This window comes from Tasmannia lanceolata, unplaced genomic scaffold (assembly GCF_043159265.1).
Source record: "Tasmannia lanceolata isolate RefF3 unplaced genomic scaffold, GAP_Taslan_0.1 ptg000015l, whole genome shotgun sequence".
NCBI classification, from domain to species: Eukaryota; Viridiplantae; Streptophyta; class Magnoliopsida; order Canellales; family Winteraceae; genus Tasmannia; species Tasmannia lanceolata.
In genome coordinates, this window is record NW_027518692.1 from 62,426,760 (window position 1) to 62,497,245 (window position 70,486).

At 39.1% G+C, this 70,486-nt stretch overlaps 6 protein-coding genes and 1 long non-coding RNA gene across 14 annotated transcripts in view; 4 read left to right on the plus strand and 3 right to left on the minus strand.

The window, feature by feature from the left end:
• The window catches only part of LOC143846462 (protein DETOXIFICATION 40-like), an 11,099-nt gene extending 9,419 nt beyond the window's left edge, over positions 1-1,680 (plus strand). The window contains exon 7 of the mRNA XM_077354895.1: positions 1,360-1,680. Within this exon, the coding sequence (XP_077211010.1) occupies positions 1,360-1,458 (99 nt within the window). The 3' untranslated portion in view covers positions 1,459-1,680. The remainder of the gene's footprint in view (positions 1-1,359) is intronic.
• A 3,298-nt stretch (positions 1,681-4,978) lies between these two features.
• Positions 4,979-10,106, plus strand: LOC143846464 (protein DETOXIFICATION 40-like). The gene is made up of 7 exons (XM_077354896.1): positions 4,979-5,326; positions 5,623-6,254; positions 6,895-6,951; positions 7,892-8,130; positions 8,569-8,687; positions 8,998-9,084; positions 9,822-10,106. Exons 1-7 carry the CDS (start codon positions 5,003-5,005, stop codon positions 9,918-9,920), a joined length of 1,557 nt encoding a protein of 518 aa, XP_077211011.1. The 5' UTR covers positions 4,979-5,002; the 3' UTR covers positions 9,921-10,106.
• An 897-nt stretch (positions 10,107-11,003) lies between these two features.
• On the minus strand, positions 11,004-27,727 carry LOC143892907 (heat shock 70 kDa protein 16-like). Of its 4 annotated transcripts, XM_077397819.1 has the most exons (10): positions 27,512-27,727; positions 25,938-27,082; positions 25,205-25,417; positions 21,044-21,139; positions 20,739-20,918; positions 12,410-12,610; positions 12,187-12,333; positions 11,965-12,093; positions 11,751-11,881; positions 11,004-11,565 (listed from the first exon to the last, which is right to left on the minus strand). In XM_077397819.1, exons 2-10 carry the CDS (start codon positions 26,934-26,936, stop codon positions 11,463-11,465), a joined length of 2,199 nt encoding a protein of 732 aa, XP_077253934.1. In that variant the 5' UTR covers positions 26,937-27,082; positions 27,512-27,727; the 3' UTR covers positions 11,004-11,462. The 4 variants fall into 4 exon arrangements, with proteins under 4 accessions (XP_077253934.1, XP_077253933.1, XP_077253932.1 ...); XM_077397818.1 differs by having other exon boundaries at positions 25,953-27,727; XM_077397817.1 differs by having other exon boundaries at positions 25,938-27,727.
• A 2,878-nt stretch (positions 27,728-30,605) lies between these two features.
• LOC143892908 (polyadenylate-binding protein RBP45-like) lies at positions 30,606-42,223 on the plus strand. 2 transcript variants are annotated; one of them, XM_077397823.1, is made up of 7 exons: positions 30,606-31,295; positions 33,915-34,395; positions 40,386-40,441; positions 40,519-40,649; positions 40,751-40,847; positions 40,959-41,099; positions 41,876-42,223. In XM_077397823.1, exons 1-7 carry the CDS (start codon positions 30,948-30,950, stop codon positions 41,876-41,878), a joined length of 1,257 nt encoding a protein of 418 aa, XP_077253938.1. In that variant the 5' UTR covers positions 30,606-30,947; the 3' UTR covers positions 41,879-42,223. The 2 variants fall into 2 exon arrangements, with proteins under 2 accessions (XP_077253938.1, XP_077253937.1); XM_077397822.1 differs by having other exon boundaries at positions 30,608-31,295; positions 40,935-41,099.
• A 2,856-nt stretch (positions 42,224-45,079) lies between these two features.
• LOC143892909 (uncharacterized) lies at positions 45,080-60,714 on the plus strand. Of its 4 annotated transcripts, none has more exons than XM_077397825.1 (13): positions 45,080-45,324; positions 46,002-46,123; positions 46,213-46,400; positions 49,295-49,457; positions 54,374-54,417; positions 54,652-54,715; positions 54,842-54,872; positions 55,052-55,338; positions 55,425-55,679; positions 57,332-57,433; positions 57,620-57,670; positions 58,545-58,629; positions 60,349-60,714. In XM_077397825.1, the coding sequence occupies exons 1-13, from the start codon at positions 45,153-45,155 to the stop codon at positions 60,495-60,497; spliced, it is 1,713 nt and encodes a 570-aa protein (XP_077253940.1). In that variant the 5' UTR covers positions 45,080-45,152; the 3' UTR covers positions 60,498-60,714. The 4 variants fall into 4 exon arrangements, with proteins under 4 accessions (XP_077253940.1, XP_077253942.1, XP_077253939.1 ...); XM_077397824.1 differs by having other exon boundaries at positions 45,082-45,324; positions 60,340-60,714; XM_077397826.1 differs by having other exon boundaries at positions 45,083-45,324; positions 46,213-46,361; positions 60,340-60,714.
• Positions 60,715-62,224: 1,510 nt separating this feature from the next.
• Positions 62,225-64,773, minus strand: LOC143846467 (uncharacterized). Its single transcript, XR_013234770.1, has 3 exons — positions 64,604-64,773; positions 63,178-63,248; positions 62,225-63,044 (listed from the first exon to the last, which is right to left on the minus strand). It is a non-coding gene; the product is annotated as an uncharacterized LOC143846467 (long non-coding RNA).
• Positions 64,774-68,567: 3,794 nt separating this feature from the next.
• Positions 68,568-70,486, minus strand: part of ABCI8 (ATP binding cassette protein 1) — a 4,619-nt gene continuing 2,700 nt past the window's right edge. The window contains exon 2 of the mRNA XM_077397828.1: positions 68,568-69,006. Within this exon, the coding sequence (XP_077253943.1) occupies positions 68,788-69,006 (219 nt within the window). The 3' untranslated portion in view covers positions 68,568-68,787. The remainder of the gene's footprint in view (positions 69,007-70,486) is intronic.

Consider the following 70,486-nt stretch of genomic DNA (forward strand, 5'->3'; position numbering starts at 1 on the left):
TTCCGCCACAATGACAAACAAGAAAGGGGATAAAGGATCCCCTTGTCTAAGCCCTCTAGACAACTTGAAGAAACCATTTGGAGATCCATTAATGAGAATAGAAAACCAAGCAGATGACACACAACTCTTCATTCACGAACGTCATAGACATCCGAATCTCATACGCTCAAGGGAGTAATCCAGACATCCCCAATCCACTCTATCATAAGCTTTTTTCATGTCCAACTTACACAGGATGCCTTTCTTACAAAGTTTGTGATATGAGTCAATAGCCTCATTTGAAATCAATGAGCAATTTAAAATTTGTCTTTTTTCTACGAAAGCACATTGATAATCCGATATGATTGATGGAAGTACCCTCTTTAAGTGATCCGCTAAAACTTTAGCCAAATCCTTATAAAGGCATACCACAAGACTAATAGGCCTAAACTCTGATATCCTACTAGCACCTTCCACCTCAGGAATTAGAGCTATGAAAGTAGCCCCCGTACCTCTCTCCAACTCCATACCCTAATGGAACTCATGAAAAAACACCACTAGGTCAACCTTGACATATTCCCAACAAGATTGGAAAAATGCCAAACAAAAGCCATCCGGCCCGGGAGCCTTATCTCTACCCAAAGAGAAAACAGCCCTCTCAATCTCTTCGACCTCAAACGGATCCTCCAATTTCCTATTCTGATCACATTCTAAATGATTAAAATCCACACCCTCCGGAATAGGCTTCAATATACCATCTGATGTATATAAGGCATTATAAAAGCTCAATATAGCACTCGAAATATCTTCCTTTCCGGAAACCACCGCCCCGTCCACCATCAATGAGACAATCCTATTACCCCTTCTTCTAGCACTTGCGATAGAATAATACTTTTATGTTCTTCCCGAAAACGCCCCAATTTCTCCCTAGAAACAATGTTCCCAATCCCTCTTCCTCTAAATCTCCTAGATCTACAATCCTACTTTCCAACCAATTCTTTCTGCAAGAGTCAGACACTCTTTTCTCCTTAATCCATTCCTTCAACAACGGATGTGCACAGATTGAACCGTAAAATCCATTTACACTTTATACTGCTTGTTTTGGACTTTGAGAAGCGATTGTGAGTCCAAAACTGATTGTTGGACTCAAAATTAAACATAAATATGAGTCTAATAATCAGTTCTATGCTCACAATCGGTTCTCAAAATCTAACATAAACAGGGCCTTAAATTTGGTCTACATTGTACAAGGACCAATTTCAGCACTTTTTTATACTTCCCTTTAATAATGGATTAGTTTCAACAATCCAATGTTTTAATGTGTATGGATAGATGGTGTTTTAGTCATTGACAACCTTTGCCGTTTGATTTGGATTTCAGGTGGAAGAGGCCCAGAAAAGATTGGAGATATGGAATGACAAGAAAGGATCAAGGAATGAACAGCCCGATCCTTCTCCTCTTCTTCAGTTCAAGGAATGAACAGAATTGCAAAAAGAGAATGGATACAAATTTTCAAGTACCAAACCACCATTAGAACACTGCTACATGGCATGAGCGTTGCTCAGCACTTGAAAGTATCTGGGAATAAGTTGACATTTCTGAATCAGACCAAACTTCCATCTTTTTTTTTTTACATTTCCTCCAAATTCATTCAAGTATGAATGCTTAAGTATTCATAATCTTTACATTTTGTTTAATGAAGGTGAGAGAGAGGTGAGATTCGAAATCTAATCTTTAGAAATTGCTGTCCTAGGAGTACAACCCAATTCTATTCACCATATACATGATCAAACAAATGATCTGGACCGTCCATCTGGTGGTTCTCATCGATCGACTAGATGATCCTAACCGAACTAAGATTAGCTTTCCTGCACATTCATTTAAAATGAAAATGATATCTGTTTCATTTGTAGAACGAGCATAAAGCAATAATTTTGAGTTCAATAATCGGTTTGGGCTCCCAATCGGTTGTCACAATTTAAAACGAGCAGGCGCTAACTAAATAGTTTTCTATCATAACTTTTATCTAAAAAGAAGTACACATTAATATATGTTAGGATTGGATGATTTGAGTGATTTTCGGGCCATTAGGATCTGAGATCCAAAGCAAAGACTATCAAATGGATGGTTCAGATCAATCAAGGGTGGAGAGACGTCTGGGTCACAATGCAAAATAATTTCGGACTGTGGGATATGAATCCGGGGGACATGGTTCAGATCCAACTGTTGCGCCCAAATCCTGTCCATTAACATTCGAACCCTTATATCCATTGTACTGCCTCGGTCCGCTAACACTCATAGTAATTCTAAGATGACTACAATAGGGCCCCACATGAATGGATGGTCTAAACCATTCATTTTTTGTCGTTCACACACACACACACATATATATATATATATATATATATATATAGGGTGTGACTAAAAATGAGGCCAGATGATGATTCTAACTCCAAGATATGTGTAGCTTTTCTATATAATGCTATATTAAAATGGAGGCCACAAATCGAATGGTTAGATCATCCTAGTGATGCCGAAAAATATATGGTTGAGATCATCCATTCATGTGGGCCCACTGTACTTTTTGGGGAATAGAAGTACTCCACGTTGTATGCACGGTATAAAAATTCTAAGACTTTTTAATGGTGTGAACACTCTCTTGTGAATTTGTGAGATATTTTATAAAATACGGTGAAATTATATAATCATGTGAGCCCCGATGTATTTTTTGGGGTTATAGAAGTACTACATATTGCATCTACTATGGCTCTGTTCACTTCTTTTCCCTGGTGCTGTTTTCCCTAGAAAACAGTCTTTTTTTCCCTGACAAGACAGAATTTCTATGTTCACTTCTTTTCCAAGGAAAAATATTATCAGATGTAGAATTTCTTATTTAAAAGCTCAAAATGACGTGGAAATTGACTTTTTCCCTGTTACTCGAGATTTGGTTTTCGATTAAATATATAGGAAAGAGGCTCTCCAAGGAAAACGAAATCTTTTCCTTGACAGTTTCCCTGGATTCCTTTTCCTTCTGCCAAGTCACCTGGAAAGGAAAGGAAAACAAAATCCTTTCATTTCCTTTCCGGGGGGGGGGGGGGGGGGGGGGGAAAGTGAACTGAGCCTATGTGAAAAGTGAAAAGTCGACTTTTTTTTATGGTATGAACACTCTCCAGGAAATCTAGTATGATATGTTGGCCTTCTAGATTAGTATAAATGTGCACCTACAAAAAGGTAAAGTGGGGCCCAAGATTAAAATGTAAGGTACTTATTGCTACAGGAATGGAACACCGTATGGCCCTGTTTGGAAAGGGAAATGAAAGGAAAATTGATTAGGGTTGGTTCTCAATGGCCCGGCAAAACCCCCCATTTATAACGTATTTTTCAGAACTCTCAAACAAGGGCCCATCACAAAAATGTTACCCAATGCGTACAGTGCTCACATTCAAGCCAGACCAATTAAACTTTTGGCCAATATTGCTAGCGTCCATCGCAAAAGGCATTTTGCGGCTGGTCTGTCCATTCACGAGGTGGGTGGTCTACATGTGACAGACCAGCCGCAAAATGCCTTTTGCGATCGACCCTAGCAAATCCCTTAGATCATTGGTTTACTCAGTTTTCTGAAAACCCTAATACTCAAAGGGAAAGCATTTCTGGGTTTTGCGGTATCTCCCACTTAAATTTGGAAAACCATTATTGGATATGGTTGTTCTTCAGAATCATCAACTATTCAACTGAGAAGTACAATGGTAGGTGGCTGGTTTATTAGAACTATGATGTTGGTGTTGTATGTATCAAAGGCCTAAAAAAAACTCGGTTGGATTTCTTTCCTTTTTCTTGTTTGGTTGTATCACTGAATAGCCAAAGTTGGGAGGTACCTACATGAATAAATATTAGTTTTGGAGTGATACTTCTCTCTTGTTTCAGTTTTTTTAATGGTAGTTAGTATTAGGCCTGAAGTAGAAATTTGTCTTAGCCCAGGGAGCCAAAATGAGTTTAAAAAAGGTTCTCTCAAGTCCAGGTTTAAGAACTCAAAACCCAAGTTAGAATTAATGAAGTGAGTTTGAATTGAAGCAAAACATAAACAACTACTCAATCAGATCACTTCAAGATTCAAAAAAAAAAACCTCCAATTAATCTCATTTTTCTGGGATTAGGAGAACTGAGTCACGCCTTCAACTCAATCCGATTCTTGATCAATCTGGTAAAGTTTGGAAAGGAAAATATTTATAAAATTTCCTTATTCTTTTTTACACAAGAACAATGATAGCTTGAACCAACCCTAATCAATTTTTATTTAGAAGGACCTTCAATTTATGAATACTTCCTCTAAATTAACCTTAATCAAATTATTTCCCTCTAAATTGCAGAAAGAAAGAAAAAAATTACAAGAAAAAAGTTTCATAAAAAATGTTATTCTTGCAATCCAAACGGGCCATATGCGTGAAAATATTCGTGCAAAAAAACCTGTTGTGATTATTTTTATGAGATAAGAAGGAGTAATGCAACAGTAGCCCTTGCAAAAAAAGGGTAGATGGGCTATTCATAAATGGAAATTGACCAGTGGGAGAGCCCTTCTACCCTTTTTTGCAAGGGCTCCTGTGAGTTTAGCATTCCTAGATAAAAAAAAGAAGAAGCAAGTTTTCTCATTATTTTATGTCCCAAAATATCTAAAAACTATTAGAGAAAGTTAAAGTTATAAGGTATTTATTGGTTAAAAGAAACTTGATACCAACCAAGAGTCCAAGAATTCTGATTTTATGGTTGGATGGTCAAGAGTGACCGAGCGAATGACAGTTTGTTGCCTCTGGGGAAGCTCTACTATATTTTAATAATAATAATAAAGAAACCGTAATATATTCAGACGAGAAAAGCTAATCTCACTCGCCCGAGTAAGATAACATTGATGGGTACATGTGGTTTGATCCTGGCCGTTGTTCTCTTGAAACTCACCTCTCTATGGTCTATCCTTGCCTTTAAATGCTCTCCATTACCACTCCTTCTCCACATTCTATCTTCCTCCACCATGGATTCAGAAAATCTCCGACAACCTCTCATATCATCGCCACCATTGATTAGGTCCTTATCGGCCGCAGAATATCGATCGAGCAATCAGCTCGAAAGCATCCTTTCCGATGCCGAAACTCCGTATTTGTATCGGATCCGATCCGCTACATTCATAGAACTAAAGCTCCTCTTCCGACTCGCGGCACCTGCCATTGTTGTATACATGCTCAACTACATCATGTCAATGGCTACTATGATCTTCTCAGGTCACTTGGGAAATCTTGAGCTCGCCGCAGCCTCTCTCGGTGGCACCGGTGTGCAAGTCTTTGCCTATGGTCTCATGGCAAGTCAAAGCTTTTCAATCCATGTTCTTAATTTATCTTCTTCCATTTCTGCAAAATAACACTCAAGAATGTTTCTTAATTAAGAGTAGCTCTTACTGTCTCTGTCCATTGACACCCCTAATAATTTTATAAATTTCGAAGATTTCTTTTATTTAAATGCATGAAAAACACAGGCATGGTTTTTCCACTTTTCTTCCCTTGCGCGTCATCTTGTCAAATAACACATTGAGTCAACTCAGACGAGTCAGTTTCAACTCACTAATTTATTTTTATTTTATTTTATTTTGTTTCATAGCTGGGAATGGGAAGTGCTGTCGAAACTCTCTGCGGCCAAGCCTACGGAGCTCGCAAGTATGACATGCTCGGCGTTTATCTCCAAAGATCTACGATCCTTCTAGTAGCCACTGGAATTCCCCTTACCATAATTTACGTCTTCTCGAAGCCAATCCTAATCCTCCTAGGCCAGTCGGAGACAATCGCGGCCTCGGCCGCAGTGTTTGTCTACGGTCTTATCCCACAGATCTTCGCCTACGCGGCCAATTTTCCTATACAAAAGTTTCTGCAAGCTCAAAGCATAATTGCGCCCAGCGCCTACATCTCATCGGCTACTCTTGTTCTTCATATCTTCTTGACCTGGCTCGCAGTTTATAAGATCGGGCTCGGATTGATCGGAACTTCGCTTATCTTGAGCTTGTCGTGGTGGATCGTGGTCATTGCACAATTCATCTATATTTTAACCAGCGATCGGTGTAAGTATACATGGACGGGATTCTCCATGCGCGCCTTTTCCGGGCTGCCCGAATTCTTGAAACTATCGGCAGCATCTGCAGTGATGTTATGTCTAGAGGCATGGTATTATCAGATACTAGTGTTGCTCGCGGGGCTGCTCAAGAATCCGGAACTAGCCTTGGACTCTCTTTCCATATGGTAAGAAAATTTTGGATCTTATTTAGGGAAATGATATCGGCACAACCATATTTTGATATTTTCACTGACCCATCTTGTCTTTTAGTATTTAAAGAGCTGTCAAAAGGTTATTACATTTCCCAAAAAGCTCTCAAGAGCCGATTAAAGAAGAAAATACATCCGGATTTGTGCAAATATCAAAATATGGTTGTGCTGATAATATTTCCCTTTATTTATTTAATCCCTTAACTATTGCCAATATTTGAAGTTGGTGACCGATACTTGCACAACCATGTTTTTATAATGACACAAACTCACCTTATCTTTTGCATTTTAATTGGATGCTGGAGATCTTTTTCAACTTTTTGGGGATTGTAGTAGCTTTTTGGGGATTGAAAACAGCAACAATAAATGATGAAATTGTATAGAGCAGATATCATCATCCATGTTCCTTCTCCCTATGTTAGTTATTCTTTTTCTCTTTGCATGTGGGCTTGGTGTTTTTCAAAATATCGACTTGGTTGACTGGGCGGTGTGCTATTTATGTCTCCCAGTATACGTGATCGTCTACGTATCTTTCTTTCTTATATTTTATGCATATGAAAATAATAAAGATATGAATGTGCCTAATTAAATGATGTTTAATTGGTGTCACATGCAGCATGAACATTAATGGCTGGGTTTTCATGATCTCAGTTGGATTCAACGCAGCGGCAAGGTGAGTTTTATTTCTCAACTATCCTTTCTTTTATGTTCCCTACATATTAGATTGAGAGGTGCTCCCAATCTTGGGTGCACCGAAATGACCATTTTTTTTTTCTCCGCTACGTCTTTACGTGAAACAACCAATATTACTACAAAAGCTTAAGCTGTAGAGTTGGTGTTATTTAATCATTTGTACTTCCAATAATCCCCTCACGTATGACGGACCTGCTCTGAGGCAATTTCTCTAATAGCATGTGAAACAACCAATAGCTTAAAAAGCTTAAGTTGTTATTAGATAACTAGATTAGATTCAGATTGTATCTTTCTTTCGGTTCTTAAATCCTTTCTATGTTTATCATTTTGAGTGTTTTATTTAAACACTCATCAGGCTCTTTGTAATGCATTAAGTTTAGTGAAATCCTCTATTTTCACATGGTATTGGAGCTATTCCTTCACAGCAAGTCCTGTGTTCAAAACCCAACAACTCCTTGATATTAAAAATCCACATTTAGAGCCAACCGAAAAGAGAAGCCACACGTGGTGTGAGGGAGGGGCGAGTGTTCAAGTATAAATGACTAAATAATAGCTTAAGCTTTGGGAGCAATTGGTTGTTTCAAAAGACGGATGCCCTGCCCTACTCGGCCGCATTTATTAAAGTTGGTCACCGGTGATAACTCTGCTTAGGTGGCATTTATTTGAAAATTTAATCCTGTAAGAAGGGGACTGGTCATTATCCACCATCCCTCTTTATATCTGACGTGATATGATTCCCATTAGGAGTATCAATTTCAACTCTCTTCAATATTATCTTGCGGGTGCCCTCATTTATTTGAGATGAAAACACTTGCAAAACGGGATTCCAAAAGTGGAATTGCGCATGTGTCACAACTCACAAGAGATGGTTTCATTTTTTTTTACAAAACGGATTTCCGTTTGTTTATTTTGAGCTACAGTGTGCGGGTGAGCAATGAGTTGGGAGCTGGAAATCCAAAATCGGCGGCATTCTCTGTAATCGTGGTGAATGTATGCTCTTTCATCATTTCTGTAATTATAGCGGTCATCGTCCTCGCACTACGCGATGTCATCAGTTACGCTTTCACAGAAGGAGAAATTGTTTCTAAAGCAGTCTCGGACCTTTGCCCATTTCTAGGCATTACCCTCATTCTAAACGGCGTCCAACCCGTTTTATCTGGTGAGGATTTCACCCCGCTAACTACTTTCTTCTTAATGCTAAAGAATTGCAACATTACATTCCCCTAAAACACTACAGCCTTTTACAACATTGCTGGAAAGACAACAAACTTAAACTAGGTAGTAGGTTAGATTAGGATAATATCCTTCATTCTTTTCTTTATTTTTCTATGTCTCCCCTAAGTGCTTTCTATGAGAATTGTTTAGGGTTCTGTGTAATTAATTTCTCTAACTTTTTACACTAAACAATATAATTCATACCGGTCGTTCAATACAACCTGTTGTATCTTAGCTATATGGTGTGCACTTGCTGTACACATTTGTATCTAGCAATAACAATAGAGAAGTATTTGAACTATGATTTAGCTCCAACTATCTTTTCTGCTTAATTAGGGGGGATTAATGCAAGTTTTCTAATCATCTATCTTTCTTTTATAAGGTGTCGCTGTTGGTTGTGGGTGGCAAAAATTCGTTGCTTATGTGAATGTGGGTTGTTATTACGTGGTTGGTGTCCCATTGGGAGCTCTGCTCGGCTTTAAGTTTGATTTGGGAGCTAAGGTACATTACATTTCTTCTTTCATTTGTTTATTCATTTAACCACATATTGAGAGTCTGCAAGAAACAAAACCAAATTCACCTCCCAAAATTTAACTCATCTTTTGGGACTAACATAGAGTATACAGTTCAAAATGTCGTTGCATTAAATGGATGAAAGTAATAGATGAGGCTCACACATCATTTTCATTAGGAAGAGAGCGATATTGCCACAACTTGCTTTGATATGTACCTATCCTTGTTCATTGTCTAAACTTGTCTAAACTTGTCTCATTCCTTGCAATGACAGAGAGGTATCTGTGTATATGTGCAGGGAATATGGTCTGGGATGATGGCGGGTACTTTGATACAAACTATAATTCTTCTATGGTTCACTTTCCGAACTGACTGGAACAAAGAGGTATTTTTCATAATCCAAGTTATTTCTTTCACTAATCCATCAGACACAGCCTGTGAGGTAATTGGCATGATCTAGACAATTTGTATGGTAACCTGCCCCACCTTTGTCATGTTTGTATGATCGGGACCATTCATCTAGCAATTTCAATTTTAGACATGCACTCATCTGATGACTCCAACCGTAAGATTTGAGTACATGATTTGGTCAGTTTCTTAGAAATCCATTTCCAATCCATTGAGGAGTCAGAAGGCCAGGATGATCTGATGAGTGTGGGTGATTTTTAGGCTATGGCATGCTCACAATTGTTAGAGCCAATTTATTGCAAAATAAATCCTAATAAAATCTTAGAGACTCTGATATGTGGGTATTTTTTGGGGTTTTCCATGGACCACCAATAGGGTTGACTAGATGTGCACGGATTGAACCGTAAAATCCATTTACACTTTATACTGCTTGTTTTGGACTTTGAGAACCGATTGTGAGTCCAAAACTGATTGTTGGACTCAAAATTAAACATAAATATGAGTCTAATAATCAGTTTTGTGCTCACAATCGGTTCTCAAAGTCTAAAATAAACAGGGCCTTAAATTTGGTCTACAATCTACAAGGATCAATTTCAGTGCTTTTTTATACTTCCTTTTAATAATGAATTAGTTTCGACAATCCAATGTTTTAATGTGTATGGATAGATGGTGTTTTAGTCATTGACAACCTTTGCCGTTTGATTTGGATTTCAGGTGGAAGAGGCCCAGAAAAGATTGGAGAAATGGAATGACATGAAAGGATCAAGGAATGAACAACCCGATCCTTCTCCTCTTCTTCAGTTCAAGGAATGAACAGAGTTGCTAAAAGAGAATGGATACAAATTTTCAAGTACCATTAGAACACTGCTACATGGCATGAGCGTTGCTCAGCACTTGAAAGTATCTGGGAATAAGTTGACATTTCAGAATCAGACCAAACTTCCATCTTCTTTTTTTTAACATTTCCTCCAAATTCATTCAAGTATGAATGCTTAAGTATTCATAATCTTTACATTTTGTTTAATGAAGGTGAGAGAGAGGTGAGATTCGAAATCTAATCTTTAGGAATTGCTGTCCTAGGAGTACAACCCAATTCTATTCACCATATACATGATCAAACAAATGATCTGGACCGTCCATCTGGTGGTTCTCATCGATCGACTAGATGATCCTAACCGAACTAAGATTAGCTTTCCTGCACATCCATTTAAAATGAAAATGATATCTGTTTCATTTGTAGAACGAGCATAAAGCAGTAAGTTTGAGTCCAATAATCGGTTTGGGTTCCCAATCGGTTGTCACAATTTAAAACGAGCAGGCCCTAACTAAATAGGTTTCTATCATAACTTTTATCTAAAAAGAAGTACACATTAATATATGTTAGGATTGGATGATTTGAGTGATTTTCGGACCATTAGGATCTGAGATCCAAAGCAAAGACTATCAAATGGATGGTTCAGATCAATCAAGGGTGGGGCATACTATCCTGTCGTCGGCACACCTCATTGTACTACAATAAGGTTAGGCCCTACTGAAGGATTTCTCCTATAACAGTACAAAAGACCAAATAACTCCATGCAAAACTTGATTCGGCAGAACTGAATCAACTCAACTAATCGACAGGCTTAGCAACCTTGTATGGAAAATACATTAGGCTCTGTTTGTTTCCACTTAAAATGGGTGTAAAACAAATTTTACGCCGATTTTTAAGTGAAAAAAATGAGCATAAAATTTGTTTTATGCCCATTTTACGTCGAATAACCCTTTAAATTGAGTGCCTAGTTGCCACTTCAATTTTCAAGTGTAAATGCGACATCCACCATGTTGAGCTCTTTTTCTCAACAAAGTTCCAACAAAACAAGGAATGGAAAATTTGGCACTGATGACAAAAAAGTATAGTAAGCAACAACTAAGACATTAGATAAGTATTGGTGGGATGCACTGTGAGTATTTTCAATACATTGAAAGCCTACGAGGACATGTTGATACAACAGAGTATTTTTTTTTTCTTCTTCCATGGAATGGGTAAAATACCCAAAAAACGGAAACGGCCTAGAGAAGAAGAGACTCCAGCCATGGCTGATCTGATGACACAGTAATCACAATGGCTACAAAGCCATCAAAATAGGTGGACATCCAGTAAAAACTAAGGAATGGATACAGAGGCCTTAGCAGGGAAACAAGCTGGACCTGAATCTGCCATGACTAATGAGGAACATGGACTCTCATGGGTAATAAATACCAAAGGCTTGTAATAATTCTCAAGCTAATACATTGATGTGACACTGCACCCAAAGGCTTGTAACAATGATCAAAATAAAAATTTGAATAATCTTTGGGCAAGAAGGGACCCACTCACTCCGTTCGTGTGCCATCAACTGAATTGGCACGGCTGTGGCTCTTGCTGTCCCCCTGTCTTGGATGGGGTGGCTTAGGTCTCATTATATGTCTACAAGTCCTGCAGCACAGCAAATCAAACCCAATCAGATGTTTAAATGGGATACATTAGAATACTAATACAAATGCAAAATAAAAGATGAGAACCTGAAATGGAAAAGAAAAGAGATGAGAACAAGCCAAAAAGGCAGAAAGAAAGGAGTAGAAAAAATGCATGCAAACTTGGAAACGGCACCGGAAACATACATGTCTAGTGCCTCCGCCCTTTTCCTGATTTCACTAGACCATAGTATGGGGTCAGTGTTCTTGGGCAAAGAATCCTGTTGTTGAGATTTCTCCCGCAGCCACTGTTCAGCCTTGTTGCATTCGTTAATGACCTGTATCGTCAAATCAGTATCAGACAATCTAATAATCATATGCATCATGACCAATTTTACATATGAAAAGACGAGGTTTTTACCGCATCTTTTTCACTGGTGGCTAATGACCCCACAGCCATTCTGTAATCTACAATGTGCTTCAAGAGATCCCTTGTTGCTTGAGGTCTAGCTTCTGCATCTTTCAATCGATTTTCAATAGGATCCACCAGCTATAGGCAACCAAAGAAAGTTCATTGTGTCATGGATTGTAGCTTAATACTAAACAAGTAGACGAGAGTTCTTGAAATTGAGGTGTTACTCACCTTCTTTAGTTCCCCAAGTTTGCTGGTGTAAACCTTTTCAGACTCATTATCTCCGTCTTCGTACAGCCACTCCTCTGTCTGTTGTAATCTTCTGGAGATCTCTTCCCTCTCTAAATCAGTTGCAAAGCTCCGGTATGTATCGAAAAGCTATTCACATACTAACGTTATTCCAAACCCAGCACATGAACAAGATAAGAGGACGAAAAACTGTATTTAGAGTTACCTTATTGCGCATCTCATAGACATAAGCTTCCAGTGCATTCCTTCTATCTTTGGTTTGTTCCATTACTCGGTCTTGTTGAGCCAATTGAAATTCTTTCTCTTGAGCTTTTGAGAGCTCAGACTTGGACATCCCACCATATATGGTCTCAGTAATCGGTATCTCGAGCCTCCTAGAAGATCTTCCTTTACTCATACCATCAACCTGTATATTGTATGGTACTGATCATTATACATTTTGCCCAATGTTTAATGAATCAACAAAGAATTCAGCGTTAATGCTAAACGTGTTCAAATGGGTCTCAGACCCATCGACGAATTCACTAATTGTCATTTGCTTCTAGAACCAGGAAATCGATAAACGAAATTCTTTCATGGTGTGTTCACTCTAGTGTAGGTTCAGTGTTGAGTAATACTCCTGATTCAATCTTGTATTTCCACAGCCACCTTAAAAGATCTTGCTAATATAAGTAAATCTCAATGCGACAATATGCAGCACGGAAACCAAGAAATTGCCAGCTTACAACAGATAACTTTCCAATTTGTCATGGAGTTAATTAATATTTAATGATAATATGCAGTGCTGAGATCGATCAAGTATGGCATATGACAATACAAAGTAAATGCAAGTAAAAATAAAGCTTCTCAAAAAGTCTCATGTTAATCTCTGTCTACCTGGGTTGAATATTGAGAAATACGATGGCAAAATCTTATCCGAAAAAAGAAGTACCCTTCTTCTCTAGATAGTTTCTTGAAGCCCCAAAAGGAGATGTACAGAATGTTCAGTTTTCTCCGCTCAAAGATATTTCAATTGCAACACCAGATCGGTTGAGATGGGTTTTGGGGGTTTTTTGAAGGATAGCTTTATTTCTTGCCCTTTTGGAGTTTGGGAACAGGTGCTTTCTCCCTCTGCTTCTACTTTTCTGTAAGTGGGTTTGAGTTGGGGTATGTGAAAACTTTGAGGTTTTGGGTCTTTGTTGGGAATCAATTTTGTGGTTCTGTGGTATAGGTCTCTTTGCAGAGACCATTCGTGAAGGGCACGGTTCTGTGGTATAGGTCTCTTTGGCAGTTTAGTTGCAGAAATGCTCTTGCAATTACGCCTCCTTGATGTTCGATGAAATGCCTCAAAGAGACTTGCCAACTATTGTTTGCAGGGACATTCCAGCAGTGATGCCCACCGGGTGTTTGAAGAAACGTCTATGCGAACTATATTGCGAAGGGGCATAGCGTAAACCCATATAATCTCTTCCATTTTCGGTCTTTATATAGCCCATTCATCATCACCAATCTCAGCCGATTGCACCACGGATTGTCGACGGTCATTCAGGAATCACTCAATACAAGTTACTCTCGGAGAGATACTATAAGTAGGAGCCGTGAGGGCTATACCCGCCTTCTAGTGCCACCGCACCGTTAGTATCTCAACACCTGGACACCTTGTGTGTAAAACGGACATAGTTCGTATGCTGGACGATAGTCACAGCATACAAGTAACTATGCACCCGGCCAGGTGGACCTCACGACATTAAATCTGGTCGCCATCTACAGAAAGATTCTCGCACAAGGATAATTTTGCAGGGAGAGGGATCTTCTTCTCATCTGTATCCTCTACCTCTTCTTCTTCAGCTCCTTCAGATTCGGTGTCTTCCTCCATCTCGGTCTCCGCGTGGGTTTCCGATCCAGAATCCGGTGGATTCTCACGGCTCGGTGGTCGGCACATTTTGCAGAGCGGAGGAGGATTCCGTGACAATTATGACCTCCGTCGGGGTGAGAGGTGTTGGGGGAGATCGCCCTAGATGGGCCAGTGGGGCGAATTTGATCCCTCTTGGGGTCCGGCGGATCAACCCCGAAGCAGGCCTTTTGGGCGATTCTGTAGGAGGTTGGAAGAAGTTTGGCTCTGAGCCGGCAGTTGGGCAGAGAAATTGGCCTCACCGATATGAAGAGGAGGAGTGGCTACCCGTCCGAAGCAAGAAGGGAAGACGAATGGAGAGTGCCTTCCACAAAAGAAAGAATAGAGAACTGGGAGATTGGAGATGTTGCAGATGTGCTTTCAGGAATTTTCGAAGGAGGGTTAGATGTTGGAAGTGTCATAAAGTCTGGTCCAGTTCGGACTTCAATTTTCCAGGGCACCAAGAACAGTCAGCGGATCCGATGGTGAGGAGGGGGCTTGTTCCTAAACCAACAGCGCCTCAAGCAGAGAATGTTAGAATGGAGCCGTTGCTTCCTGCAACTTCGGAAGGTGTAGCTTTCAACCTTGAAGTAGTCCCCCTTAAGTCTATTAGTAATGCAGACTTAGGCTTATGGGGGAAGATGAAGGAAGGGTGGGATGGTGATCTGGATGCGCTGGAAGACTGGCTCTCTCGCAATAGCAGGACTAAAGCTGTGGTGTATAAAATTGCTCCTTTAGAAATCCAAATTTCCATCCCAGCGGGCGCTAATCGATCTCACTTAATCAGAGATTGGTGCTCTCCATCCCATTCTCCTCTGGAAGATCTACAGAAGTGGGATACAAAATTTCCTAAGGCGGGGAAGCCTTCCTGGTGGAAAATAGAAGGAGTTCCGCCTGAAGCATGGTGCGCCGATAATTTTCAGCGTATAGGGAGGAAAATAGGCCAGGTGGTGGAGGTAGATTTGTCGTGTTATGCGGGTTTCGGATATGAAGTGGGTAGGATGCTGATCATGTCTGAAGGACGCCCCGGAAGTGAACTATCTCTCCAAAGCTCTATCGATGGCACAATTCGTTGGATTCTAGCCTCCCGGGAAAGAGTTGACGACGACTTTGCAAAAATCTCCTCTCCTTCTCCGGCTGGGCAGATGGTTTCCGAAGAAGAGTTGGGTCTTCCTTTAAATATTCCTACTGAAGGGGTAAGTGAAGCTGAAGTAGTTCACCATCCCATAACTGCAATCTATGATGTCTTCAATGCCATCAATGAAACCTCATCATTGCTGTCGGTGCCGGAGATAAATGCTGGGGTCGTCGGGTTGGTGGAGTCGGAGATTCCTTCACATTCAGCCTATTGTGCGCAGAAAGCGGCACCGGTTAGCAGCATCTCACCTGGCAAAAATGCTGAATTTCAAAAAGAGGGTCCCTCACATGCATACAGGTGGTCCAGTGTAGCTGGTCCTATTCAAGACTCATCAGCAACAGCTACTCCTTACTCTAAGGTCAACAGCTTTGAAGATATTATCTCAGCCTTATCCCCTCCGCACCACAGCGACTCTCCTCGAGTAGATGTAATCTACGTGCCCGATTCGGGTCCAATGGAATTTTCTGAAAGAGAAGTTGCTTCAGAGGACCTTTGGGCTTCTCCACTGGCGAGTCCTGGGAACCAGGAGGAGAGCCTCATCCACGACTCAAGCACAATGGGCGCTACTCTCACGTATTCTGAGACTGAGGAGGAGCTCGGTGACAACCGGGTGTGGGGGCATAGTCTGCAAAGTCACAAGAGTAGATGTATCCTTATCTCTCGTGATGACCGTTTCTTCATTCAGTGCCGGGTGGGGCAAAGGAAGGTGATCATTGATTATAGTGGTTTGGGAGGTATAAAGCATTTATTCTCTGGTGAAGTTAGGGAGTGGTCTTTTCGCTCGCTCGTCAGGGTATCGCTTGGAAGTTTCTCCCATCTTTGTCCACTGAGATGGTGTAGCAAGGCGGATTTTCAGATCCTGCCTTGTGACTCAGAACTATCTTATGTCCCTCCACGGAATGACTCGGGCTTGGTTTCTTCCCAACAGGTGCTTGAATTGATGGTGGATCATACCATGCACATTAGTTCTCATCTGGGTCTAATATTTCCGGGTCCCGTTGAGGAATATAGGTCTAGCATAAAGGAGGCAGAACTACGAGAGGTCGCTGGAGTGTCATCTCCAGTCTCCATATCCGAAGTAAACCTGAAACGCACGGAGCGCGAATTGGTGAGACTTCAATCGGATATCAATTATGATTCTGGATCGCATAGCAAAGGTCTCACATCCCAGAAAAAAGGAAGAAAGTCTGGTATCAGGGCGGGGAGGAATTCATCGGAATATAGTTGTTAATGAAGATTTTATCCTGGAATATAAACGGCTTGGGCTCTCTGGAGAAAAGAATTCAAATCAAAGCATTAGTTAAACATCGGCGCCCTGAGGTTGTTTGTCTCCAGGAAACAAAGATGGAGCAAATCCGTAACATAGATATGAGAAGCATGGGGTTCAATACTGACTGGAATTTTGCTTTCTTAGCATCCAAAGGAGCTTCAGGGGGCATCTTGGTGGCTTGGGATTCAGTCTTGTGGGCCAGCACAGATGTTTGGCGTGGAGTTTTCTCTCTCTCCGTTGCTTTCCGTAAATGCAATGATAATTCAGTCTGGTTCTTCTCAGGTGTCTATGGTCCTTTGTCATCCTTTGAGAAGTGTCTTTTTTGGGAAGAATTAAATCAGACGCGTCGCCTATGTTCCGCTCCTTGGTGTATCGGGGGGGATTTCAATGAAGTTCTAGGATCAAGAGATCGACTTGGGGGTCAGCGAGTCACTGCGGGCATGAGATCTTTCGCTGATTTCATCGCAATCAACGAGCTCGCAGATTTACCTTTGGGTGGCTCCTCTTTCACCTGGGCCAGAGGTTCGAACCGGAGTCGGCTTGACCGATTTCTTCTCTCGGGTGACTGGTTGGCAATTCTTTCTGAAGTCTATCAGCAGGCTTTACCCCATTCAGTTTCCGACCATTGCCCTCTCCTTTTGTCTCCTAAAATGGAGTTCTGGGGCCCGCCCCCCTTCAGATTTGAATTAGCTTGGCTGGAAAATCCCCAAATGGAGGCTCTCTTAGTCCGATGGTGGTCTGAAAGCGTCTTTGAAGGTCCAGGGGACGTAGTCATAGGCAAAAAATTACGCTTCATTAAGGGGAAATTAAAAGAGTGGGATAAGGAGCAGAAAGAAGTGGACCAAGGCAGGAAGAGGATTCTTGAGGACAGATTGATGGAGATAAATACATTGGCAGAGAGTGGTTTGGCCTCGGCGGAGGATTATGAGCAACAAGGAAGATTAATTCAAGAGCATAAAGAGTTGTTGATGCTTAAAGAAATCTCTTGGCGCCAAAGATCTCGAGTCAAGTGGTTGTTGGAGGGAGATAAAAACACAGCCTTCTTCCATGCCATGGCTAGTGCTCGCAGAAGAAGGAACAGAATTGAATCCTTAGAAGTGGAGGGGGAGATTGTATCTGACAAGGAGCGAATTATTGAAGAAATTATTGAATTCTACAGATCTTTATACTCAGCTGATGGGATGTTACGCCCAATTCCTCAAGACATTTGTTTTGCTAGCTTAAGCCTGGAAGCCTCAGCCGGATTGGAAATCCCTTTCTCTGAGGTGGAAATCCGATCAGCACTATTTTCTCTGGCAAAAGATAAAGCCCCTGGACCCGATGGTTTTTGTTTGGCTTTCTTTCAAACTTGCTGGGAAACAGTAAAATCGGATATTCTTCGATTCTTCATAGAATTTTTTGAGGGAGCCATCCTTGACAAAGGGACAGGTGCAACTTTTCTCGTCCTCATTCCAAAAATTGAAGGAGCAACAAAAAGCTCGGATTTTCGCCCGATTAGCTTGGTGGGCAGCCTTTACAAAGTCCTCGCAAAGGTTCTGGCGGATCGTATCAAAGTGGTTCTTCCTTCAATTATATCGGTCTGTCAAAGTGCCTTCATAAGCAACCGGCAAATTCTTGATTGTTCTTTAACAGCCAATGAAGCCATTGACTATTATCGGAGGAAGGGGGAAGGCGGCATTCTATGCAAGCTTGACATGGAGAAGGCATATGACCGAGTGGATTGGGCAGCATTAGATTTTCTCATGGGTCGTATGGGCTTTGGGGGAAGGTGGAGAGGGTGGATCCGGAACTGCTTATCGTCCGCCTGGTTTTCTGTCCTCATCAACGGATCAGCAAAAGGATTCTTCAAATCTTCTAGAGGATTGCGGCAGGGCGATCCTCTCTCTCCTTTTCTTTTCCTGATTGTGGCCGAATCACTGTGCAGACTGCTGAAAAAAGGAAGTGAGTTGGGGCTATATCAAGGGTTCCTTATTGGCGAGAGCAAGGTGGAAGTATCGCTTCTTCAGTTTGCGGATGACACTCTTCTGTTCTGTTCTCCGGTCATATCCCAGATTCTTAACCTTAAAGCTATGCTTCGTTGTTATGAGATGGTTTCGGGTCAAAGATCTAATTTCGCAAAATCTCGGTTGTTCGCGATCAACGTTTCTGAGAACGATGCATCCTTTTTCGCCGGAATTATGGGGTGTGATTTAGATGTCTTTCCAGCAACCTATCTGGGTCTTCCTCTTGGTGTGGGTCGACCGAAACACAACCTATGGGCTCCTATTATTCAAAGGATTGAGCGACGTTTGGCCACCTGGAAGCGCCGGTTGGTTTCCAAAGGAGGTAGATTGGTGCTTATAAAGGCCGTTCTATCCAATATGCCGATATATTTTCTATCTCTTTTTCAATGTCCCGCCTCGGTTGCTAAACGCATCGAACAAATTCAGAGACGCTTCCTGTGGGGCGGATCAGGGTCTTCCAAGGGGGTCTCCCTGATTAAATGGAGTATGGTCTGCTTGCCTACTAAAAATGGAGGTTTGGGTATCAGGAGGGTTCAGAGTTTTAACCAGGCCCTTATGGGCAAGTGGCTGTGGAGATTTGGCGAAGAACAATCCTCTTTGTGGGTCCGGGTCATTGGAAGTAAGTATGGATCAGATCATGGGCATTGGGACTCTGTTGATAATTTTAAACTCAAAGGTCTCACGGCTTGGAGGGACATCTTGAAGTTGAAGTCGTTATTTGCTCCTGGCGTCCGATTCAGAGTATATAGGGGGGATCGGATTCGGTTCTGGCAGGATCCTTGGTGTTCGGACGATCCTCTTCAAGTGATGTTTCCTGACTTATTCATCGTTTCATCTCAGAAAGAGGCCTGGGTGTCGGAATGTTTTGTAAGGGAACATGGGAAGGTGGCTTGGTCTCTTAAGTTTCGCAGAGACTTCTTTGTTAGGGAGTTAAACTCTTACAACGCCCTCCTCTCCTTATTGGATTCTTGCTTCATCAAGTCTTCGGGCGTAGATCGTCGGATTTGGATTTGGAATCCTTCGGGGATATTTTCAGTCAAATCTTTTTATAACCATCTGATCCCTTCTTCAGTGGAGCATGTGTCCTCCTCGTTTTGGAGACAATCTTGCCCTCCGAGAGTTGCTTTCTTTGGGTGGTCGGTTAGCTGGGGCCGCATTCAAACTATGGATTTTTTGAGGAAACGAGGAATGTGGTTGGTAGATCACTGTCCTCTATGTTTATCCGCTGGGGAATCCATTGACCACCTTTTCATACACTGTAAGGTTGCTCGCCATATTTGGGGTCTTATTTTTTCTCGTTTTGGAATCAGTTGGGTCCCCTCCAACTCTATGGCTGAATTCATTCAGAGTTGGGCCTGGACTCCTTGGAAAAGGAAAGGCAGAACGCTGTGGAAGATGTGTCTCCTGGCCTCATGGTGGTTCTTGTGGAAAGAGAGGAATGCTCGTATCTTTGAAGGGAAGGCTAGATCTCCCTATTGGATTTATATTCAGTTGATAGCTGCGGTCATATCCTGGGCTCGAAGCCTTCCTCTGTTTCGTTTTGTTTCAGCTTTCGACCTCTGGGAAGGATGGTCAATCATATGCTTGGAATCGGCTACCAAAGTGAAAATCCTCCCCTCCTGGATTCCTCCTCCTCCGGGATCCCTGAAACTTAACTTTGACGGATCGTCTATCGGCAATCCAGGAATGGCAGGAGTAGGGGGGTTATGTAGAAACCACAAAGGGGAAGTCCTCTGGGTCTACTCGGGACCTATCGGAGTGGCAGACTCAAACGAGGCAGAGGTCCGAGCCGTTCATAGCGGGCTTCTCTCGATGCCTCGTCTAGAGTGCGACAAAATTATCGTCGAAGGGGATTCCTTAAATGTTATTCGCTGGCTTTCGGGTAACGCTTCTCCCCCTTGGCGATTTTTGCCTCTCTTAGAGGAAATAGAGGACAGGGCTAAGGGCTCCTCAATAGTTTTTCGCCATGTCAGGAGATCAGCCAATGCGGAAGCAGACTCCCTTGCCAAGAAAGGAGTCTTTCGGGCCGCGTTTGAGTGCTTTGACTATCTACCTCCTTGAATTATTGTACTGCTATCTTTGTATTATCTTTGTTCCTTCAGGACCACCTCGGTTCTGTTTTTACATATATATATATATATATATAATCTGTTGCCCTTTTCAAAAAAAAAAATAAAGCTTCTCAATATCACTTGTAGATTGGGAAGTGGAAACTAAAGAACTCAACTGAAAAACTAGAGTTTAGAAGCATACACTGGTAGACTGAACTTCGGGAGTGAATAAAGATTCAGACTGCGAAAAGGTACCATTTTCAGTACCATTTGCTACCATAGGAGAAGAAACATCAGAAGCAAGCTCAAGTTCCACTTTCTCCAAATTTGAGTGAGTTGCAGCCCCCCTTGGAACTGGATCGACTATTTCATCATCAACCAACTGAACCAGTTGAATTGTGACAAGTGGTTACAGAGATGTACACACGCCAAAAAAAAAATCATAGAGAATGACTAATGCTCAATATTTCTACCCAAGTATATAAAAAAACACAATTTTGGACTTACTGATGCAGACTCCACCGTAACAATCCCATGGAGGTTCAACCGAACTCTAACTTTAACTTTGGGTTTTTCATTATGGGAAACTTGGAAAGGACCAATCTGTAGACAGTAAACAAAAAACCAACATTAGAAGTGATTTTAATCATCACACAAAAAAGATATCAAGAATGCAAGGCAATGCTGGATGGAATACATTTTTTAATAGAAAAAAAAATGAAAAATGAACAAGGAGTCTATCTCTAGTGATCAGATGCATCATTAAAACATTGAAGATCTTGATAACACATGAAGACTTTGGGGAATTGCCTGTTCAGATACATCATATCTTCTTGCTCACTTGTTGCCAGCTTTCATCTTAGTGGTATATTTAACTGTCATGTTGGTTGGATCTTCTTTCGTAACAACATGGCCCTCTACAATGAAGGAATGGTTTTGCCACTTGGATGGCACTCATAGTGAGAAAGTAGGCAGTGTAGAAGGAATGCTCGTGCCCATACACATCCAAGCAGAAGTTCCATCAGAAAAAAGTTTCATATTATCCGGACTACTCATGCCTTTTTACCTTTGTGGATATTGTGCCTTCAAAGTAGAGATCAATCTCACTGCCATCTATTCTCATTTGCTGGAGCAGAATGCCATGATTGCCCTCTCTCCAGCTGAATTTATCTCTCCCAACCACAAGCACCCTTGATATTTGGCTACACTAGACTGTCATTCTCACTTTCTATCTACCAAACCTCTTTGTTACCTATCAATTCTTCATTCCCCATCAGTGGTCACAAGACCATCTTCACCCCTGTTGGGAATTATTGCTAAATCATGAGGCTAAAGCTGCCAATGTACATGTTAAAGGTGTGAAGTTTTGGAGGGTCAAACGTCTTTCAGGTGCATGTCTGTACAAGTTTGTTTGGAGTCTTAGTGGGTGTAACGATGTTATGCAATAGAGAAGTTACAGGATTCTGTAAAGGGAAATGCACATTTCATGAGTTACATGATGTACACTACAGATTCTAAATTTAGTTTGCTTTGAGTTATGTATTCAAGCCAACTACCGTTGGATTGGATGCTTATAATAAAAGATGCTTTGGATTTGGCATTTCCTAGTGTAGTGACATCTTCCATGCTCCACAACAGTCACCATGCTTTGTTTCACATATTTATACAAGAAGAATGTCTAAAGTCATTTATTTCGAAAGGAGGCTTTATACAACAGTCTTCTCAGAGTTGCATATTTGCAAATCACTATGATCATAACTTAAGGGCTAGAGTAGTACAGCATGCCCCACATGATTAGTTGGAGAACTCTGAGGTTTGAGCAGCTCTTCTTTCTAAATTCAGATAGAGGCCCCAATATTCCCTGTTCATATGCAATCTTCTCAAGGTTCATGCATGTAGATGACATGCTTGTCCATGGAAATTATTCAACTACTGTCAGTTTCTTGGAACACTTTCTGCATCATTATCAAACAAGACAATTATATTACAATCACCCATATCCAACCATGGCCGCGTGGTGGCCTCATTGCTATATCCAGGCATAATAGCAGTATATTCAGGACAATATCTCTAGCTTTCAAACAACATAGAATTGAAAAATGGATTTAAATATCATGAACTCCATAAAGTGATAACAATACATGTTACCATTCAAAAAAAATTCATTTTTTTTTACTATTACTGGTGATAATGATCAAAAGATCAAGAGGAAATATTACAAGGATCAGTCACATGATCCAAAATGCCTGGCATTTTCTTCTTTTAGATTGAGAAAAGAAATATTCTCTTAAACAACATCAACAGTGAGCATAACTCTTTTGTGTCTCTCTATCAAAGATGTTCAACCTATAACCAAACGGCTGCAGTAAAAGCAAGCTTAAGCAATTGTAACTCATCCATCACACTTGCATGAATTGAGTATCCATTCATCTTCATTTGAGAAGCTCTGAGAAGGCATCCTTCTTGGGGAAAAAAAAATCAAATATAGAATAGACCTCCATATCCAAAAATAAGTACGAAATTCAAAAAAAAAAGGAATGATTTAAAGCTTTTACTCATATCTACAAAGACTGCAAGCAGAACCAAGATGTATTAGAAGCTTGTCCACGGAATATAGTTTCCCTTGAATAGCCTATAACTATGATTTGTGGATACGGACACGGAGTGTCGGACATGGCGGACCCCCAAAATTTAGAAACGGGGACACGGCTAAAATAGAAAGTATCCACGTCGGACATGGCGGACCCCCAAAATTTAGAAACGGGGACACGGAAAGTATATATATGATACAACGGAAAATACTAGTTAAAGAAGAGCTTACAAAGAGTTTATAGCAGTACATTTAAAATTGTCCAAAGGAGTGTCGACATGGGTGGACACGCGTGTCGTGTCGGACACGGCAGGACACATGTGTCAGGAATAAATTAGAAGTGTCGGCTAAATCATAGGTGGAAAGGCATATGTCTTGAAGGGCCAGTGGATACTAGACTGCCATAGAAGTTGTGACTTGTCAAAGCCAAACTTAAGTCCTGCTCCAAGGCTAATAATAAGGGTGCTATGGGTATGGGGCAACTTTTGGGGCAGATTGTGATTCTAGATAGAAAGGAAGAATAGGGACCTCTTGATGAGGAAGAAATGAGGTAAAGATTTTTCCAACATTCACATTTTCACAAGTGCCTACCATTATTTCTCCTTTGAGCCTACCCCTATTCCTCCTTAACCCTATACGCTACACATATCCCTATCCTGATTCCTTTAACCCTTCTAGATTTCTTTGTGCCATAGTTAGGGAGTTTATGTTGTAGATCAAATTTGTTGCCATACCTTATTAGACATCTGTTTATTAATAATGAATGAGCTAATTTCTCCAATTTATAATATGTTGTACAAAACTCTCTTAGCTAATTCGATTTCTATTGGTGGAAGAATTCAAAAGCTTTGAATCTTTATGAAAACATGTCTGTCTTTTGATTAGTACTTGATGTTCATTATGTTATGAGAATGTATAGTGCATCTTCCCATAAATCAACTTGTGAACTCTTAGACTCACATCAAATTGGTATCAGAGCTAGATTTGTACCAAATTGATATCAGAGTCAGGTTCACATCAAATGGGTTCCATTCCCAATTCTATTGAGTCCATTGGTGCCCATCCCCTTCCACATGTCCTAGATCATACTATTGTATCATGTCCTGGGAAGCCCAGTACCGAGACAGATGTTTCCGTCTATTACAACGAGGTGTTATCCTGAGAGGTGTTAGATAAATTGCGAATGAGTATTGACAAGAACGAAGTGGTTGCTGATCAAGACATGAGAGATCATTCCTTCATCACAGGGGTTCTAGTGGCGACATTCCTTCAAAGTGATCAGTTCATGATTGGAGTCAGTGTCACTCATCATACACACCTCGGAGACTTGCCAGAGCCGCTTATCATCACTTCATTATTTTATGGAGTTTAAATCATGGACATCCGGGCGATGAAGATGCGCCTTGAATTTCACTAGAGATGCCTTGTTCATTGGCGAGGGCGTTTATTGATCGATTATTAGTGGATGGATGCAATGAAGCTATGACGACTTCACAAGGATGTGTTTCAGCATATGACCGACTTCTACACAGCAGAGTCGAGTTCTTCTCACGTGGAGGAACTGTTATGATTTAATCATCTTAGCCATTAGATTTAGTTTTTTCCTATTGTCCTATTGGACGTGTTAGTTTACTTTTTTAGAATTTTATTTAACCTATATGTGGGGGATGTCCACATTAACCCTATGACCCACTTAAAATTTAACTCAGTATCCAAAAGCCTTAATGCAACCTGATATTAAGTTTAATCCTTTCAATAGCTTAAAGATAAGAATATCCAACAACTAAAGCAATGAATGTACAACACCCTTTATAATAAATTATAATACATTAAATACATACAAAAAAGATATACAATGACATGAGAAAACATGCAAGATTTGTGACCAAGTAAAAAATTGTAACACAATAAAAAGAAGTTACGCCTTTCAGATAGGTAATAGAGTGCATTCATTGTCGTACGATGCATAATGCAATACAAAATGTACAAGATTCCTCCAGAAGCATGCCTTCATATAACTCTGAAGACGCAAACCTGTCAAGCAACCAGACAAATGAAGCATATGAGGACAGACTTACTGTGAAACAGCTAATCTTTGGAGAAACGCCAAGAGGCAAGTCATTTTGATCGGCATAGAATGCTTCCAAATGTAATGTATTGGAACGGTGAAGAGTAACCATTTTAACACTCGGAATCGGATGGCCCTTTGGAAACAATATGTTTTTTGACATCGAGCAGATGGGACTTTCATCCAATGAAAATCCTATGGGAAAGGGAAATGAATCTTGCACCTGAAAACGACAACATAGAGAGACTAAAATTTACAAGTATGATGCTTAGAAATACATGCACAGAGAAATTATAATCGCAAAACAGGAAAAATTAAAAATACAAAGTGAGGTCACAAACAAAGAACTTTTAAAAGCATGTAATATTTGCACCCTGTTTTATGCAATCTCCTACATGCTCTAGTGGTAGAGGCAGTAAGTACTCGTATTGCCATGTGGTGTAGGGTTCAAGACTGGTACAGAGAGAAACAAAGCCCTTCAAAAATGATATTTATTATTATACAAGGTATTCTTATAATGAAGAGACAGGCATTACCATTTCGATCAGAGGCTTAATATGCAGTATATTAATTAAGAGAAACAAATATAAACAGAGAACCAAAGCAGGCAACCTACTTACAAGACAATTATCAAAGACCAGATTCATGTAGCATTAACAATGCACAAAAATGTTAAACCAAACTGGAGTTCCACTAAGGGATAGCATGTATCACGAGCTTTGATTATTATATTTGAAACCCACCTCGTAATCTCTGACCCTGAATATTGGGCTAAGCATTGCACACTGAAGAGCACATCCACGGGCAACACATTCACTCGCATTCAGAGTCCGACTAGGTTCTCTCCTGAACAAAGCAGCCAGCATTCTTGTAACAGCCGGGATCCGGGAGCCTGATCCCACGAGCTCGACCGAATGAATCTTCTCCAAGCTCAAGCCTGCATCAGCCATAGCCTTATAACAAGGAACACTGATCCTCTCTAATAATCCCGATGAAAGTTTCTCAAACTCCTCCCTCTTTATATAGCCTTTCACATCTTTTTCATCCATTAAGCACTCAATATTAATAGGTGCCTCAGCATTTGCACTCAAAACCTTCTTCAGCTTCTCACATGCAGCCCTCAGCCTAACACAGGCTCGGATATTAGAATACACGTCAATCTTGTACTGCTCCTTGAATTGTGCCGCAAAATGACCAAACAAAACCTCGTCAAAGTCTCTCCCACCCAAGCACCTATCAAACGCATGAGAAACGACCCTCATATGGCCAACCTCAAATGACACAATAGAGACTTGGGTGTCACAATGGCCGATATCAACAAACACAACATTAGTGGGACCCGCATTAACAAAATCTGTCTTGTAAATCCCATAACCAAGCGCAGTGGCTGTAGTATCATGCACCAACCTCAATGGCTTCAATCCAGCTATTGCCGCAGCATTCAAATAAGCCCGCCTCTGCAAATCCGTAAAATAAGCAGGAATCCCAATCACGCAATCTGAGACGGGCATTTCCAAATTCTTCTCCGTTATCTCTTTCAAATGTGATAGGAGCATCGCCAGGATCTGAACTGGCGTGAACATCTGAATCTCCCCTAAGTATTGCAAATGTATTAAAATGCCTCCATCAGGGGCTTCAGAAGCTGCAAAAGGGAACCGTTGGAACTCCTCTTGAACATCAGGTTGGGAGAAATTCAAACCGATCAATCTCTTAACCTGAGAGATTGTTGATTTAGGGTTCATAGTCGCAGAAGCCACCCCGGCTGAGCCTAAGAAGCGCTGCTTCTCGCCAAACGAAACCACAGCCGGTGTTTCACGCTTAGATTCATCATTCAACAAGACATCAATTCCTCGTTGCTTCACAACCGCAACAACACAATTCTCATTCCCTATGTCAAACCCAATGACACTCATCTCAACCAGTATAGATCATAAACTCAGTATTTCTTAGATCATAAACTCAGTATTTCGAGACCAAAATCAAATGTAAATTCTAAGACACGCACTACTCAATCCATAGCCATACATCACCAGCTTGACATTGAAATTGCCAAGAGCGATGTAATAACCAGAAGAAAAAAAAACCCTAAAACCACAAGATTCACAGATTTTCCTCAGAAAAACCTAGATTTCACGACCAAAGGCTAAAACAACATGGAACCTCCATATTTCATCAAAATCCTCTTTTAGAACCTCATCTCAATGAGAGGAGCTCCAATCCACATTAAAGAACACAAAAAACGAAAATTCTAGCTTTGAATTCGACCAAATTATGAATGAAATGCAATAGAGGAAAAAGATTTGAGGAACAAGAATACCTGGTTTTAGAAGAATTTAGAAGAGGAACGGACAGGAGAGAAAATGAATAGAAACCCTAGAATCGTAGAGAAAACGGCGGGAACTAGTGGTGTTTGGAAGAAAACATCTCCTCCTCGTTCGGAGAGAACGAAACGACTTTGAAATCTGTGGAAAACGGAGTTTGTCTCCAAATTTCATGTCGTTGCGGCCAATGCGTGTGACGCATTCCGCGAAATGTTGCGTAGGTCCCACGATTGTATTTCAGGAGTTTTTATACGGGTGTAAGCCCGTAAAAGTACTGTGTGGATTATACCGTAGGAAGATCCAAGCCGTCCATTTGTTGTATCCAAAAAAATCATTTTCATCGGATCATCCCAATCCTCCAATCTACGGAGCTAGCAGCTCCACTATATATAGTAGGGCTATGATCATTATATTGAAATGGTATTTTGGGCACCCCCTATTTACGTTGTGGCCTATGAAATAGACGGTTTTGATGTGTAAGCTTATGCTATATAAAATCTCATATTTTAGAGAGTTTATAAATTCATCACAACCATTCTTTAATAATTGCACAAACACATCTTGTCTTTTCAGTTTTAGATTGTTTTGTATCGGCTTTTTGAGAAAAGTAACAACCCTTGAAAGCTCTTTAAATAATAACAACCCCTACGGGTTTGGCTCTTTGGCTTAAAAGTTAAAGCCATGGCTATGCTCCCCATTGATGCGAGTTGGAACCCTGTGGGAGAAAAGTACGGAAGTGCGCATTAATTGCAATATACTACGAAACACGGGCATATTTAATCTTATCGACGAAACATGCATAATTCTTCAAAAATAGGTGGAAAAAATACCGTAATGCCCTTCCTGACATTGACATAATCAGACAGTCATCATAGCTCAGGGAAGGCAATACTTGCATGATTCTCTTTGCAGGCACTTTTTCACTTTCTTAGTATTTCTTTAAGTGAAAATCCCCCTGCTTTTAATGCACATCTCATCTGTATTAATGTATGGGACGTTGGTGTGCTGCACAAGACTCCCTTTTGGTTCATTTGAACATGTATTTGAACCGAAAAACCTTGGGTTCATTTGGATCTTGGCCGTCAGAAATAACCAAAAACGGATGGATCCTTTAAACATGGATAAAAAAATTTTATGGAATGGTAGTGTCTTTATTCACTGCTGGATTTGGTTTGGTTTGGTTTGAAAATGTGTTTGAACTCAGAGACCCTTTGGTTCATTTTTAATCTTGGCTGTCACCCATAAACAAAGACGGTTGGATCCTCGACACGTGGACAAACATCATGGGACGATGGTGTCTTTTTACTTTACCACCGGTGTTACAGAGAGTTTTAAACCAACAACCACATCTAGAACCGTCCACCACTGCCGTTTGCTCTCCCCTTTCAAATTTCAACAGTTTTCATCTCTCCATGTTCACCATTTTCTTCATTCTCAGCTCTTTGTTCGCCTTGCCTTGCCTTGCCTTCTCATTGCTCATCAAACTCCCTCTTTCCTTCTCTCCCCTCCAATCTAAAGGATAAATGGCTAGTTCGAAGAAATTCAAGAAGAAGACTGGTTCGTCCCAAGTGATGGGACAAATTGTTTCTACTGAAAAAGTTCCTCCTGAGGAACCAACAGTGAAGAAGGCAAGGATGAAGAGAGAGGTAGGTTTTTTTTTTTTTTTTTGCATGTTTCATGTTAAACCTCTAAGGAACTGTGATATCTAAGAAATGGGCATACCACCATACAGAAAGTTCCATTATAGTAACTTCTTTTCGATAGAAATGTACCCAGTTAGGCATATATGTTCTTCTCCATTTTTTTAGGAACTCTTGCCAAATATGATATTGATTAAAGGGGAGCACCAACGAAAAGTTCAAATTTCGATGGCGTTATTACCTCTCGGGTGGAATATTATTATCTATTTTTGTCTAGGTTCTAAACTGGGTAACTTTCATTTAAAATACCGGCGGCGTTATCAAATTTCTGGTGGCATTATCATGGGGGATGAAAGGGCCATCGGACATTGGCGTCTATCAAAGGTCGCCGGTGTTTCTGTTGTATTGGGTGACAAAAAACAAGTACGTGGAGAGTTCAACACACACAAGTGTCCCGTGCATTAATGTGGACAAGATGTGTATTAAATGAAGTGCCATTTTCTTGCCAAGAAATACTAAAATAGTAAAAAAAGGTTCCTGCAAAATGAATGATCGAGGTGTACCGTGTTCCACAAACTACGAGAAACTCTATTTGTTCTTTGATTATGTCAAGAAGGGCATTGCAGTCTTTTTCCTCACCCGTTTTTGAATAATCGTGCGTGTTTTGTCGATAAGATTAAATGTACCCTTGTTCCTTACTATGTTGCAATTAATGACTACATTCCTTCCTACTCTTCTCAGCTGCTTAGGGGTGTAAACGAGCCGAGCCGAGCCGATCTTGGCCAGGCTCGGCTCGGGCTCGAACTAGGCTCGAGCTCGGTCGGGCTCGCGAGCCTTATCGAGCTCGGCTTATATTAAGTTCATACCCCTCATCTTCCCTGGACAGCTCTATCTATTGTAATTTGACTACTCTTTTTACACTTAGGGGGGTGGTCCAAGTAACAAATGGGGTTCCAAAAAAGAAGTGACATATTTTGCCTCCGCCTTTCACTCCCTGGACAACCCTTTTAGTGTATATATTAATATATAATATATATATTTAAGTATATTAAATTCTTAACAAGCCTTAACGAGTCGAGCCGAGCCGAGCTTGGCCTAGCTCGGGCTCGGCTCGTTAAGGATTGGAGCCGAGCTCGAGCGAGCTTCCGAGCCCGAGCCAAAATTGACACCCTTACCGCCGCTTAACTGATGCCCGTGGTTTACGGAGGGAATAGTCCTGCCCTGAATATTGGGGTGGGGATACCCTATGTCACAAAAAAAAAAAAAGCTATTAAAAAAAAAAGATGAGATAGTGCAATTATGAAAACATTGTTGTGCTGATATCATTTCTCCAATAATAAATGGGGGTAAAATAGTATTTTCGGCCTAAATTTCCAAACCGCCTTTCTGTCGAAAATTCACTATTTATCATAAATTGGCCTACTATTTTCCCCGTCTCTCATCACTCCATTCCCTATCGAGGTCGGGACAACACACGGCTCTGATTTTCTAGGGCTAGTATTTCTATTTCCGTCTCTTTTCCTTTTATATCCTCCTATTCTATTTTTAGGGTTACGAATTTTTTTCTCGTTCATCAGTCATCATCCTTTTTATTTAGGGTTAGAGTTTCTTTCTCTTTCAAGGGTTTTCAATAGTCCCTCCGCTCCTTTTCTAGGGTTAGGGTTTTGGCATGTTCATCATCTTTCTTATCTAGGGTTAGAGTTTCTTTCTCTTTCAAGGGTTTTCGTAGTCCCTTCGCTCGTTTTCTAGGGTTAGGGTTTCTATCCTCTGTTAGGGTTAGGGTTTTGACAAGATGATGCAACCTGGAGCTGGTGTTGTTCCTTCTCCCATGGCTCCTCCTACCATGGATCAACATAATCAGCAGCAGTACCAACAGCAACAGCAACAACAGAATCAGTGGATGATGATGCCACCACAACAGCAGCATCAATATCAAGCCCAGCCTCAGCAGGTCTGGAACCAGCAGCAAGCGCCGCAGGTTCAACCACCACCGCAACCACAGCCCCAACCCCAGCAGCAGCCGCAGTATCAGTCGGCTCAGCCGGCGAGTGCTGATGAGATCCGAACGCTTTGGATCGGAGACTTACAGTACTGGATGGAGGAGAGCTATATCCACAGCTGCTTTGCTCAGTCAGGAGAGGTAACTTTCTTTCTTTTTTTCTTGCTCTTATGCTTCTTATTGGTATAGTTGGTATCTTTCTCTTCTTTCCTTTAACCATTAAATTTAGTTGGTGGGCAGGTCTTGGGGTTTATTTCTGAGGATTGAATCTTATGTTGTTTGCTTTGAAGGAACTATCTTCTATGTTATGTATTCTTGATTTACAGTTCCCCTTGAACAGTATATGTATGCATCATGTGTATACACCTCGCCTTAACGAAGTGAATTAATCAGTTAATGATTTATGGCACACAACTTATATTAGCACATGCACTCTTGCACACTCACCCCTACACTGGTTTCCATTCTTTAATCGTGATAGGGAATACATTCCTATGTGAGAGAACACTTAGGCCATACAGGATTTTTTTCCATGATAAATTAGTGTCTCCAAGTGATGAGAGAGGGATAGGGTGAGTTGGAGAAGGAGAGACTTGAGACGGCAAGAATGAGTTGAAGATGAGAAGTGGCTAAAAAATCGGAAAAAAGTCAATTGTGTTTTGAGGAGAGTTTTTTCCCCTGGTTTTTAGGCTATTTTTCCCCTGTCCTGACTCGGTCCCTCTCATATCTCTTCTTCTCCCACGATCCCTTACCATTGGGTAAGCCAATATTCCAGGAAAAAATTCATGATAGTCAAACGTGTCCTAAACAACACCAACTCCAGGAGCTTAAGCTTTTTGAAGTAATTGGTTGTTTCACATGACATCAGAGCTATTGCCTCATGACAGGTCATGGGCTCAACCTTGATATTAAAAATCCACGTGTATGGCCAACCCAAAAGAGGGGTCACGCGTGAGGGGGTGTTGAAGTATAAATGATTAAATAACACCAACTCTAACTACTTAAGCTTTTGGAGTAACTGGTTGTTTCACAATCTTCTTCTTGTATAGTAGGTATCTGTTTGCTGTTAGAGTAATTGGCGGTTTCACATGGTAACAGAGCTACTGTCTCACGGCAGGACCTGGGTACAAAACCCAACAACTCTTTGATGTTAAAAATCTATGTGTACGGCCAACCCAAAAGAGGGGTAAGGGGGAGTGTTGAAGTATGAATGGTAACAGAGCTATTGTCTCATGGCAGGAACTGGGTACAAAACCCAACAACTCTTTGATGTTAAAAATCCATGTGTACCCCAACCCAAAAGAGGGGTAAGGGGGAGTGTTGAAGTATGAATGATTAAATAACGCCAACTCTAACAACTTAAGATTTTCGATTAATTGGTTGTTTCACAGTCTTCTTCTTGTATAGTTTGTGTCTTTCTCTACTTTTCACTAACCATTAAATTTTTCTAGTCGGTGGGCGGGTGTCCTGTCTAGTACTAATGCTGTGTAGGCTTGGCAGGAAGTGTTCATGACTTTTTTTTCCTCTCGGGGTTTATTTCTGAGGATCGAATCTTATGTTGTTTGCTTTCAAGGAACTATCTTCTATTTTATGTTTTCTAGATTTACAGTTCTCCTTGATTGGTAAATCTATATATTATGTGTATACCTTGCCTTAACGAGGCGAATTCATCAATTTAATGATTCATGGCACACAGGTTATATTACCTCTCTCTTTCTCTCTCTCTCTCTCTCTCTCTCTCTCTCTCACCCCTACACCGTCCATTCCATTTTTAATCGTGACAGGGAATGGTTATTATTTATCCTGCTAATGATCTTCCTATGCTTCATTCTTCTGAAGGTGGGAGAAAAGATAAAACTGATTTGATTATTGATCCAAATTAGAGTTTGAAACTCATGTAATTCACCTCTTCTGTACTGGTTAACTTGATAAAAAATCGGATCTATTTACGAGGAAATTGAAGAAAACATTCTTCTGATGCAAGGATGCTCTGATTCAACAGTCTTTCATGAACAATAAATGATTACTCTTTTTTCATACAACAGAAATGCTTAACGAAGTCTGATCTAAAAATAGCTGCAAAATCCGTAATACATTGTCCATGGTAAGTTAAATCTTTCAAATGTATTCAATTTGATTTTGTTTCAGAGAAATTTGGTGTTAGCTCAAACCTTGTATAGTTGTATTATCATATCGTTGGTGAATAAAGTTGTTTATATGATGCATATTGACAATAATTTGAAGATGTGCTGTATATATTAAAATAAATGTATCTTGTGATGTACTTCTCTGGGTGTAGCATGGCATGCAAGATACACTTCTTGTTTTTTTCCTGTATAATCTTGTATCTTCAGTCCATGCTGTGCACAAATGAGTCAGTAATTTCAAAAGGCTTGGTTCCTGGGCTAGGCAAAGTTTTGTATGTTGTAGTTTTATATCCTTTCTTTTAGCATTGACTGCAAAACAAGGCAATGATAGACCCACTTTTGTGTTCAAGCTTATGTTGACTGTTGTTTCTTGGTAGGCTTAAGTTGATTTCCTCGAGTTCAATATACTTCTTTTCATTTTTTTTATATAATTTGAAATTGTGCTTATTGGTTTCATTGTACTTCTTTTAAATTTTTTTGTTATTTTATATAATTTAAAATTATATTTGCTAGGTTTAAAGTTTCTTGTAATACCATAATGTTCTCACTGTTTTTTTTTTTTTTTTTGAATGGTAGTGTTCTCACTTTCTTCTGCTGATCATTTGATTTATAGGTTGTTTCAGTGAAGGTCATCCGCAATAAGCAGACCGGACAATCAGAAGGCTATGGTTTCATTGAGTTTGTAAATCGTGCTGCCGCGGAGAGAACTCTACAGACATATAATGGCACAGTGATGCCTAATGTCGAGCAACCTTTCAGACTGAACTGGGCATCCGTTGGTGGTGGCGAGAGGCGCCAAGATGATAGTGCTGACTTTGTAATATTTGTGGGAGATTTGGCAGCCGATGTTACAGATTACTTGTTGCAAGAGACGTTCACTGGCCACTATTCTACTGTTAAGGGTGCGAAGGTTGTTACTGATAGAACTACTGGACGTTCGAAGGGCTATGGGTTTGTGCGGTTTGGAGACGAAAGTGAACAATTGCGTGCTATGACTGAAATGAATGGAATGTACTGTTCTACAAGGCAAATGCGGATTGGCCCGGCTACTACCAAGAAGAATACTGGTGCTCAACAACAATACCCTGCAAAAGGTATGCCGTCACATGCAATATAATTAATTAAAATGTGGTTATGATCATATTTTTTATGGAATTTAATTAGAACTGTTTGCAGGGAAATTTTGCCATTTAGTTGTTCATTGATGCTATAATTCTGAAAGCGATGCCCCTCTTGTTTGTTTTTATCTTTTGACATTTTGATTAGCATCATGTAGAGATATTCATCTGAATGGTTGGTTTGATATTGCTAGCGCCAGAATCTTCTAACCGATGTTCTTAGCTTGTTTTTCTTCCGGTCATGGAGTTAAGGGGCCGTTTGTTACTTCGATAGATGTACAAAGTCATTTCCTTCCTAGTACTTTCCTTTGAGAAATTCGGCACCTCTAATGCTACACTGAGTTACATACACTTATAAAAACTCATGTTGTCTCGAAGCAGGATGCCCAAAGGCTCTCTTCATCTAGGGGGGCCCGGAACTGATTTCAACTGAAATGCATACCCCTTTAGTGCGTGGCTTCGTTTAGGTCAGTTTACCTGTTTTTGTCATAATTTTGTCCTTAATTTCTCATTTATGTGGCACTTCAATGCTGCATTCTCGAATTTCATTTTCCAGTTCCTTTTATTTAAAGAGCTGTCAGTCAAAGTTACATTTCCTTCACTGTTTTATGTTTTTTTCTTTTTTAAATCAGTCTGAAGAATCACTGCTTAAATTCTTTGTACATCAGTTCCTTTACCATTTTATTGTGTTACTGAATATGAGACTTTCTTTCTTCACTTGTGGTCCCATTTTTAATTCCGATTCATGTTTCCAGCTTTCACTCAACAAGGAAAGGGCTTTCCTTGTAGAGTCATGCTTTCAGTTGCATGCATGCAGATTCTTTTTTTCCTTCCTAGGTTAGGTTTCTTGCAGAATTTAAGGTTTTGGTTGTCTCCTTTTTACATCATCATTTATCATTTCCAGTTTCTTCCCAGTAGTGATTTTCATGTGAATTTTTCTGATGTTGACAAAATACTTGTGTAAAAGACTGGTTTATTCAATATATCTATCTATAAGATTCGTAATTTATGTATGGATATGATTAGCTGTAGCAATAAACGCTTAAACATTTTGATGTAGTTAATGTCAAATTGTTTCTTGATGTGGTCTGCAAGTATGCATTTTCTTTTATATTTTTTTGGGTTTTTTGTTGGATGCTTAATTCTTAACTACAATTTTCTGAAGTGTTTTGTCTATTTTCTAAAAGAGGAATGATAGACGCAAGGGCCCTCTTTATGCAAGGGCTAAAGAAGGGTCCTTCAATAGATCCACGTCATTAAGTGCAACTGAATTCAGTTTCTCAACCGAATTAAAAAATGACGTGGATCTATTCAAGAGCCCTTCTTTGGCCCTTGCATAAAGAGGGCCCTTGCATCTATCATTCCTCTTCCTTAAATCGTTCGGGCATTTGGTAACTTCTATTATTGAATCTAGCCTTGTACTTGTTCTATATTAGCCATTATTTACTTTGTCTCTGTGTGGCTTCCGCCAAGAGTTTTAATTCTGAATGACAAACTGCCTTGTCTGAAGGATTTCTATATATGCAGGAATTGGAGTATTAACATTATCAGAATCTGCATATTGTATTTCTTCTAGTTTTTGTTGAAAAACATGTAGAACGGCCTCTCTGAACTTTATGCTACATTGGCCATTTAATAGTTTCGAAGTCAGATCTGTTCAAGTACCAATAAGGAGTGAATCTAACTTTTGTGTTGGAGTGATGATTGTCAAGTTTTTTAATTGTTTTAGCCTGCATCTTGTCATCATGGGGCACTATGTGAAGTTATGGGTATTTAGATTTTAGAGTATTATTACACTATCCTCAGAATTCATTTCATAGAAGAGTGGCAAAGTTTTCGGCCCGCTGCCAACCTGTCGCCAACCCTCCTCCTTTATCCTGGCTTGGACAGGCTGTGAAAAACACAGGGAGAGGCGTCGTGCCAAATTGATGGAGTAAAAAGAGGTAGGGGCAGACCGAAAACAACTTGGGTAGAAACAATGACGAAATACTTGATAGCTAGGAACATAACAGAGAACATGACCTTGGATAGGATAGAATGGAAGAAAATGATCCACGTAGAAGAACCCAACTGGAGCCAGGATTAGAGCCGGATAGATTCCTTTGACATTCTTCATGAAATTTTTCTAAAGGATTCATTTGGCTGACCCCAACTAGTTTGGGACAAAGGCTTTGTTGAATTGAGTTGAGAATTACACTATCCTCAGAAAAAAAAATTACCATTGCTTATGCCCATTGGTGGCTTTGTAAGGGAAGACGTCATTCTGTCGTCTGCTTTTGATATGGGAGGAATGACTAATGAGGCATTTTGATTTTACTTTTATGCCACTCTTCATGTTACACAAAAGTGTGACTCAAACAGGAATTATTTGATTTGACTAGATATTTTTGGGTGTGGAGACAGAAATATAAATATGGACGGTTGAATTATTCATCTATACTGCTGTACCTATGCCAATTTTGGTATGCTAGGAACCATTCTTTTTAATTCCCTAATTGTCAATACAATTGTCTCTCCCTCTTATGAAGCAGTAAAAAGTAAAAACTTGTTGGTTATGTTAAGCTTTTGCTCATAGAATTTCTTTACACTTAATCATAGCGGTGCAACTTGGGTGTGGTTGGGTTGTACTTTTGGTAAAAAATGAATTGGAATCACCCCGAACCCGATTTTAAGGTAAAAGATCAACCCGAGTTCCCAAAAATTGATCTGAATTGCACCCCTACATAACCAGAACTGCCTAAACACTTGATTAGAAGATACATCCAGCTTCATGCTGTTTCAATTGCAATGGAAATCAATCAAATATGGTTGATACATAAATAGGCATAACGCTCTTCGCTTGCAGGATTTTGTTCGAAACTTTTTAGATAGTCTTTGAAGGTTCATGGTTTCATTCACAAGCATATCTTTAAGTTTATTGTACTTTATGAATGAGATATGGTTCATAACTTGGTGTCATGCAGCTTTTTGAAGGTTCATGGTTTCATTTATCTCTTACCTTTAAGTTTATGCCTTTATGGTACTTTATGAATGAGATATGGTTCATAACTTGGTGTCATGCAACTTTTTGTATCTTTTACATTTCTTTTTGTGTTTCAGTTGTTTGATAATTACTGAAATTCATTTTTTAATCAGACCAATATTTATGGTACCGTACCATATATCATGGCATTGGCTAACCAGTCTATTAAATTCGATATTTGAAGGATTGTGGCCATTCTTTTCCCTGAATGTGTTACAATAGGTGGAATTATGTTTACTGTGAAGGAAATCGTTTCCAAAGTTCCCACATTATTTCTTCTTTTTCCATTCCCATCTGTACACTTAAATAAAAGGAGCATTTACAGTTTCTGTTTCCTGCGCTATTCATTATTGTTCACCCAAATGGATCAGAAGTTGGTAAAATACAGACCAAGTTTCAAATTTCTAGTTATTAGTGTCGTTCTTAATGATCAATAAAAAATACATGTTTATGTTTATGCATGCTAAATTATTTATGAAGCTTGAAAAGGAATAGTTAGGTAAGACTCAAGCAATTTTGTAGAAATTTTCTGTAAAGGATTACGCATTCCCATCTGTACACCCATCTGTACACTTAAATAAAAGGAGCATTTATTGTTTCTGTTTCCTGCGCTATTCATTATTGTCCACCCAAATGGATCAGAAGTTGGTAAAATACAGACCACTTTTCAAATTTCTAGTTATTAGTGTCGTTCTTAATGATCAATAAAAAATATATGTTTATGTTTATGCATGCTAAATTATTTATGAAGCTTGAAAAGGAAAAGTTAGATAGGTCTTCAAGCAATTTGGTACGTGTGTACCTGGTAGATGTGCAGTTTCACCGTAGAGGTGATGCTTAATTTTTTGTTGTCCACTTTCCATATTTTTAGTTTTTTGGCTACCAGAGGCTTATCTGGTAAGGATGTACATGTTCCACAAATTGTAGAACTTATGTTTCACCATTTGCACTTCTTTCAATGATGAACTCTTATTCACCATTGGTGTCAATTGGAGCTGTTTTTTTTTTTTTTTAATTTCCCTGTTTTGGTATTATACGCCTCTTTCAGTAGTCTTTTTTAATTGTAACATCCAATTCTAACAAAAAGGATGGTGGATTGTGTCGTACCAAAAGGAGGGGTTGTAATTACTAAGCATTGTAAGAATTTTCTTGGTATGAATTGAGTGATTTTCCTTTTGATGTTCAATAATGAATTGAGGATTTCGGTGTTGAGATTGAATGCAGTGATGCTTCTTTTGATGATGTAGAAATTGAAGACTATTCTCTTATGGTTTCTTCTGTAAAATTGGTTCTTTATTTTACAAGTTTTGGAAGTACTAATTGCTTGTCCTTTCTTGGTTGGTTACTGTATTCGGTTTTGGATCTGTTTTGGATACGCTGTAAGCATTCATGATTATATGCTTATTGCGACAGGTAGATGATTAATTGTATGGATGTGCTTGTTTTAGTGTTTGTTAGGGATTTGATGATTATGGTGTCCTGATGTCATTTAGTGACACTTAGTGACGCTTCTTTTGTTGTTGGAGGGGCACTGAGGATTATTGTGTCGAGGTCTCTGCTGTAAAATTTGTTTTATTTACTTTTAGGAAGTACTAATTACCTGATCTTTTTTGGTTTGTTTATGTATTCGATTTGTCTGTGGTAAATAGTTAAATACACTTATAGTATTCAAGATTATTGCTTATAATCAGATGATGACTGGTTGTTTTAATGAAGGCCCCCTTGCGTTTGTATAAATCATACGGTTTAGCCTTTTGTGTACTGTTTGCCGTGTTACTAAGCTCATGTCAGCTTTTTTATCCCTTTATTACTTCGAATTGATTACAACTGGCCCCCTTACATTTGTATAAGTTTTATAGTGCTTATCATGTTTTGTGTTTTGGCTTCGTGATCCCCACATTGGACGGGTGTATTGCATTCAATGCACTTTTTTGATAAATTCTCATGTTGGAGTTTATCGGAACAAGGATGTTAAAATGCATGTTCCTGAAAAGTTTTTGCCATTTATTCTTGGCTTGGTTGGTTTTCTGGACCGTCTGTTGGTTTCTCTATCATAACAAGTGCTTTAAAATGTAAGAGATTTACATTTTTATTTTTTGGAATGGTAACGATTTATTAGGAATAATTGGAATGGTAAAAACACGCCACCACGACACAAAAAATACGAAGGAAAAAGCTGATCGATGAACATGCTGACAAATCATGGGGTGACCTTCAATACAGTCTAAAATGTCCTCAATTGCGTCCACGAATCTCCTCGGATAAATTGACACTTCTTCATCCACCGAATGACGTTGAACGAGTTGCCTTCCACAATGGGGTTGTCAAGTTCCCTGGTCTCCCACCAAACTGATCCTGACAGTCAGAGACGTTCTATTGTGAAGCTTATTTTATTGATATTTATGATTCGTGATTGTAAATAATGCAGATTTTGTGGATGATTGAAATTGAAACAGGTATCTACATTTGGTCCTTCACAAGCAGTAGGGAGTTGGTTCCATCTTTCTCATCTCAGTTATGCTTTGACTTGTTACCTATGAAATGAAATGTCGTCTTTATTATTGGTATTATTGATTTTGTATTGCATTTCTAACATTATGAATATGCAGTTTGTAAGCATGGCAATCCACATCTCCTTTTTGTTATCACGTGCCAGACATATGGATACATGATTACATGTGCATGCATTGACATGGGTTATGGTTAGGACATGCCCTTTGTTGGAAGCCTTGAGCCGTTAGGGGTAACAGTAATGTTTAAATAATGGCACTTGCATATGGGAAATTGACTATTGCCATCTCATCTGTAGTCCGTGCTACTAATCTTTCTATTTTTTTTGTTGCTTTAAATTCATCTTATTCTCTTTCTTTGTGACTAACATCTTTTTAAGGGTTCCACAATTGTTTTTATTTACGTCCTCTTTCATATATGTTGTCATTTGCAGCGCCTTACCAGAGTTCTCAACCAACTCAGTCGGATAATGATCCAAATAATACAACTGTGGGTACTTCATTCTATTTTATACGTTAACACATTTATGTGCCCTATGTTTTTTAAATTAACATCTTTGAATGCAGATATTTGTTGGTGGTTTGGATTCAAATGTTACGGAAGACCATTTGAGACAAGTTTTTAGCCAGTTTGGAGAATTGGTTCATGTAAAGATACCTGTAGGCAAACGTTGTGGGTTTGTTCAATTCGCTAATAGGTGAGCAAAATCACTAACAGTGGAACTGTCTTCATGCTAGAAGTATGTCATGTGCAGTGAATCAGTGATGACCTTTTCTGTTTCTGTATATGTGGTGTCAGGGCTTGTGCGGAGGAGGCTTTACTGATGTTGAATGGAACACCATTGGGGGGACAAAACATTCGACTTTCATGGGGCCGTAATCCTTCGAACAAGCAGGTGAGTTATCTAATTCAAACTCATGTTTACTCGACTCTCTAATGCGGTTAAATTTTACGTACATTTGTGAAACTGATAATTTTACAGGACTCATCTGCTGGATGGGTTCAGCCGCAGCCAGATCCAAACCAGTGGAATGGTGGGGGTTATTATGGTTATGGCCAGGGTTATGGATATGCTCCTCCTGCTCAAGATCCTAACATGTATGCTTATGGAACATATCCTGGATATGGGAACTATCAGCAACAACAGGTAATAGCTGTACAAGAAATCTTTTAATTACTTAATTTTTTGGTATTCATGTGCTTCTGAGGAGTGTTGATAAATTCGACATCTATCCACTATTCCCTCTTATACTACATGTTCTCATATTCACAGTTTGCATGCATAGGTTAAGGCTAGGCTAAGTTGGTAGTATGCCAGCTTTTGTCTTGTTAATAAGTTCAGATTGGAAAAGTATCACCTACAGGGTGGAAGAGTTCAGCTAAGTGGTACTCTTGCTTTGATGTCAGTAAAGCCGCCTAAATTATCATAGTAGGAGTCAGTTCACAGCAGTTTGAAAAACCTCTTCTTGTAGCATATTGTGGGGAATCTGCATTGGAAATTTCCTGTGTGTGTGTTCATTAGGAAGCTAATTCTTTTGCAGTTGGCAGCCAATAATTATAAATTTGGTCGTTTAAGATTTATAGGACGAATTGCCACCGGAGCTTTATGCTAGTTTCCTTCACTAATATCAAGTTTCATTCTTCTGATTACCTAACCCATCTTTTTAATATTATCCGAAACCTTTTTTTTTTTTTAAATTTCCCATATTGAGCTATCTGTCTGTGCTCAGTACAGTGTTCGCAACAAATTTCACGTGCATGAAAAGGGAAATCACACACAAAATAAATTGGGATCAAATTTCCCTCCATAATTCATTTCAAGTCCAACAATATAGTCATGCTCTTGTTTTTGCTTGTTTGTTTGTTTGTTTGTTTTTTTGCCTGCATGTGTCCTTATTAACAAATCTCTTTTTTATTGTGCAGTGATCTTCGCTGTTTTGTGGGCAGAGATGAGGAGGGTTGACATTAGAGAGATGGTAAACTTGGACATCCGAAAGCTTGTTAGATGCTTGGGTTTGTATTTATCGAGGGATTTTAATCTGTTCTTGTAACCTGTTATACATCTTGCTTGCCCAGCTCTTTAGGTTGGTTTTTTATATTTTCGTTGGTTTTTTTAATCTATGAAGCTTTCTGCTCGGACAGAAAACTGAAGCCAGTTTGCTGGCTGAACTTACATTTGAGACTGCATTTTGCTTGAGAAGAACTTAAGAGACACAATAAAAAAAATACTATGTTTAAATGAGTATGGTTAAGAGATTTGAATTATTTTCATCTGTGCTGTGTTCTGGGTGGTTTGATTGTTCTATGAACTGTGGTGTGTGTTTTTTTGAGTCACTGTTGGTTATCATTCTTTGATCTCTTGAGACTATTATATGAAAATTGAGTGAAAATAGGAGCTTTCTTGTACCTATAGAGGCTCTCCATATTTGCTCCTGTTTTCTCATATGGGTGGGCACTTGCTGGATGAGGGGTTGAGGGAGGAGGGCGTGTTGATGTTCTCATCTGGGTAGGCCCCTTGGTGGATGTGTGAGGCTGAGGCGTGTTGATATTCTCATCTGGGTGGGCCCCTTGCTGGATGAAGGGTTGAGGCATGTTGATGAACTTATTTGGGTGGGCCCTTTGCCACTTCTGATTGTGTGGTTTGCCACTGTGATTCTTTCATATGGATAAGGAGAGCCATTTCTGAATAACAGTCTGTTTTTTGTGCCAAGCTAGGTCACCTATGGATTTAAATATAAGCTAGTGCATTGGTGATTTATGAATCCCTCAGTGGAAAGAGTGGAAAATGCAAGGATTGGGATTCACATCAATTTTTAGGGGTTGGTTAAGCCGGGATTGAATCTTCGACCGCAAGGTTGGAGAAAGCCTTAAACCAATTGGGACAGAGGCTTAACCTTACCCCCCACCATAATTCATTGTGATGGCATTCTATTATTGTAATGGTTACAAATCTGTAGGAAAAGGCTTTCAAAATTGGGGGGCAGTTTTAAAAATAAAGGGATAAATTATACTCGAAGTACGTGGGCTAAAATACTCAAATTTATCCTCCATTTGGTTGCGGGAATTTTTTTGGTTCTTGGGATTTCTGTGGAACAAAAAATTCCCTGGGAGATTGGTGGAAAAAACTGGTAGTATGCTGGTAAAATAAAAATCCCATGATTGGTTGACTGGACTATGGTGGGGAAAATAAAAAATAAAAAAAAAATCTTCTGCAAGCTTACTTTTGGTTCCTGGATTATTTTGGTTCCTGTAAGTTTTTTTTATATTTTTTTCCAGAGTAGGGTTTCGTGCGGGATTATTTTGGTTCCTGGGATTATTTTGTGCCCAGCAACCAAACGTGGGTTTCCTGTGGAAATTCCACAGAAGTCCCAAGAACCAAAAAAATTCTGGCAAAAAAATTCCGGCAACCAAACAGATTAGTGAACAGATTAGTGGGTTAAATTATCAAAATCACCAAATCCTTCACCGTCAGTCGTGCTATCTCTCCCTATGGCTTATATGACACTAGCATTCTTTGCCCATGTTTTGCATGGTGTAAAATGGTGAGCCCACGCAATAAAATGGGTTTGGATGGAGATGGCACACCCAAATGCTATGATTGCATATAAAATGGTGTTTATCACTTAATAAAAGTGGGGATGCAAGGGTGCTTTCAACTTTCAAGGGACACTATTCGGCTATAAAAAGTAGGGTTCTAATTTAACATTCTTCCTTCTATTCTCTGTTTTGGTTGTATAGAATGTGTGTGTCAGGTTGTTGTGATCAAAGGGTGATTGTGTTGAAGTCAGTGAATGTATCTTAAAGAGAGCAACCTCATCAATTTTCTTTATTTACAGAAATCAAGGTAGTACATCATATATATTTTATTAAGTAAAATCACCATCACTAGAGACTTAGCCCATGAAATGAATTATCGCACCTAGGACAACCAATTGGATCAACAATTTGACCTTGGCATCCGTATACTTCTTTCTCGTCCTATTTCTAACAAAAAAAAAACCTGGTCCTTTGTAAAGTTTGTGACTATTGTCAAATCATTTTCATCATACAATGAAAAAGACCCACCCTTCAGCTTTCATTCATGTTTTTAAGCATCAAGATCTAACAAAATCGCCATTCACTTGATAATTTTTTTTCTTTTTAAATATTTTTTGGAGAAATTTTGATTTCATCTTTTGTGTAATCTGCCTTCTTCATCATAGGGGCTTCACATTATTCTCAGCTTAAAGGTTGATGGTCTTCCACAAAATCCAACAATATTCAAATGCTTAATGTAACAATTTCTTTTTGTGTTAGGTGTGCACACCATATATGGTTGATAATCGCCCTTCTTTCAGTCATAAACCCTCTTTGCTTTTTCCATGGAGGGGTCACACTAAATCCAATAAACCCTTTTCGATTCCCGCCATCCGCCCATTGTTAAGTGCTGTAATATGATAAATAGTTCGATATAGTTGAGTTGACCACGATAGTATAGTGGTTCTATCTTCCTTCTTCTTTATCTCCCATCCCAAAATAAAAGATGTTAACAATTTTCAGGATTCGAGCGTGTTTGGGACCTGGTTAGAACTCACACTTAAAATCTAGTCGTCAATGGGAGGGAGGGAGCCCAACTCCTTGTAATCACTTCTACATCTATTCACTTTTCCGACGTGGGATCTTTAGCTTTCGTGTGGAACGTCCAACAATCTCCCCCTCCACATGGGAGCATACCGGTAAGCTTGGATCGAACCTTTGGCCTCTAGGTTAAAGAATAAAAGCCTTGACCACTGAGCTAGAGGCTCAATCCCCGGCTGGTTCCCAGCATACCTGACATGCAAGTGATCCAGACCATTAATCTAGCGGCAGTCACTATTAACCATACTGGTCTCCAATCTCAAGACGAATAAGAATTTCATACTAAATCATGACTTGTAAATGGCAAAAAATCAACATGTAATGGAGAAAGGATGAGTCCATCTTTCCGATGGATGTGATAAGAATAAGATCATCCATTCACCTTATCACTTTGATGGTGTCCCACTAGATCAACCGCCTCTATCACCACACGTACACATTTTGTCCACGGTGGGACCTGCAAAAAAAAGAAAAAAAAGAAAAGAAGAAAACAGTATTTCAATTCCATCTCTTGCAGAGTATAAATTCTCCCTCATCAATAGAAGAAACTCCTTCTCAGCTCTACACAGAGAAATAAAACGCAATGGGTTGGCAAAGAGAAGAGCCCTTGAAAGAGAGATCTGTCTCTTCTTCGTTTAGCGATGCGTTACTCTTCACCACCATGTGCATTATAGGGCTACCCGTCGAGGTTCAGGTCAAAGATGGATCCATCTATTCGGGCGTTTTCCACACTGCCTGTGTCGAAAATGATTATGGTGCGTACCTTAAGCTCATCTCCATTTATTTATGATTATGGTGCGTGGGTTAAGCTCATCTCCATTTATTTATTTATTTTACATCTTTTTCTTTCTCTTGGGTTGAGCGTTCCAGTTATTATCTGAATAGGGTTTCTACCCTTGGTTTTGCTTATAAGATTAGATCGTGGCTAGGTTTTCATTTTCTAGAGGATTTTTTGCTCTGTGTTTTGTTTTAATTGTACGGTATTATTTTTGGTTTTGCTTATAAGATTAGATCGTGGCTAGGTTTTCATTTATTTTACATCTTATTCTTTACAAGCCATGCTCTTGAATTTCCATACTCACATGAAACACATATAGGCCGTTTGGTTACATGGATTTAATAATTCAGGATTGATTTTACAAGCTAAAACATGGATTTTATAAGCTAAAATGTTGATTTTACAAGCTTTATTATCCAGGTTTTAGCTTGTAAAATTCAGAATTTTACAATCCTGGACTATACAATCCATGTATCCAAATGACCTCATAGTGTAAAAAATGATCGCTTGGGCACTATCCTGTTTATTAGGTGTATTTGGTTATTTTATATGGGTGGTTTTTCCTGGCCTGATTTTGATGCTTTTATGTCACAGTTTCACGTGTAATGGGTTAGCTGTATCTATGGATATTCATCTCTGGTTTATGTTGTATAGGCATTGTTTTGAAGAAGGCAAGGATGACCAAGAAAGGAAAAAACAATTCAAACTTGACTAGTGGGGCTCTTGTAGATACACTTGTTGTTATTTCCCAGGACCTTGTTCAAATAGTTGTGAAGGTAACACACTTGTTTGTTAGTCCACTGGATTCTTTGTTGATGGCTGTTGTGTTGGATTATGTGTTGATATCTTCTGCTTCCTCTGACAGGGAGTTTTGCTTCCTGCGAATGGAGTCGTCAGCAATGTAGATGGTGACAAGGAAGAATCTGTCCCAGAGTCTGTTTGGCCTCAATCTTGCCAAGGTGATTTGGAAAGAGATTTACAAGTCCTTAAATCTGGCAAGGTTGCTTCCAAAAGGTTTGCTTCCGAGGACCCACCACAAATTGGCGAAATTGAGTAATTAATTTCCACCTATACATAAAACTTTTTCTTGGCCAATTCACTCATTCGATCTATTTCCTATATATCCATCAATTTGTATAGATTACTAGCAGATCAGAAAACAAATCAGCATATTTATGTTTCTTTTGGCAATGGTTCCTCATGATAAAGGAAATATGAACCACGGTGCACATGATTCGAGAAGCAATAGGATTGAGTCGATCGAACCTGATCTTAAGATTGGGCCTTTCTAGAATATATATCTAAGTGTGCAATGACCATATATATTCTCTTAGCAAGGAACTAATAAATAGAACTGGTTTTACTTTATTATATGCTTCATGAAAAGGATGAATTTCTTATAAAAATAAAGAGCAAAAGGCATACATCAAGAGAAGGAAAAATTGCTTTGCTCACCTTGTGTTGGCCGACTAAGCTTGAATGACATTGACATCCCTATAAATTTGATGATGAGAAACGATATCTCTAATCCCAGTAACTGCTAAACCTCCTTCAAGATAGCTTGGATCTCACACTGGACCAAACATCAATTAGGGAACCACTTGATTTATTCTTTTATTTAAAATGTTAGTTCCTTACCAAGTTGAACCTTTGTAGAAAAGACAATGATTTCATTGTGCCCGAGTCCATGATTCATGTCTTGAATTCTTGATTCTTAACACCGATAATGGCACCTCTGTTTCAATTTCTCTAATCCCGACTTCACACATTGCTAAAGCAAACCTTTTGAAATCCATGATGTTGGTGTAATGCAGAAATAATGAAACATAGACCATGTACATAATACCTTATAAATGAAATCTGATCGGGATCCGCCTAACCCTAGCTTACTTACCAAAAAAAAAAAAATACCAGCTGCCATGATGTGTAGGTGAGCTTCAAACAACATTGTAAAATTAATAGCAAAACCTAATGTATGTGTATAGCTAGGTCAAATAATGCAATCAGAATTCATTCTTTTTTATAACAGCCGAGCTAATCATCATTCTGCTCAAGAAAAACAAAAAAAATTATTCTCAATTCTTGTTTGCCGAACGCGATTCTATTGCCTGGAGCAATAAAAAATGCATTCCAATTCTGGAATGAGAAACAGGAGAATGGTTGCCCCAACCTAAATAATCATACTCAGGATTGAAAGGCAGTTTGCTATCCATTCCACACAAGAGACCCAAATTTCTTCAGTTCACCCTCGTTTAGAAGTTAACCTCTCTTTTCATATTTGGCTATAAGAAATGGAAAACTGCAATTCAATGACAAGGTTGCACCTGTTACACTGATTTATAAGTCGTGCACTTACTACTTTACTAGAAAGATGCTTTTATAAGCACATTAAGAAACAACAGATTTCCCCTCCATTTCTCCAATCACGTTTGAAATTATTTTGCAAGAAGATCCTAGTTATGCTTTCCAAAACCTCCATGGTTTAAGTAAAGTACATGCCTCCAAGGCATGTCAGGGGCAGAATGCTTGACTTGTTGGTCATGAGCTTAACAAATTTCTGAATGTACTTAGGATCAGCATTGATCCCACAGACTACCCTTTTGCTAGCACTCATTTGCTGATAGATCCCCTCGCTGATTGGTAATGGAAATAAATTTGAGTAATGCTGGGGAAACCAGTTTTACAGCTGAGCAGGAGACCGAACAAATGGGTTGTTGCCACTACATCACAAGTGACGTAAAACCAGCCCCTTGGTGTAGGAAAATACCAAAAAGGTGATTTTTTTTTTGCACACATGGCACATTCTCATTGTTGGTTTCTCCCATCGGTCTTACTCTCGGTTACCATATCATTTTCCAATAAATTTTATTCTCTTTGATCCTAAAATATATGATTATTACGGTTTTGCCCCATATAAAGACCATCACTTTAGCGTTAGACAACGAAAGAAATAAAAAGATAAAGAAAACAAAAGGCAAGAATGATAGAGGTGAAGTGATTTGGGCTTTTTCCGGTCCAATCGGTATAAGCGATTCTTCTGTTGCGGAAGTAAAAGCGGCTTTTTCTGGAATATTACATTTAGATAATCTCATCTTGGACAAGGTGATAGTAGAAGGGGACTTGGCAAATGTGGTAAAGTGGCTTTCGGGTTCTGCTCCGCCGCCATGGAGATTTCTCAGTATTATGGATGAGATCTCTGATTATGTTTCTGATTCGGCTGCAGTTTTCACTCATATTCTGAGATCGGCAAATGGCGAATCTGATTCCCTTGCCAAATCTGGGGTTAGCAGGGCTAGTTTAGAGTGGTTTGATTATCTCTCTCTCCGTAAATTGTAATTTATTTTTCCTTTTCTTTGTATTTTGTGAACCTTCTCGGTTCCTTCCATCAATATATTAATATTTCAAAAAAAAAAAACAAAAGGCAAGAATACCCTTAAAGCATCATAATGATCTAATATTTGGTTCTAACTTCAATATAGGAACTGGGAAACCGCTGCTTTCTTTTCATTATCTCTCTATAGGTGTGGATTTCACCTACTGTGTGGATGGACATCTGAACAAATTTGTGTTTATGGTTGGCCATCATTTGTATCAATTCGTTGTATCTTTTTGGACTTTGTACCTTTTCTTTGTTTTTTTGGGTATAGACTAGCCCTTTATAGTTATCATTAAAAAAAAAAAAAGACTAGTCCTTTATAGTTGGGAAAGCTTATCAGGAAAGACTTTCTCCTCTTATATGGTTGCATAGCCATTAGTATTTACTTCTTAATGGTTGATACTAGATTCAGTTCAGGGTTCCTTTTTGGCATTGTGATTTATCCCTTAAAAATGATCATGCATTACTCTAGAAAAACAGTCAATTACTGCTGAACATTGTTTCGAACTTAATATTATCATCTGCATTAGTTAGCAGATATCTATGTACTCAACTTTGAGCATGAAAGCAGGAGGTTCATCCAGCATGAAGAAAATAATTCTGCTTATACCACGAGTTATGAGGATTGTTACCACGCAGAAAGTGAAAGGGGACTTGGCACGAGAACAACAAAACCTTTGGAAATTTCGCTGGAAGTTGAAAATGGAAAACTAGACAGTGCATGCATGGCAAAGGTGAGCCTTTGATTGTTTTGTGTAGATTGGATTTAATGTGTAAAAGAAGATTTCTATTTTTCTTTTGTTTTACTTTACATAATTGTTCAATTATTTGCGTTGTAAAGCTTATCATTGTGCTGAAAAGCTGAGGGATACCTCAGATACATTTATCTAATATATATATATATATATATATATATATATATATATATATATATATATATATATATATCAGACCACCCACCTCGTGAATGGAGACAAAAGTTGTTGTCTTCATTCACTAGGTGGCTTGTCTGATATGCAACAGACCAGCTGCAAAATGCCTTTTGCGATGGACCGTAGCAAATCCCATCTGCAATTATAGTTTCGTGCTCGGCGCATATTGCTATATAATGCTCATAATATCATAGTTGTATATTCCGTTTTGGTCGCCATTTCGTTTTGGCCACCGAAACGAAATTTCGGTGGGATTTCGGTCATTTCGGTCGAAACTTTTCGTTCACACAAAAAGTATATTAAAAAATATGAGAAAAATCCAAAAAAATAAAAAATCAATAGAAAAAGATGAAAAACTAATAAATAGTCCAAAATATGTGTCCCAAAAGGCATATTCATTACTTAAACACATAAAGTCTTGCACAAGTCCAACTCATAGTCTGATACATAGAAAAACATAAAAAAAAGAGATACATGAAAGTGAAACATAGACAATAGCTAGTAGCAACAACTCTCAGTCATCATAACCCGGATGATCATATTCAATGTCTTCTTCGTCTTCGTCGCCGCCGTCATCACCACCTGGACCACCAGTAGGGACATCTTCTTCAAGAGGTATGAGAAAGTCGTCGTCGTCGTAACCGGCCCCAACCACAGCAGTAGGTGCTTCAAGATTTTCCCACCCAATGTCTTCCGGCGTGAATATGACATCTTCTTCTTCTGCAACCCAATCCATCATGACATCCAGATGGTCTATGCTCAAAGGGTCACTAGTGGTAGATGATTTCCTCAATAAGTTCCTGAAAAGGAAAACATTAAGTTTAATGTCAAAGGTTAAACTTAAAAGCTTAAAGTGATGAGGTGAGAGTTGAAAACATTATATTACGTTGTATACTTTTCTCGAAACTTAAGATTGTAATGGACAAACACCAAGTCATCCAATCTCTGGTGCTCCAACCTATTTCTCTTTGCAGAGTGAATGTGTTCGAAGGTGCTCCAATTCCTTTCACACCCAGTCGCACTGCAGGTCTGACTGAGGATTCTGATCGCAAAGGTCTGTAATTCTTCCACGTCACCTCCGAATTGATTCCACCATGCAACTGTAAAGTAACAAATAGTAAAGCATTATTTGTTGAGAAACTGAAAGTGAAAGTTAAAATAAATTATACTTAATTAAACAAACAACTCAAATATACCTGGTCCCAACTTCGTTCGGTTGCAGATTGCAAGCTTCATTCCAAACATACCCTTAGCCTCTCGATAATCCTCAATCTGATTGGTGATGAGGTCTTGTGTAGCTTCATCAGGTACCAGTCGAGTGATACATGCCAACAAGCCTCTGGTTACTTCACTGTGCCTAGAGAAGGTAGGAGTGAAAAAGAGACCAGGGTTAAGAAAATATCCTGCTGCATGGAGGTGCTGCATGGAGGGGACTGTGGAGGTGCCTATCCCATCTTTGGTCGATGATCCTCCAGATGGGCATGTAATCTAATTTTCTCTTCAACCTCTCCTTGATGTTCTCTTTGGCCCTATCCATGGCCTCATATAGGTAACCCATCGCCGGTTTGTCCTGCCGATCTACCAAATGCAGCACTCTCACTAAAGGCTTGCTGATGTTTAGAATATACTTGCATTGGTCCCAAAAATATTTATCCAACACAGTACTAACTACCCCTTCACTCAGTGGGTGTTGGACAAACCTACTAGTACTATACTCATCAGACACAAACATCTGCTGAAGTGCTTTCCGATTCAACACCAGACTTTGTATGCTAATGAAATTTGTAACAAATCTGGTTGCAGCAGGGCGGCACAACTCTTTCTCACCTGTGAACTTCTTCCTCATCAAATTCAAGAGGCTTCCATGGTTGTAGATGAAGTTTGTAATTGTCCAAGCCCTCTCAATTGTGGTTGCTATGTGAGGAAATACAGTCGGTTTGCACAGATGCTCCAAGATGAGATCTAAGCAATGAGCTGCGCACGGAGTCCAGAAGAATGTACCAAACGCGGCTTCTAGTCTTTTCCCAGCAGCTTTGTAACTTGGCTCACTGTCAGTTACAAATTGCACCACATATTCTGGATTCACCTCTCCGACAATCTTTTCAAAGATATTGTATAATTCATCGGCATTCTTCACTATGCCAGATGCATCAACGGATTTGAGGAATATGACTCCTTTAGGGCAGTAAACCAAAAAGTTTATTAGGGAACGTTGTTTGGTGTCTGTCCATCCATCTGCCATAATGCTACAGCCAGTGTATCTCCATGACATCTTAATCTCCTCCAAGTAGTTGTTTACCTCATCCACTGTATTCTTCAAAATGGAACCCCTTAAAGCATGATAAGTAGGTGCCTTATAACCCGAACCCACGGCATTCACAGCATCAAATATAGGTTGCCAGAAAGGTGAATTGGCAACATTGAAAGGGAGATTGGCATCGTAGCAAAGCATGCCAACCGCCATGTCTGCTCTATCCACTGTTTCTTTGGTAGCCAAAGCACTTTTAATGCTTGGTTGGGTTCCAGGGGTTGTTCGTGGTGCAAAGAAATTCCTGATCCCTCCTGTGATTCCCTTCTTCTTCCTTTTTGTACCATTCGGTTCTACAAGAACTTCCTTACCCATTCGTTGAGGCAATGGTGTGCCAATGTCTTCTTCATCCTGCTCTTCTTCTTCGTCTGGTGTGCCATAAAAACCTCCAACCTCTGCTCTTGATAGGCTCATCCTAGCCCTTTCTTTTCTCTTTGCATCTAAAAGTTGCTTCATTCGATATTTTACATCTTCAGTCACTTTTTTGCATGATGCTACTTCCCCAGGAACAACCGCTAAATGTTCTTTCAAGCGGGTTATACCTCCACCCGATATGACTTTGCCAAAGAATATGCAAGTTACTTTATTTTTTTGACCCGGAACCAATGTACCGTAAGCCCATGCCGGGTCATCCGATCTAGCGGGTGCCGAACCAATAGAGGATGCTCCTGCAAAAGGTCCCGAGCCCGACCCACTCATTCTGAAATGAAATAGAAGAAGGGGGAAAATGAATTAGAAGAAAGGAAATTGAAACAAATTACAAAAAAATGAAGTAGAAGGGGACAAATGAAGTAAGAAATAAAAAAAAGGAAATTGAAAGAAATAAAGAGAACCTTGAGGTTGAACTTGATTTGAAGAGAATAAGATAATATTAACCTTCCCTCACTTGAAATTTGTAGTGTAACTTGTAAGCCTTTACTTGAAATTTGTAGTGTAACTTGTAATTTGCAAGCCTTAGGAAATAGTTCTTGTAGTTGTAAGTTGAAGGTAGGCCTTCCCTTTGCTCCAAAATGGACTTGGATTGAGTTGAAGAAGAGTGTAGACTTGTAGGAAATTTATTAGAATAGATAGTGTAAGTGAAATTAGAAAAGAGAAGGAGAATCACTTATGTGAAGGTGGAGGAGAAGAAGGTAGGGGAAAGGCTATTTATAGAGTTTTTTATTGTTTGTGCAAGTAAAAATGACTAAAATACCCTTCCCAACAGCTATAAACGGTCACATTTAAAGGCTAAAATGGTCAAAAACCCAAAAGAGCCGTTACAGGGGCATTGATGTAATTTCTGCAAAAACAGTCAAACTAGCCATTATAGGCAATTTCGGACGAAATTCAAAATTTCATCCATTTCGGACGAAATCCGAAAGTTTGGACGAAACGAATTTTGAAGATTTCCGAAAACAAAATGTTTCGTCCATTTCGGACGAAACGAAACGAAATTTATAACCTTGGCTCATATAGTTTTACACATGCCCGTCCTAGAGAACTTATTTTACAATTTGCAATTCAAGGGTTAATCAATCCTCATTTTATTTTGTATTTTATATATGAAAAACAATTGGGCCTAGAGAACAAAAATATATATGAAAAGGAGAAAAATTACGCTGGGGGCAGAGATTGCTCTTCTATAGATATAATAGTTTCTCTCAGCACTCCTGATTTACCCAGCACGCTGACTAATTCGTAAGCGCTTCTTGGAATTCAAGCAAAAACAACTAAAATATCTCTACATCTCTCCTCCACTTCATCAATGAATCGAGCATGCCTCCAGGAACTGGTACTTTTTTCCATTGGCCCATGAAATTGTGTTGGATCGTCAAACTTTCACTTAAATATTGCGATTCCCATGAGAAGGCCTGTGATCTTAGCTTCTTTTGAATCAGCCATTCCTATGGGTCTGAAGAAACACAAAAGAATATGAACATCTCTTTCTCTAGATATTCCTGCTCATATTGGGTTGCGAAGGGAGCTTTCCATCATAAGTTAATTTGAATCATCCAGGAGTTGGACACCTCCAAACACCAGTAACCTTCATCGTCAGAATATAGCTAAAAAGGAAGTGCTTAAATAAGTTGTTTTTTTTAACATGGAAAAGACTGCTGCTCTGGGCCGGACCTCAAAATATATAGAAAATGAGGGACATACAAAGAGGACATTCAACCTATTCTATGGAGAAAAACAAGGAGAGCCCTAAAAACAAACAAACTAGCCGAAAAGAAAGCCCTACATCACCACTGAATTAGAATGGCAAGTGCCTAAATTAGTTATGCAAGCTAATCATTAAAAGAAAGAGGTTATGAAAGCTAAGGTTTCTACAGGTGTCCGTATGACCTGATTCTCTCATTTATTTATGGTTTTCTTCCTGTTCTAGGGGAAATGTGTTCAGTTGCATTCTATGTTTGTTGTATGATTGCAGATTGAAGAAGCTTCCCTTGTTCCAGTTGTTATGGTTGATGAAAGGTAAAAATTCCCAAGATATATTTTTCTTTGAACGATAACACAAAAATTCTGAAGATTTATGGTCAAGTGTTGCCTGTAATAGAAAATTTCAACTAATTATTTTATTTCTCTTGACATAACCATGTTAAAAAGTTATTCTAAATTCTGGTTTTACCTTGTGGCTTTCTCAACCCTGAGTTATTTCTGAGTTTTGTTGCAAGAAAAGGTTATTTTCCATTTTTAATGTGCTGGCAGACAGGCTGGGAAAGACAGGCCACAAGGGGAAGATGATGCACATGACGTGCATAAGGAAAACACGGTATGTTGAAGCAACCATAACCTGAATAATTCATATAAGAGCTGAAGTTAAATTGAAAATGAGCAGTCATATGTTAATAGCTGTTTCTTTTGGATTTCCTGTTCACATCTAAATTGTTGTATGCAGATAGAGGATGTTCCCAGTTCGAGTTCAAGCAGTGAGTTACTATCTACATTTTTTGTCCTGGAAGGGTTAAAAGTTGTGTTATACTCCTTTTAAATTTGGTAGCAATTGGTTCTATCTCTTGGGATGTTTCTCTACTAATAGGATCAAAATAATCCTTTTCAGCGGTATTTGTTAATAATTAATTGTTTGAGTAATATGTTTATGATGCAGCAATTGCTTGCCTTCCCGAACAAAAATCTGTTGATGGAATGGCTGTGAAAATATCATCTGATATGTTGGCTGATGCCCATCTTAGTCCTGCTTTCCCACTTGTTGCACCAGAAGCCCAGGATCCTGAACCCACTTCTACAGATTTCCCATCATCTGATTTTCTTACTCCAAATGTTTCCACTTCAACTTCAAGTGTAGATATTAACTTGCCTTCGTGTCCCAGTCCATTATCCTCACCAAATGGAATGGTTCCTTCAAAGACTTCAGTCTGCAATGCTAACACCAAGGTAAGATAAGTTTTTATATTCATTTGATATTACATCTTGTCAATCAGGCTTTCAGCAGTAGAAGTTATTTGAGAAATCGTGTGCAGGAATTTAAGCTCAACCCACGAGCAAAAACCTTTTCACCATCATTCACAAATCCTATACCTGCACTTCCAGCTTTTTCAACCATTCCTAGCGCGGGTTATGTTCCAAACAGTTCTCCTGTGGTACCTATTGCTAGTGCACAGGCAGGAATTGAGATGAGTCCTTTTGCACATCGTTCACCTTTGCCTGTAAAGTTTGTCCAGTACAATAACATGGTGGTTGGAAACAATGGCAGTAGTTCTCAATATTCTCTACCTGTATGTATTCTTTTCCACAGTTCAATTTCGTAAATCTTATGGATACTATTATTTACATATTAATTTATTTAATGTCTAACATTCTCGTACCCATGTAATATCTGTAAATGCCGTTTACTATATGAAGCACAGAAGAGGAAGGTGAGGATCCCATAACGAGGATGTTGCCTGTCATTTATCATAAGAAAAGCTTTTCATGATTTCATATCTCCCGAAGCTAACTAATATATAAGTATGCCCCTAACAAATAATTACAAGAGTGTCATAGGCCACACAAATTCTTTGCTACTCCCCTTCAATGTGAAATGTTCATTGGAACATTTTTAGTTTATCAATCCAGTAGTACGATGTTTGCATTCAGTCTTTTGTAAACATATGCTAGTTGTTCGTCACTTACTGAGCTAGTCGTACTCTTCTCCACCTTCTCATGAATGAAGTGATAATCTAACTAAACATGCTTAGTCCTAGCATGAAATATCGGATTTTATGACATCTTAATAGCACTCCTGTTGTCACAAATGAGACGTTTGGATATGCAGATTTTAGAATCTTGGATTTCCTCAAAATCCTAGATGGGAGACGAGAGAAGAACGAGACCGTCTGTTGTTTTCTGATTTCTCGCCCTTCTTTCCGTCGAGCAAGAGAGTAGGAGATCGTCCCGTGTTTTCAGGTTTTAGAATTCTCAGGATGGGGGAGAGATTTCTAAAACCTGGATTTCTTACTTAAAAATCCAGGATAATGGATTGTAAAATCCAGAATTTGACACCTCTTTCAAACTAAAACCTGGATTCTAAAATCCAATTTCCCAAATAGCCTCAAAAACATTATATACATCTCTCCTGAGATGGAGTTCCTGAAGTAGATGGAGGGTCCAAGTAAAATCTGCAGTATGGAGGACATGACCTGTTAGTGTACTCTATTTATGCACTGGATACACTCCTATATTTCTTGATATTCCAAGAAATTAAGCATTCATTCACCATAACACAAAATCTTGTAAGTGTTTGAGTCTTCTTTCCAATCAGCATCTGAGTATTAGTAGCATTCTTGTAAATATTACGCGTCATTGAGAGGCTGGTCAACAGACATGTCCAATCTCTCTCCCCCACGATTTCTCAAGTCTCCCTTCTCTTCTCCTCTTCCATCTCTCTCCCTTCTTCTTCATCCATCACTCTCGAGCTTTAATTAATATTTTCTACTCTAAGCAGATCAACATTGTTATATATCACCAAAAATTATATAAAAAAATATACGAAAATTTTATGTAATAATGCAAGCCCTACCTTTCACATCAGAACAACTTGCCAGGATATTCCTGAGCTTGAAACTATGATGGTCGTCAGTTTGTAGTGGCCCTACCTTTTACATCAGAAGAACTTGCCAGGATATTCACAAGCTTGAAACTATGATGGTCGTCAGTTTGTACTATGTTTCTCCTATCATCTTAGGAAACAGTACCTTTCTAGTCTATCCATATCAGAGCTTCAAATTTGTTGGGATTAGCATAATGATTTCACAAGTCAGGATGCGCTTCCAGTGATTCTGTTTTATGCTTCTTTCTAGTGATTTCCTCTAGTCAAAATATCATTATCGGCACAGTAGGTGCCATGTTTCCATTGATAACTTTTATTTGCTTAACTGCTTGGCTACAGATTGTTGGACACATGAGTAGCAGGCAGCAACAAGTGAGATACGGTGGCCAATATCAAGCAGGACAGGCTTATGTGCATCCGAATCATCCAAATTCTCAAGCAGTAAGTCATAGGGAATCGCATCTCCTTCTGATGCTAGTTGCAATTGTTTCCCTTTTCTTCACCTTTTCTATTTTTGGTAATTATAAGGTCTTTTGACGTCATAAGAAAAAGGATGTTTGATTATATTTACATGTCTACCTAGTGTTGCTGCATATTTCAGTCATTAATGGCTGCTATTTGTTTCAGGTCATGGTTGGACGATTGGGACAGCTTGTTTATGTGCATCCGATTTCTCATGTAAGAAAGGATACCTCCAATACAATGGGATTGCATCCTTTGGCACTGATACGATGTGTGTGAACATATCAGTCAGTATGTTGTTAAAAAAATTACTAATTTATTACAGTTTTCACCTTGATTTGATTGATTTATCCATTGCCGGAATCCTGTTTTACTTGTATATTTTCTGGATTTGTTTAATGAAGAATCCTCCAGCGCCACATGTTAGTGGAACTACTACCGATTTTGTTAGCTGATGCTTCATTCCAATCTATTTCTCCTGTTGACATTGGTTCTGCTACCAATCTTTCCTGTAACTTTCCCTTCTAAACTTCGTATTTTGGGCACCCAAGAAGTCTTTGAATGATATTCTCATGTCTTTACCATTACTAATAAAATATGCATTTTCATTTTCAAAATAAAATATGCATTTTAACTTATAGAAAATGTCTTAAGTAGCTATTGCATTGTATTTTATACATACATGCAAGTGCAAAAACATACTTAACAACTGCTCCATTGAGTTTCCTGAGTCTGCAAACAGTGACAGAAATCTAGAACAACTGACACAGTCTTCATTGTGTTGCTTATATTAATCTTTTTCAGTTACTACTCCTAAGGCTCTGTTCGTTTAAGATTATGACTACCGATTGTGGGTCCCAAACCAATTATTGGACCCAAAGCTATGTATAATTTTTGGTCCAATAATCAGTTTGGGTCCCACAATCAGTTGGCATAATCTATTATGCATGAGATTGGTAATGCACAACCATGCCTTACGTTTAATGTACCTTGATAGATGGTTCATATTTGTAATTACTATGTTATAAATACTTGTTCCATGTATTCACAATTTGCTTCCGAAATTAATCTTGTGCTCTTCTGAATGAAGGATGTTCAAGGGTCAGCAACTCTCTCGCATGGTCCAGCTCGACCTCCATTGGCATCACATCAAGTCCATCTGCCAAAGCACCAAGGTACTAAATTAACAGTTCCATGCTGCAAATATGAGTGTGTTAGTTAATTCCTTTTTTTTTTTGAACATAAAATTAATTAGTTCTCTCAGATAATGCTTGTGATTTAACATTAAATGTCTTACCTCTTGGATTTACGTATAACCATAGGGTTAGTTTTTTTTTTTTTAGTGTGTGTTTGTGTGTGAGTGTGTGTTTATTCTTGTTCTCTTCCCTTTGATGTTTCATTTCAGGATCAGCTCTGATACCATGTTAGATCTAACATGGCAATCAAGAGAAGAAAGAGAAGAAGAGAGTCCCTCTTAAGGGAGCTCCCATGTAAAATGATATGTGTGTGCACTTGGGTTACATGTACAAGGTCCAAAATACCCTTTTAACACATTTTAGCGCCCTGAGATTTTACATTTTAGCAAGTTTTTTTAGTTTGGGCAGGTTTTAGTAGTTTATTTGTATCAGCATCGATGCTTTTAACATTTCTGTGATACCCTTTTAACACGATGCTTTTTTTTTACCCCGATGCTTTTTTTTTTTACCCCATAAAAAAAAAGCATCGTGATAAGGTTTTCTTAGACATAGAAAATATTACAGAAATGATCACTTGATGTTATTTATCACCTTGATGTGCTCGACTTTTCATCACTTAACCATATTTTCTATATTTTCTAAAAGACTATATCCTGAACCTTACTGTGCAATTTTTGCTCATCAACATGGAGTTATTTTCTATATTACACTGCAATCTGCTTTCATGCAACCTCTACTTCTCATTCAGTTTTATATCTAATATGTATTATTAGGCATAAAGCAAACTAGCACTTAAGCTACACATTACTATTTGATATAATGTTACCATTGGTTATAGATCCACATCCAGTTTTCATAAGCGAGCCATAATTGGGGTTGATTTCTTCTTGATGAAAAGCTATCATCTTCCATTATTGGGCTTCCTTGTGTTTTGCGGTATTTCATACATCTTTTGGGTTGTTCTAGTCCTGAAATGATGCAATTACGTCCAAACTGTGCCATGTCTGCGTTTGAGTTTGTATTTATATGTGATTGCGGGTATTTTCCTGTGTGTGTTCCTTCATTTTCATAGTGTCAAAGTCCCCCGCGTCATCATAAACCTTTTCCCTTAGTTGCGTCGTAGTTTCAAAACTTCCCCCATCATCGTTGGCTCCCCCCGAGTCGACTCCCTTTTATAACTTTGCCATGTTCTTGTCCGAGCTCGTGTTTTGCCCTACAAAGGCAATCAAAACTCCTTTGACACTCCTGAGTTATGACGGCGCTTGCCAAGTACTCAGGCCGTGTAGTGCCGAATCAACTGGGATTTGCTTTGGCCGCATTTTGACCTGCATCCGTGTTAAGACACTAGGTCGCGTTCTTGTCCGGGTCCGCATTTTGCCCTTCAAAGTCAATCAAAACTCCGTTGACTCTCCTGAGTTATGACCGTGTCAACCGAGTACTCGACCGCATTGTGCCTAGTCGATCAGGATTTGCCGCATTTTCAAACACAACTCAACACATACACTGTCAATAATCCTGTTATGAATTAAAAAACTGCATCATTCTTAATATGTTCTATTTGCATTTGATGGATTTCATTTCTGCATGTGGTCTAAAATAAGTATGATCTGTAATTTCTATTCTTGTGGCTTTCTTCTCCATACATGAACTGTTTCCCGGCATTGAAGAAATTCTCATTTTCAATCTTAGGAACTGCAGCCCAGGCACTGCAGCTTTGTACGACTCCGCCGTTTATGGCTGGTGGGCAGCAACCCATTGCTGTGGCTCCATTCTCGCAGCCATTTACCGCCATCCGACCCCTTGTGGTGCCTGGTGTGAACAGCGTCTTCGGCAGTAAATTTCCATGAAATTGTATTTTGTACCGTGCCGCCAAGTTTTGATGGAAATAAATTTATGAATATTCATTAAGAGATATAGTGATTGTAACTTCTGCAGTGTCATACACTCGTACAATTATAGTATTGCGGTTCTCTATGCATGACTGGTGGTTTTTTTTCGGTTTCTTTAAGCCTTGTTTGGATTGCAAGAAAACTATTTCTTATAGAATTTTATTCTTGGGGGACATTTTTTCTTTCCATGATATAGAGGGAAATGATATGATTATAGTTAATTTAAGAGTGGTTATCAGGAGCACAGTGGGAAGATCAAATGTTTTGGCAATCCTTTGGACCCTTAAAGGGGTGGCTAGGTCTCCCCCCTAAGTGGAGAAAGAGAAAATGCTTCTATTGGATGACTCACAGAGTTGCACGGGTGGATGTTACAGGAGGTTTGGGAGTGCCAGTCATAGGTCATATGGTTTACTCTTTGTTTTTCTTGTTTCTGGTAAAATCTTGTTTTTCTTTGTTTTAATATGTTGTAATACTTCGGGGGACTACTGGCCCCCCTAGTATGTATCCTTCGTATGATTTTTCGTATGATTTTAATGTATTTCTGTCAAGTTTCAAAAATAAATAAATTGAATAGGGTTGGTTCAAGTCATCTTTTTCAATGTTTTAAAAAATCTTAGAACTTTTACAGATATTTTTCATTTCCAAATGTTGGTCATATTTCCTTGCTTTTAAAAAGAAAAAGATCAAGAGGGGTGTAAATATCATTTCCCTGTCTTTCTTATATTGTTCATCTGGTCGTGCAGTAAGCTCTGGCAACCGAGTTTTCTCAATAAGAAAAAAAGAAAAGAATGTTCTGACATTGTATTCAGGGGCTGATATTTCCAACCCTTCATTCAGCAGTCAGCACCTTATGCCTGATCTTTATTTAGGGATTTCCCATTGGCATGTCACTTAAATTAGATTATGATATCCGCACTATCGAATTTTCACGCATTTTCTGATTGAATGTTAATCATCTCGAGTATTTTAACAGCCGTGAAAAGCTAATTAAAATGTCTAAAACAAAGAGCGAGGTAGTTCAGATATCAACGTCTTGAATATAAATTCTTTTTATATGGTGCCCGAGCGTGAAGTCCTGTGTGGGCGATAAGCCCGTGATATTTGATCCAACGGCAGCCCACTTTTTAAGAGGCTGCTGTTTGATCAAATATCAAGGGCGGTACTTTGGTCAAACTGCCCACATGGGACTTCACGTGCAGCACAATATGATTTCTCTAAATTCTTAACGTTTCTTTTTTTTTTTGGCGGGTTTTCTGAACGTTTCATATCAGAGCTATAAACATTATTTGGCATGCAACTTCAACTACAAATCAAGCAGTTAAGTGCCTAACCAATATGCCAAAAGCCCCAACCTGCAAGGGTGGGACCTTTAAACTCGTCCCATACTAGTCTGGGTCCCATCTAATACCATACCTCTGCAGGCCACATGGTAAAGATGATTTATACACCAAGCTTTGGCATATCATTTTAACAAAGATCATAATTCAAGTACTAGGAAAAACGAGAATTTATATGGTGGCAGACCGTGAGAATTACAAGGGTGACACCCTGCCCATTTGATTTTTGATTTAAGTGGGAAGTCAAAAAAGGTGGTTTGGCCAGATGAAAAATCAAGGGGGAGGGCGTAAGCCCTTGTAATTTTCACGGTCGGGCATCATATAAAAACTCCGGAAAAACAATAGAAGTAGCTCCAATAGTCACTAGATCAAGAAATAAAAGAAGATTCTTTGCCAGAAGAGCATAGACAATTCAAGAGTCAGAAAAAGTAGAATGTCCAAGATACAAGAGCAGGGTTAATTTTTCAGGTCCTGTGATTCAGGAGTCAAAATCCTCATCAGCTGTATTCAGGTAAGGTTTGATTCCAGATTGCATTTTGAGTCTAGTAATCAGTTTTTTTACTCACAATCGGTTCTCAAAATCCAAAACAAACAAGGCCTTACTATGCAACCTTCTAAGCAGTACAAAATCTTCATTTGCAACCAACTGATGACAGTGGTTCTAACATCCATTGGGACAAAAATCTCTTACTGGGTGGGGGCACAGTTGGAACAAAAATTTAGAGTGTCGAAGCATTTTGAGGATTTAGACTCACAATCGGCTGTCATAATCTAAAACTAACCAGGCCTAAGGGGTTGAGTCACTGGAAGGGGGATTCCGTTTCGCTCGAACATCTTGACATGAGGTGCAATATCATTTGCAGCAGAAATGGGAACAGATAAACCAGGTTTGAACACAACACCCTTCAAAACAGTTCCAGTGTTCCCGATTCTAACAGTTAGCGAATATCCAGCATCAAATGACCCGTCCACAACACCAGAAACTATCTGACCTACCATGGTATCATCTGCATTAACAGTTGAATCTATACTTTCGCCATCGGGTCCAATAAAACCATGACCATGCTTCAAAGGGGGGAGGCTTGCTGGAGTAATAGAATTGGTCCCTTGATTCGTTTGGTTCATCTTCTGTGAATTGATGAAATACAGCACACTTAAACCCTAGTCCCTGCGAGTAGAAGGCCAATTGTATGTTACTTGCTAGCTTTCTTATTATCAAGATATAAAGATCGCTGTGTTTCTAACAAGTGGGAAGTGTCTCATTGAGTATGCATGCCTACTTTATCTAGGTCACACTGTACCGGATTGCTCAGGAAGTTTGCAAAGACTAGTAGACTCTACTACAAGTGCCCAGATTCCAGATGGGTCCCACCTGACATTTTCAAGAAGCCACAGTTCAAATTAGATTTTTCCTCTGATTTGCATAAGGAATAAGTACAATACACAATAAATGTGCAATATAAACCAAGATGATATCCCACAATACCAAAGGCACATTTATACCAAGATTTGGAATGAGGGAATTCTAGCAAATTCTAAATGGAAAAAAAAAGAGCACTTGAAGTCCAAGTTTTATTCAATTTTCCAAAGAGAAAGACTTCCTTACAAATCAATATGGAATACAAACTCACATGCAGCATACCTAGACTGTGAATAGCTATTACTGCTACGTTAAAACCCTGTATAATTGTCAGGAAGCCTGTAAGAATATAGAACCCACCTTTCAAGAAACAGAAACATCATGACAGAAACCCAAGCTGTGGACAAAGGTTTTTGTGATGATGCTTCCTTTCCTCCATGAAATTATAATCCTAATAACCCAGTTTAGAAGCTCTTTCCAACAACATCCTAATTTTTTTTTACCGGCAGAGGCTTAAACATATAACCAGGATCATATCATCAGAAACAAGCTGTTAGGGCCAACAGTAACTTTATTGCAAAAAAAAACTTAGTAGCTTAAGTAGAACATTGAATCAATGCAACCAATACAACCTTAAGCAAGTACGCGCACATGTTGAAACTTTCATCCTGTTCAAGATTACTGTAGCAGCACCAGCGATGCCAAGCTTAAAGGCCTCCATACAGGGACACCTTTAATGAACTAGGCTTTTCAAGCATATATCCATTACTAAAGACTAAAATCTCAGTTTATCACATATGGGTAAAACTAAAAATAGTAACTAATAAGTTCTTGTGATTCAAAGTTTTCTTCAGTTACCAAGGTCTCAAATTATTGGCTGCAGGCCGTTGGGATAAAATAGTGGTTGAGGAGGACTCCATCAACGTGATAAGATGACTTAGTGGTGTAAATGTATGCCCTTAGAGATTTGATCATCTCTTTGCTGAGATTCGAGATTGGATTGATCATGTGAAAAGGACCACTAACAAAGTTGCAGATAGGCTTGCTAGTAAGGATTTGCCCATTTGCACTTAATGATGACTTAACCCCATGATTGGGGTGGCTTTATATAGATCATGCTCTATTCTTACTCTTTTATTTCTTTCTCTGCTTCTTTTTTCTGCTGTATGACCATCTGGGTCCTCCTTTTAATCAATGAAAAGATATGACCAACCAAAAAAAAAAAAAATTTCTTTTTATGTTCCCACAACATCACCGTTTTGGAAACAAAGAAAGGAAGATAAATAATAGCTCGCAAGTCAAATTTCTCAAAACCCTAAAAAATCAAGGGGGATAAAGAAAAAGGTTTAGGGTTCCAACCGTGTTACCTTTCGCGGTTTTCTCAAGGGCTTTTTGGAGGAATCCGGCAAAACCCTAACCCTGATCTGCTGCTACAATAACAAACAACACGTTAATCTCTCTCTCTCTCTCTCTCTCTCTCTCTGGAACAGTGGAATATAAGGGTGGAAACTGGGAAACGAAGGGGGCTATTTATTTTGTCGTGATTTATTTTTTTTCCGTTGGAGAATTTTTCTGCCAAAGAATAGCGTGTAGCTATTTTGTTATTGTATCTATCTACTATTCCAAACAACTCATTAATTACCCATTAATGACCGTTTAAAATGACAAAAGCAACTGTCTATCTCTGTTAAAATGACAAATATATCTCTAGTTAAGAGATTTTATATGGTGTAAGCACTTATAGTCACCTATTTTTCAAAAAGTACTGTACGGACCACATCTTAGGATAATCCAAACCGTCCATGTGATGTGATGGAACACAACATAGATAGGTTGATCCTAAAATTCATTTCCGTGGGATGATCCTAGCCCTCCGATCTGTAGAGATTTCTATAATATGAAGTTCCTCTATAGATTGGAGGGTTGGGTTATTCTATAGAAATAATTTCTTTGGAAACAACCTATTTGTGTTGTGTCCTATCACATGGACGGTTTGGATCATCCTATAGTGTGGTCCGTACACCATATTAGAATTCGTCTAGTTAATTTGCACAAGGCAACAGTAAGAAGGAAAATAATAAGGAAAAATTGCCAATGGGGGACATCAAAATACGAGAATTCTCAAGTCTCTTGGTGTTATCAAACTCTCGAAAGTTTTTAGCAATTTTTCAAAATTGTGTCCCCCCGTTGAAAATTCTTGGGCCTCCCCGATTTTTCAAAAACTTTGAGAATTCCTCCTTGATTTTACAGTCCTTTAGTATGTGTGTGTGTAGGGATTTGCTAGGGACCATCGAGGAAAGGCATTTCGGACCTGTTTGTTCAATAATCCAAACCATTTATCTGTGGGGTAGTATTATGGGTGTCCCACGGCAAAATTCAATTTCTTTGGATGATTCTAACCTTCCAATTACAGAATTTCTGACCATTAAAATCTCCACAAATTGGTAGCCTCGAATCCTCTAATCAGAGTGGAATTTGGCATATCGTTGCAAGGCCTAACAGATAAATGGTTTAGATCATTGGACAAGTGGAACTGATGCAGATGCATCTTGCAGCACCAAGAGATCGATGGTCAAGATCGTCACCAAGAGATCGATGGTCAAGATCGTCAGAAACTTGATCGGACCATTTCAATAACACAATCACAGGTACATACTGCATGTTCGTTCTCGAGCATACCTTGATTGATTCCAAGATTGATTCATTTGTCTTCAACATCTGCCTGCAACTCGGAATGAAGACCTAGGATTGAATTGTAAACATCAGTAAGCAGCCTGCTCACAATTTAAAACCACAATTTAAGACAAAATTTTCATGCAAATACATGGACATCACACACACACACAACCATGTTGTTCTGTAGATCCCTCAGTGCTCCAAAAATTCCAATATAACAAAATAAATATGATATCATAACCTATGCTATACTCAGACAGAAATCAGTCTTCAATTTCTCTGTTCGACCCACTTCAATCAATAAATCACTCATTTTTTTAAATTTGAGTTTTTGAATACATGTTTTGCAGAAACAAAACAAAAAAAAAGTCTCTTGTACCCCCAATTCCGAAGGAGTTTAACATGTGACAAGGAACAAGGACAGGGATTATCATCACGGCTACCTATACAGACGGAACAACGATAGTGTTAGGATGAGAGCTCTATGTATCCAAGGATCCCTCTTTTTTTAATGGAATTACTCATTTTAAGCGTCTATCTTCCCCAGGAAAACCCATTTTATTGCTCAGGAACCAATTCAGTAACCTGTGTAGTGGTTTCATCTAGAATCCCAAACCAAGTAAGCAATATATGAATTGCCTACCAATAGTAGAAAGGCTACAGATATTTGCACTACCATGTTCTGATAACAAGACTAACTCACCTTGTCTTTTCCTTACCATGGGGACTAAAATGGTAAGCTGGTAATGGGAAAGGCCTCTTGGAATCTAGCCCCGATAATCTATGGAATCAGAGATTTAGCTGAGATATTATCTCCAAAATTCCAACACCAGCACCGTTCAACAAATGAGGATGCAGATGAATTGACAAAGACCGGAGCGGGGGGGGGGGGGGGGGGGAAGGACTATCAACTGTGGTAGAAGCTGGAGCAGGACCGACAAGAATGGATTGTATCCTTGAGCCATGAGTGCAGGGAACTATGATGTCACAGAGGCATTCAAATTGCTTTACAGGAAGGAGCTGCCATGGTTTGGTTGGGGCTGAATCAAGTTTGCTGTAGCAGCACCTAGCTCTGGACTTAGGAAGCACCCAGAAAAGATGACTTGTAGATGGTGCCGATTGCAGACGCGTAGTGGGGTTCAATTAGGGACTGTCCTGTTTGGCCGTGTGCTCAGCTGCAAATTTTAGGAGATCAGATTTTCCTTCAAGTGTAAAATTTGTAGTCTTGTTAGTATTTGCCGGGTGCTGTAACATGTTACACTGTTTGGACATATTGTCACCTTCGTTGTAATAAGTTTACAGTTAAAATGAAGTTGTTATTTCTTAAAAAAAAAATATTTGGCAACCATGAATTAGTTTCTCAAGTGGTGAGAGAGGGGTACGGCGGGTGGGAGGAGAGACTTGAGAGGGCACGAATGAATATAGATGGTGAGAAGTGGCTAAAAAACAAGGAAAAAATCAATCATATTTTGTGTGGAGTTCTACCAGTGGATCTTCTATTATTTCTCGGTAACCCACATTTTCTATACTTGATCTTCGCCATAAGCCAAAAAAAAAAACTTTGATTATTAAACAACCAACCTAACTTCATGGAAGCTAATTGATTTTTTTTTTTTTTTGAATAATGGAAGTTGAATGAATAAGAACTCAAATGCTATAGGAACAGCCCTGCATCAAGCAACCAAACCAATAAACAAGATTCATTTTCAAGAACCCATAACTTTGATTAACAGAACTAACACTACTTATTTTTTTTTATTTTTTTTGAATGGCAAATTAAAGGAATAAGTATTTATTAAAGGAAATAAATACTCCAAATGCACCAAAAAACAATAACAGAACTAACAGACTTGTTAAAGGAATAAGTACTTACTAAAGGAAATAAGTACTCCAAATAAAATTCATATAGATATTGATGTGAATAGTAACCACATAAATAAATTATACCTTCATAGTGGTTGCTTGCTATTCTGGTTGAATCCTAGTCACATTAAATCAAAGCTAGTTTCACCACAACTCGCAGCACCACCTGAAAAGCATGATGCTAGGTGGAAAATCAATAAAAATGACAAAATAGAGGTCGAGAGATCAAAAGGTCAAAAGAGGGGAAAAAAAAAAACGGAACGTCTGCTTGTCTGCTCACCAGTGTCTCGGCAGAGGGGGGGGGGGGGGGGGGTTTACTTTAGTATCCTCGTGTCGAGGTTTGCACCATAGATGAAGTTTCTATGCTGCGAAGAGATCATCAGCGGTTGAGAAGGGTCCTATCCTTACGGCCCATGGGTGTTGAAGACAGAATAGGAGAGAGAAGCATACCAATGAGAGTTTTTTAGCTTTTCTCCCCAAATGCAGATCATTAAAATATACCGACCTTCAATCAAATGGAGAAAGTCTTTATTTGGCGCAGGAGAGGCAAGCGAACAAGAAATCGATAGCTTTGCAGGAAATAGTAGCAAACCTCCTACCATTTTATCAAAAAGCAATAATTAAAAAGGTTATAAGTACACTTTTCAGGCGGGCATAGTTTAAGCCCCTCACACCCTCTAAATGCAAGTGACATGGCTCAGCCTGGCTGATAACGAAAAGTTCCTGTGTCACTGCTCCAAAAATTTAAATTAGTAAAGACATTCAAGGAAACACTTACAAAATAGTGACCTCTGATGCAACATTGATCCTTTCAATAACTATAGTAATACAACACATTACAAGGGGGTGTAAGCTATAAACTTCTTAGGCAGGAAAAGATTTGTTCGTATTACAAGGGGATAAAAATTATAAAGTTCTTCAGTAGGAACAAGTTTATTCATATGATTACATCAAGAAGAAATCTGAATATAAACACAAGGCACCATACTGACAGTTATGACGATTTTCTTCTTTACCCAACAGACCCCTCGAGCTTGAGGCTCATGAGCTGATTTACTTCGGAAGCAAACTCTAGAGGGAGCTCGTTGAAGACATCCCTACAAAACCCACTGATCATAGCTGCAACAGCCTTCTCATGTTCAATGCCCCTCTGCTGAAAATAGAATAGCTGATCTTCACCGATTTTAGAGGTGCTGGCTTCGTGTTCAACACGGGCCGTTGGGTTCTTCACCTGTTTAATGGGCAATTAATCAATTCAGTGAGAAACAAATAACTTGGGCTTTGAAGTTTGAGGCTTTGAGTTAAAACATCTGAATGAGTCCTATTGAGGATGTTTAGATCTCCAAGACAGATATTAATGTGGTAACAGTACATCTTTCTAGCAGCATGATAATGGAAAAGATAGTGACTTAACCTAAAATGATGGCATTGCTCGAAAGACCTTCAAGTGACTTTCTATTTTAGGCGATAATGCAGAAAACAGGAACAGATTGCAACGCCTTTTCTTTTCATCAAGAGTTGTAGCTTCCCCTTGTTTGATACGGTTAGGACACAAGGGCCTTGACACTGAGGTCACATGTGTAAATACATATGCTTCTTAAAAAACTTAAGAGTGAGCAACCTTTACAGAACTTTCAAGAGAAATTATTGTTTAAATTCATTTACAAAGCCTAGTGGGAATTCTCTCTCTCTTTTTTAAATGATAAGGGAACTATTTTTTATTGACAACAAAACAAATTCATGTGCTGAATCTGCCTGGTGTGTGCTGCATCTGCCTTCAGAATTGTGCACCAGGGATTTCGATGGTAATTTCCAAGTAATTAACAGGCCCTCAACGGTTTCACATACACCTCAATTTCTACAATACCACTCAGAGCTTGCATTAACAAGAATTAAGAAGAAAGATTGCATACAGCAAACCATGAGCAGTGACTTGAGAATGCAAGCTGCGAGCAGATTGTTCGTCTTCTCTCCAATTGTGTAGATATTCTATAACAATAATAGAAATGAAAGATGGCTGGGAGATGATTTAACCAAATTTTGATTAGAATGTTTAAAATAAGACCTGAGATCTAAAACTCAGGAAAACCATTCCAGCAGTAAGAAATGGAAACGCTATTAGGCGTGAAATAGATTCACTAATTTTGAACTCGTTTGGCTGAATGGTACAAATCAACAAATACAGCCCAGAAATTAGATGAGTTTAACTCCAGAACTGAACCATTAATGGTGAACCTTCTTCCAAACATCACATGGCATCAATGCAATCTTAAAATGTATTTTGAAGGAACTGCTTTCTGATATGAGAAATTAAGTTCCTAAATTACCCCTACTTAAGAAAAGACCACTAAGGACATGAAAAATGTAAAATGATATGCAAAGCCACTCAAATGCCAGGACAAATGACTAAGTAAACCACTAATGCACCTACCGATAAATGAAGTGAACTGCTACCCTAAGGAGCTAGGTAAGGACTGACGTGTTACCCATTGGATGCTCCTGCATCACCACCCTTCTTTAAGCTCCTCCTTGATGGAAGGTGGAGAGAAATGTTGTACCTTTGGTTGTTAGCTCCATTTGCGGTGATATGGACTCTTTGCACAGAAAGAAACAAAAGAGCCTTCGATAAGAAGAAAAAACCTATCTACTTGCTGGCTCTGGATGTAATTTTCACCCTTCCGAAATTCCGAAATTTTGCCGAAATGTCAACG

Bases quoted from the DNA above. Each gene is read 5' to 3' on its own strand.
- LOC143892908 (XM_077397822.1), top strand. From the start codon at position 30,948: ATGATGCAACCTGGAGCTGGTGTTGTTCCTTCTCCCATGGCTCCTCCT. The intron at 31,296-33,914 runs GTAACTTTCTTT...TTTGATTTATAG, and splicing joins GCTTTGCTCAGTCAGGAGAG to GTTGTTTCAGTGAAGGTCAT. The intron at 40,848-40,934 runs GTGAGTTATCTA...ATAATTTTACAG, and splicing joins GTAATCCTTCGAACAAGCAG to GACTCATCTGCTGGATGGGT.
- LOC143846464 (XM_077354896.1), top strand. From the start codon at position 5,003: ATGGATTCAGAAAATCTCCGACAACCTCTCATATCATCGCCACCATTG. The intron at 6,952-7,891 runs GTGAGTTTTATT...TTTGAGCTACAG, and splicing joins GGATTCAACGCAGCGGCAAG to TGTGCGGGTGAGCAATGAGT. The intron at 9,085-9,821 runs GTATTTTTCATA...TTTGGATTTCAG, and splicing joins GAACTGACTGGAACAAAGAG to GTGGAAGAGGCCCAGAAAAG.
- LOC143892907 (XM_077397817.1), bottom strand. From the start codon at position 27,107: ATGAGTGTCATTGGGTTTGACATAGGGAATGAGAATTGTGTTGTTGCG. The intron at 25,418-25,937 runs GTGGGTTTCAAA...TGTCGTTTTCAG, and splicing joins TCAGGGTCAGAGATTACGAG to GTGCAAGATTCATTTCCCTT. The intron at 11,566-11,750 runs GTATGTTTCCGG...GCTGTGCTGCAG, and splicing joins AGGGCGGAGGCACTAGACAT to GACTTGTAGACATATAATGA.
- LOC143892909 (XM_077397824.1), top strand. From the start codon at position 45,153: ATGGGTTGGCAAAGAGAAGAGCCCTTGAAAGAGAGATCTGTCTCTTCT. The intron at 45,325-46,001 runs GTGCGTACCTTA...TATGTTGTATAG, and splicing joins CTGTGTCGAAAATGATTATG to GCATTGTTTTGAAGAAGGCA. The intron at 54,873-55,051 runs GTGAGTTACTAT...TTTATGATGCAG, and splicing joins TCCCAGTTCGAGTTCAAGCA to CAATTGCTTGCCTTCCCGAA.